Source organism: Manis pentadactyla, chromosome 17, assembly GCF_030020395.1.
Source record: "Manis pentadactyla isolate mManPen7 chromosome 17, mManPen7.hap1, whole genome shotgun sequence".
In the NCBI taxonomy this organism is placed as follows: domain Eukaryota; kingdom Metazoa; phylum Chordata; class Mammalia; order Pholidota; family Manidae; genus Manis; species Manis pentadactyla.
In genome coordinates, this window is record NC_080035.1 from 48,483,370 (window position 1) to 48,555,458 (window position 72,089).

The 72,089-nt window shown below is 34.9% G+C and overlaps 1 long non-coding RNA gene across 3 annotated transcripts; it reads right to left on the reverse strand.

The window, feature by feature from the left end:
* Positions 1–17,303: 17,303 nt before the first annotated feature.
* Positions 17,304–39,674, reverse strand: LOC130681409 (uncharacterized). 3 transcript variants are annotated; one of them, XR_008994541.1, is made up of 4 exons: positions 39,640–39,674; positions 34,420–34,491; positions 31,561–31,650; positions 17,304–17,485 (listed from the first exon to the last, which is right to left on the reverse strand). It is a non-coding gene; the product is annotated as an uncharacterized LOC130681409 (long non-coding RNA). The 3 variants fall into 3 exon arrangements; XR_008994539.1 differs by having other exon boundaries at positions 17,304–17,488; XR_008994540.1 differs by lacking the exon at positions 17,304–17,485 and adding an exon at positions 24,743–30,581.
* Positions 39,675–72,089: the final 32,415 nt, after the last annotated feature.

Sequence of the window (72,089 nt, forward strand, 5' to 3'; positions counted from 1 at the left end):
AATGGGAAGAGCAGGAGTACTTATTAATAGAGTTAGATAAGAGGCTTGAGTTTGGAATTATTTATTAAATAGCATAATGACATATTAGGCACCCAGGTTCTTTAAATATAAATAAAATTAATAAACAAGTGATGTTGGATCCTGAGTTGAAATTAAAGCTTTAAAATGCACATTAAAATAATATTAGGTCATTTCTAATAACTGTTTGATAATCCGTAATTTCTGATCATCTAATGATAAATGATGAAATATGAAAATTGACTTTTAACATATAGAAAATCTATTTTCCTGTAACATTAATTGTTTCAGTGAAGCTTTGGAGGGAGGCCCTTGGACAAGACACACTTTCTGGATTCAACATTAAATGAAGATCTTAAAATGGGGAAAATCTTAAGTACTTTCCATCATTTATCTTCTATGGTTCTGATTTTAATGTGTAATAAATAAACTATTTCATTTATAAATTTAAGTTTAAGTGACAAGAATGTACTTCATAATATATTCCCTTGTACTTTCTAATATCAATGTTTTAATATTATTGTGATAATGATTTTCTAATACCACTGGTAGTCATTTATATATGAGTACAATCATTTCAGGAAATTTGGTAAGCATAATAATTAAATAATAATAATAGCTAACGTTTACTGAACACTATTGATGTACCAGGCACAATAATAAGGACTTTATTTAATTATCCAATATTCACCCAAATCATATCAGTAAGCATGTGTACTTTTTCCTAATTTGACCTGATGTTTAGAGAAATTAGATATGGCAGCTCTAAGGCCTGGAAATGGACTGAGTTTAAACAACAATGACAAATATGAGGATGAAAATTGAGGTTTATGGAGAAAGATCACTTTGAAGTTGAGAGCAAACTTGAGGCCAGTGAAAGTAAGTTTAAAATAGGCTGTTTGGACTGCCTAGCACAGACTGAAGAGTAGCTGAAGTCAGAGGTCAAGGCTGCCTAGTGGGAGTCCTTGTCTTCCTTCAGTTGCATTAAACAGAACATGGGCAGATCAAGCAGATGGTAAACGGTCAACTTGATTAGTTTGACCAGATGGAATTGGATGACAAACTTGAAATAATTTGAGAAAGAAGACAATTTGGATTTGATGACATAGACCAACAAATCACCAGAGAACATAAAAGCAGATGTAACAAAATAAAAAGTAGAAAAGATCTCTAAAGAACAGCAGTGATTTCTCTTGTTAAAAGATTGGATCACTAAAGAATCTGCCAGCCAAAACTCAATTGAATTAAAGATTTACAAAAATGATAAATAAAAGACTATAAAATAGTAATATGTATATATCATCATAGTTGGTCATAATTTGAAGGAATGAGCTTATATTCCCTGTTAAATCTTCAAGAGGAGCATGATTCCTTTTTAAAAGCCTACAACATAATATCTCTGTAGTCGTATGTATCATTTGAGTTTTACAAAACTGAGAAAAGTTACACTGGAGGTATACTATTTTAATTATTATACACAAAATAATTTTAAAACTATAGAAAATGTCAGAATGATTGCTGATCATTTTTAAAAACACTAAGATAAAACCAAAATAGTAATAAATAAGAGATCTTCTTAAAATAACAAAGCATTATAAAAAATTTCCAATTTTTTCAACTATTACCAGAAGTGACAAAAAATGATCACGCAAAAAATTTTTTAATTTAGTATTTATGTTTGGAACTTCTGGCTAAAGCAAAAACATGTGAAACATTAAAAAAGATTAAAAAAATAGAAATGGTTAAATCAAATTTTCATATTTTAAGAATGGTATGTTATTAGAAAACATATCTCTTTATAATATTAATCTTTTGTTCCATATGTACTATATACCTTATGTTTTCAAGAAATTGTAAGTGGTTCCAAGAAATGCTTCAAGTGCAAAATTTTCACATTTTAAGAATGGCTTATATTAGAAAAGACGATATAGCAGGAAAACCCAAGACAACAAATTTAATGTATTTTTAGAAATACATTCTTTTAACTAAAGGGAGAGGATTCTGATACTATTGTTTTATCAAGGTTTAGTATCATTTGATATTCCAGATTCAGAAATCTTAATTTTATTCCCATAAAGATGTTATATATCAGCCTCCCAGTGTTTCAGATGGGGTTAGTTTTGCCATTTTGGAAAGTACATGTCATGTACACTTCACGATGCCTACCGGTTCTGCCTTCTCAAAACTGAATGCCCACACCAGTCTCAGTCACTGGGGCTTACAGGAGAGCCCTGCATACTTCCAAATCACGGAGTGTGCAGAATGGGTTGGAGCAAGGGTGTAGAAGGGAAGATAGCATGCTTCATTGATAAACATTTATCTGGAAGAAGCATATCTCTTTACAATATTAATCTTTTGTTCCATAATGTACTATATACCTTATGTTTTCAAGAAATTGTAAGTGGTTCCAAGAAATGCTTTCAAGGGCAAGAATTTTAAAGGTAACTTCTGTTTATGAAAGGAAAGCATTATGTAAATGTGCCTTAATATTTAAGTAGACCTGGTATTGGAGAATAAATAGGAAAAAGGTTTCTGTTCCAATCTATATTTATGCATAAATTTATTTTAATATTATACCTGTGTATTAACAGAAATAGTTCCTAAAGCATTTGTTGTACATTATAATCAGAAAAATGTAAATATTCCAAGAAATGTAAGTAGTTTGATAAATTAAAGTTCAAATTAGAAATGGAATAAAATATAATCAGAGATAATTTATATATTGGGTAGCAACTGTGTGATAGGCAATATGAGGAACTTTTGAAAATTAATAGCTACTGTGCACTATTATTATGCCTTATAATATATAATATATCATCACATATATACATATTATATATAAGATATATATACATATATGATATGTATTTTATCTCATTTCATTTGTACATCCCTAAATTTAGACATTTTATCTGTTTCACAAATGAGGAATTTGTAGATCTAAGAAATGTGTAACTTCTCAACAATCACATTTAATTTGAATACAAATTGGTCTAATACCAACATAGGCTAGTTAATCATATTGTCATACATGTCATAGATAAGTTATAAACCATACAGTCATAGTTATAGATAAGTTCCCAAATCAGTTTGAATATTGGGAATATAATATAAGGGAAAAATCATAAATATAGAATTATCTCAAATGCATATATAATGTAATTATTTGTATCCATGTATAAAATCAATTTGTACAGACAAGAAAAATGTGAATATGAAAAAATGTTCATCAGACTCTTTTTTCTAGGCAATAAAGAATGACTGTGGTGTTGACAACAAAAATATATAAAGAACTCATATGCTTCAACACCAAAAAAGAGTACTCAATTAAAAAAGGGGTAGAAGAACTGAACAAATTTTTCCAAAAGAGAAATACAGATGGCCAACAGGCACATGAAAAGTTGCTCCACATCGCTAATCATCAAGGAAATGCAAATCAAAACCACGATGAGATATCACCTCACACCAGTTAAAATCACCACTCTCCAAAAGATAAGAAACAACATGTGTTGGTGAAGGTGTGGAGAAAAGGGAACCCTCCTACATTGTTGGTGGGAATGTAAATTGGTGCAGCCACTATGGAAAGCAGTTTGGAGATTCCTCATAAAGCTAAAAATAGAAATACCATATGACCCAGTAATTCTACTTCTAAGAATTTATCTGAAGAATAAAACCCAAAAATGTATATGTATCCCTATGTTTATTGCCATATTATGTACATAGCCAAGACATGGAAGCAACCTAAATGTCCATCAATAGATGAATGGATAAAGAAGAAGTGGTACATATACACAATGGAATATTATTCAGCCAAAAAAAAGAAATAAATCCTTCATTTGCAAAAACATGGATGGACCTAGAGGGTATTATGCTCAGTTAAACAAGCCAAGCAGAGAAAGACAAATACCATATGATTTCACTTATTTGTGGAATATAAAAGCAAAACAAAACAAAATAAACAAAATAGCAGTAGACACCCAGACACTGAGAAGTGACTGTTGGTTACCACAGGGAAGGGGCTGGGGTGGGTAGGTGGGGAGAGTGAGGGGGATAAAGGGACACAAAAATTCTCAGTCATAATATAAGTTGGTCATGGGGATGGTAGTGCAGCATGGAGAATATAGCCAATGATTCTATAACATCTTTCTATGTTGACAGAGAGTTACTGCACTTGTTGGGGGGGAGAATTTAATAATGTGGGTAACTCATGAACCACTGTGTTGTATACCTGAAACCAATATAAGATTGTATATCAGCAATACTTCAATTTTAAAAAAGATATGTGCACTCCTATGTTTATCATCGTATTAGTTACAATAGAGAAAACAAGGAAGCAACTTAAATGTCCATCAATAGATGAATGGATAAGGAAGATGTAGTACATACACACAGTGGAATATCATTCAGCCTTTAACAAAGAGTGAAAGCTTGCCATTTGTGACAACATAGATGGACCAGGAAGGTATTATGGTAAGAGAAGTAAGTCAGACAGAGAAAGACAAATATCATATGATCTCACTTATATATGGAACCTAAGACAAAAAAACAAATAAAACAGAAATAGACTTATAAACACAGAACAGACTAGTGGTTCCCATAGGGGAGGGGAGTGGGGGAATGGGTAAAATAGGTGAAAGGGAAAAATAGAATGTTTGATATCTTGGTATGGATGATAGTTACATGAGCGGCTATACATGTCAAAATGTACTTAGCTGTACACTAAGATTTTTGCATTTTATTGCATGTACTAAATAAAAAAAAGAACAATATGTGAAAGCACTTTAAAATATTTTTAAATTCAAAAGAAGGGGTTGTGTAATCCATTTGGCTCTACTTGAAAACTAAAATACAATAACTATTGCAAGATAGAGAAGAAGAAAACCCAATAGATAGTAGTAATTTTACCTCGAGCAGTAATGAACTTTCGTGTTCACATTTTCTAGATTTGGAGGAGTACAATTGACAGATGACATACACAATATAATGATTATCTTGTTTTTTTCTGTTGTAAGTGGCTTGAAATAAGGTAAAGACACAAAATTTCAAGAATAAACAAATTGCTTTAAATTTCTTATGTTACAAATACGAATTTTAAGGGGATGCTAAATGTATAACTAAGGAATACTGAGTCCATAAGATCTTTGGGCCTAGATTGGACTGAAATAAAGCCAGCTGACATCTTTTTTTGTGATGTGAATAATGTTGGTGATGTTTCAAGATGTGGGGATGATTCCTAAGTCTTCCATTTACAGGACAGTTTTCAGTTCGGATTCATTTAGCTGCAAGTAGCAGACTGCCAGATAATAGCGTCTGAAACTAAGAAAGTGATCTCACAAAGCAAAGAGTCTGAAATAGGTAGTACTGTAAGTGGTTTCAGAAGTCAAATTACAATAAGGAAACCAAGCCTTTTTCATCTTTCCATCTACATTTTTCACGTTACTTCTTTCTTCATAGTCATAACTGCCATAACTCCAGCAGTCATATCCTCCCAGAGCCCCGGAGAAAGAAGACAGTCAATGGTATTTCCCTCCACCTATCTCTACATTTTATCAAGAAACAAAATATTTTCCCATAAGGCATCGGTAGACTGCATCTTACCTCTCTAGTTGAGTAGAACTGAGTAGCCTCAGCTCCAGGGTTCCAAGCTTGCTTAGGTCCTTCTCTGGGGCTGGTCACTTTGGCATCTAAGCAAAATCAGAAATCAGTTGGTGAAGAAGAGAGAATGACAGGAAAGGAACCAACAGTGACTGTTACAGTGAAAAATAGATATATTTTTCATTCCCCAAAAAATGATTGGAAGAGTGTTTTCAATAAAGTTGATTATCTAAATGAACATAATGTAAAGGAAGAAAACCAAATTACAACTCTTCCAGGAAAAAAGCAATAAGGAGATTAAGACCATCCATAGGAAATAATTACTAGGAAATTTCTTGGGCAGATCACTGTAATATTTTGATTTTTTCATAAAACATGAGCTTTTATCATACATTTTTATGATTAGATACCATTTATAGGACATCTCTTTTTGGAGAACAAACCAAAAGTAACAGGATCTTATTATCTAAATACATCTAAAAAATTTTTAGATATCTAAAAAAATATTCCAAGATAGACAACAATTTTAGAATGGCTAAAATCCAAAATGCTGACAACACCAAATGTTGGTAAAAATGTGAAGTAGCAGCATCTCTCATTCATTGTTGGTAGGAATGGAAATTAGAATAGTCACTTTGAAAGGCAGCTTCTCAGTTCCTTACAAAACCAAACACATGATCCAGCAATCATGCTCCTTGATATTACCCAAATGAGTTGGAAACTTACATCTATATATCTACAATTTTATTCATAATTGCCAAAACTTGGAAGCAACTAAGATGTCCTTCAGCAGGTGAACAGATAAATCAAATGTGGCCCAAGTTGTACGATGGAAAGATAGAAAGAAATGAGCTATCAAGCAGTGAAAAGTTACGGAGAAAATTCAAATGTATATGACTAAGTGACAGAGGCAGTCAGAAAAGCCTATGAACTGCGTGATTCCAACTATATGGCATTCTGAAAAAAGGCAAAGCTATGGAGACAATAAAAATGCTAGTGGTTACCAAGGGTTTGTGTGGAAGGAGGAATGAATAGCCAAAGGTATTAGGCTATTAGGTAGAGCATTAGGCATTAGGTATCAGGTATCAGCCAAAGTTATTAGGTAGAGCATGAGGGTGTTTTTAGAGCAGTGAATCTATGCTGTATGACACTATAATAGTGAATACATGTTGTAATACCTTTGTGAAGAACTATAGAACATGCAGCACTGAGAGTGAATCCTACTGTAAACTCTGGACTTGGGCAATAATGTGCCAATGCTGGATATGTATTGTAACAAATGTACCACTCTGGTGAATGCATGGGGTAGGGTGTCTTTGGGTACTCTGTGCTTTCTGCTCAATACTGCTGTGAATCTAAAACTGTTCAGGAAACAGACAAGTTTCAAACTTTAAGTCTGATGGGAATATATTTCAAAAGTTTTACGCTTCAAATCCATTTCATAATGTATGCTAGTTGAGGCTAATAATCTGGGACATTTATACATTTAATGCAGAAGCTAAATGTGTCTGTTAATCAATTAGCATTATAATTTATGTATTAGAAATTTTGAAAATCAGAAATTTACATAATCCAACATTAGAAATTTATATAATCTACTATTAAAGTTAAGTTAGTATTAATAACCCAAATCAGGCATTGAGCATCTGATAAAATCAGTGAAATAAAATAAAGAAACTAGTGTCATGATAAGTCGTCTCTATAATTACTGGATAGTTAAGTGTTTGCATGATTAAATGTGCACGTATATGTGTTTGTGGGCATATATATGCAAACAAAGGTTAAGGAACAAATCCGTTTCTTAGAAACCAGTTCTGACTATTGGTATTATTTTTTAAATGCAAGCTACTGGAAATAACTATTTAGTTTATAAATGGGAAGACAGTAAACCAAGGTTGGCAAATGTGTAAGAAGTAAGGTTGGATGCCAGGGAAATTATAACCTATAGAGGTCACTGCTGTCTGACATGCTAGTACCTGTCACTGCCACTGACATAAATTCCAAGTAATCCAATTTTATGTGTGTGGGTCGCTTGCTGTAGATTTAAAATGCTGAACAAGAACCCAAATTAAAATAATTGAGACATTTCAATCCCCAGATTAGTATATAAGGAAAATGAAAAGGACTATACAAAAAAAAAGGTGTACTAGGCATACCACTTCATAATAAAGTAGAATACTGAAGAGCAGACTAACAGCCCAATTCAGCAGTTTGGGCCTCACCAGCATAAAGTCTCTTGAAATACATTATGATGGAAGACGACAATAAAACTACTTTTTTAAAAAGAACAAGAAGTAACTATTGTCATCATTTAATATCATTGAACAATTGACAATATAGATAGATAAGAACATTCTCAACTCAAAACATTATCTGAAACTAGAAGTATAATAATCTGCATGGCCTGTTCTACTAGATTTAATATGTTTGAAGGCTTCCATGGCAGCTTGAATTCACTCCACAAGTCTCAAAGTCATCAGATGCGGAGACAGAGGGAGCAGGGTTCCAGAGACTTCGGTTTTAATTAAAGCAGTTCTTTTACATTTCTAGCATTGGAGGTCTCCATAAAATTACTTTTACAAAAGGGTTTTGAGGCTCCAAAATTTGAAAATCAGTGATGCATAAAGTGGCGCCTTCTAACTGAACTCTTAAAATGCAATTCTGTGTTTAAATGCATTCTGTTGTTCAAGGACAGTATGCCACTTTTTTTGTGTGTGTGTGAGCTACTTTTTATCAAGTGCTTACTGTGGAACACATACTTCGCTAGCACTTTCTGTAAGCTATTTAATTTCAATTAGAGGTGATTCCTTTTAAAGATTAATATATATTCACTTCAAAATCCAGTTTCCTATTTAGAATCTCTTGGGATGTTCAGTTTTGCCAATTCATTTTCATTCGGTCAAACATTCTCATCTATACTAATCCATGAAATCCTTGCTACAGCTGGGCTGAGACACTAGGAGACTCAATAGACTAGTGAGACCAATATCTCTATTCTACCAACACAGGTTGTCTCTTCATCATAAGATTCTGTCAACAAGTCTATACTTTCTTAAAAAGGGCACTTGAATGCTATGTATCTGGTATAGATATTGTAATTCCAAAGCACTCACCTTTACTCCAGCCAAGATGAAAATTTTTATAGCAATCCTTTAATTGGCAACACATTGCTATCATTTCCTTCCTAACAGTTGTGAGTCACTCGTATCTAGTCTCCACTTTCTAACCAAAAAAGGAAACTAAAAGATGTACATGGAGTATAAAGAATGTTTTCCTATTTCATGTGTTCTGTAGTTGCACTCACTATAAAATCACTGCAATCTTAGTGTATTTGACTTCCCAAAGTCTACATTCCTATGCACTTGAACCTCTGATGTCAATTCTTCTTGGTTTAATCTTTGTTTCTAACTCATTGTCTTGTTCCTCGCCCTGGATAGTAAGAAGTGCCCTCCCACTATTATATCATTTGTGTTTCAGCTCTGTGTATACCTACAATGAAAAGGTGTTTAACATTCCAGACTGCTTTCCATGACTCCTGATTCCAATCTCTCTCATGCTTAAAGAAAATAAATTAAAAGCACCGAATATATGTATATTTTCTCATAATAAAATCCGCTTAATCTCTTACTTTTAACTTTTCAGAGTTGTAGATTTACAGGATACTTTTGTACCTTTGATTATTGCTTTTCATCTTTCCTCTGTCTTCCATTTTGGGACACAGTTATGATGGCTAGAGATGCAGAAGTCATTCTGCAGTAATGAGGATGAATGCCATGTTAAGGAAGGTGGGATGAAAGGTTAGAAAGAAACTAGTATCCCTGAGGACACAATGAACTGCCACAACTTGTCTGAACAACCCTTCTTTATACTACTTAGTATGTAACAGGAATAAATTCTATTTGATAAAGTCAAATGACTAGTTCATGCAGCCAAATGTAATTCCAACTGATATGGCAACTGCAGATATTAACTGACTTATTACACAAGTTAGAAATTGAGATGAGAAGATATGCGAATTGAGGTGTAAGTTAATATTTATTTGACTTTTTCTATGCTGTCACAAATTACTAGATTTCCCAAAGTAAAATCTTGCAGATATTCAATGTTACATATACTAGCAAAATATTTTTTAAATATTTGAAGCACATTTGAAAAATTGTTAATTATATGAAATATGTGTACACATATATTTTTCCAAGATGAAATTAAGCAATATCATTCATTTAACAAATCTAGAATATGGAAAATTACTTTTCCATGTTCATTTAGTCTATATTCTACTTAAAGCAGCACACTTGGATTATTGGTAATGATTCACTTTGTTTTTTCATCCTTTTCGGAATAAAAAGAATTAAGGACATTTTGTAAAATAAATATATTGAGATTTTTTTATAGTATTAGTTCTATAAATCTTATATCACCTGATTAATTCTGGAAATTTTGAAATTTATATATGAGTAATAGAAGAAGCATTAGAAGAAATGGATCTCTGTGTGATGTTTGGATCAGATCTGCACAAAGTCATCCTATTTTTTGAAGCACAGTCTCTAGAGGAAAGAAACATACCTTTTTGCTGAAGAAAGACCTCAAATAGGATTTTACAGTAATATTATACAACTTGTCAGTATACTTTATAACATAAATGAACACGTATGATAACCTAATATTATACAACTTGTCAGTTCTTATATTTTATAACATAAGTGAACACATATGATAACATATTTTAAAATGGTTTAAATAGTTAAACCTTCTGGGATTCTATTCATGCTACGTTGGTTCACAGCCCCGAGTTCTCTGACTGAAATCTGAAACCAGTTCCCCATCAGGGAGGGTCTGGAGAGACCAAAGAAAGAGGCTGGCCACCCCAGATTGGCAGGTGGCAGGTTTAATAAGCAAGGCAACATACATGCAAGGCGTGTCTGGGGCAGCTGCAAGATGACTAGATGGCCACACTTGCCTGCCAGAATCTTAAAAGTTTATATAGAAAGGCCTTAATTAGTTTCAGTCACATATACCGACCACATAGTCTCAACAATACAGTCCACTGTAAAAGCTGCATCCTCCAAACGACTTGGTCTGTGGGAATGGTGCACAGAACCTAGATTCCAAGGATAGGGAGTTGCTGAGAAGCCTACAGTTGTCAGGGTCTGGCTCAAAGTTCAACCTGGGGTCATATCCTCTCAATGATGTCCTCCAACATGCTCATTAAATAGAAGTCATCAGAAGGAAAACATCTGTAACCCTGAACATTTATAGCTTAAATCCTAAATGAGACCTTGGCTGTACCTGCTTTTTCCTCTGTTTTGCCAACGGGTTTCAGCCCCGGGCAAGTTCATTATGTATTCAATGTGACCAAAGAAAATAACAATAAAATGTTCTTGGGGTGAAAGGATTATACCCAACTTTATCTCCATGGTGGCAGGTCAATCACTAAAATGCCATTCACTCAGAGCGAGTCTGCATGCAGCAAGCAGGTCTCCATCTCTCGGCCTCTCAGCCCACACAGCCGTCCTCTGAGCCTCTGCTCTGCTCTCCTGCAGCCTTGCAGCCCTGCCACCGTGTTGCACAGAGAACTGGGCGGAGCTCTTCATAGAGTCAATAGCAACATATTGTCTGTTCACGGGTGTGTAATGAACTAGCCAACAAGGGCCAGGTGAGAATCCTGGCCACAGGAGCCTTCACTTTATCCACATCCTCCCAGTGGATCTTGTGGTTTAGACAAATTAGGCCCAATTTAGGTATGTACATTTTGTACATCTCTTTTTTAACCATGAAAAACAAAAAATCCAGCATAATACTTGAAATTGTCCAGGTGCTTATGACTCAATACTTTTTTCTCATCATCAGGGTGCCTGTCAAATATAATTGTAACTTAAAATTCCACAATGAAGTTTCACCAAAGTCAGACACACACACACACACTCTCATATTCACACTATAAGTATCCTCATTTTTGTTATGTGTGGATTTTAATTTGTCAGCATGGTAAGATTTTGATGTGGAATTGCTTGGTCATATAGTAATTCTATTCTTAATGTTTTGAGGAAATTTCTTACTGTTTTCTACAGTGGCTGTAACATTTTATATTGCCACAAACTATGCAAAAGTGTTCTAATTTATCCACATCCTTACCGACACTTGTTATTTCAATAATAGCCATCCTAACAGGTATTAGGTGTTTTTTTTCCTGTTCTTAATTTAAAGAGTCACTATATGAGTTCCCATTGTTTTGTAAAATGAAAATTTACTTTGTATATATAATTATACATATGAATTAACACTGAAAAGGATTTTAATAATTAAGAAAAATAATTATATTGTTACATTCATTCTTTTTCCTATGTTGGCATAAATTACCACAAATTTCAATATTAGATGTAATAGTGTGGATAAAATGAAGGTTCTTGTGGCCAGGATTCTCACCTGGCTCTGGTTGGCTAGTTCACCACACATGCGTGGGTGATGTGTCGTTGTTGATTCTATATAGAGAGCCCTGCCCAGTGCTGTGGGTGACATGGTGGCAGGGCTGCAAGGCTGCAGGAGAGCAGAGCAGAGGCTGGAGTGGTGGTGGCAACAAGGGCAGAGGCCCAGAGAACGGCTGTGTGGGCTGAGAGACCGAGAGGAGACCGGCTTGCTGCATGCAGACTCGCTCTGAGTGAGCGGGATTTTAGTGATTGACCTGCCACAGTGGAAATAAAGTTGGGTATAACCCTTTCACCCCAAGAACATTCTACTTTCATTTCTTTGGTCATATTGAATCCATAGCGAATTTGCCCTGGGCTGAAACCAATTGGCAAGACAAGTAGTAAAATAATACTTTCAATTAATTATTTTTCAGTACATTAACGAAGATCAATAGATCGATTATACTGAAACATCTTAAAAAATTATTAGAAAGGCAGCATGTAGTGGATACATTAAGCAAACCTCAGGGAGAATGTAATTTAAATTTATGTGAACTAAGTGATTGAATACATTTTGTAAAATATTAAAGAAACGCATAGTAAGAAAACTATCAAATTCTTCCAATACAGTATTACTAAGCACAAAGGTATAGTAAGAGGATATAGTAAAAGATGACAGCGATGCTCAGTTTTCATTGATGTTCTGTCATACAAAGTTTAGCCACTAGTAACAGAGTATATAGTAAAAGAATAAAGTGATGTTGAGTTTTCACTGATACATTTTCTGTCATAGGAAGCTTTGGCCATTGTTTTTCCAACACCTCAAAGTGGAAAAATAAATACCTTCTAGGTAAATAAAAAGTTTCTGTAGGCCAAGGTAATTTACTATCTGCTCTGGCAGATGACATAGGCAATTTTTCATCCTCTCTGAGACCAACTGAACAGCTGTCCTTGTGTGCGTAAATGGTTATTAAAATATGTCTTTCGAAGTGTTTACCTGAAGGCTATAGAAGAAGTGAGATGTCGGCTCAATTCTGGAGAAATTCAATTTAATAAAGTTGATTTTAAGCTCTATTACGCCTCCACTCTATTTTCCCTGTGGTGGTCGTTTCAGGTGGACATAGTGAACGTCTCTGTTGGAAAACAGATCTGTGGTGTCAAAAGATAGCATTTGGGTTCCTGTCTTCATAACTGTGAAAATAATTCTTGGGTAATCTGTAAAGCCAGTCTGAAAGGGGTTATATATAAAGGCTCCTTAGGAGGAAGAGATAAATAAAAATACATCTAAATTCTTGATAATGTTTAAACAAAGGTAATTTCTGTTCCTTGAACATACTAGAAGTTATCCTGCTTTTTCTCAGCTTGGGACAGTTTTCCATTAGAAATTTGAGTGAGAAACTAGCTCACCTTCTTCAGATTTGCTCTGATCACATTCTCTTTATGAAGCTTGTCTTACTCTATCCCTATGCCAGCAAACTTAATCCTTCTTAACCTGTTCTACTTTTCCTTTTTCCTGTAATATTTCCCTCCTTCTGACCAAATGGATAATGCTCTCACACATTTTTATTGTCTGATCTCTTCCTGCAGAATTTAAGCTCCACAAGGGCCGATGCTTGGTAAATGTCTGTGGTGTTAATGAGTGAATGAATGAACATCAGTGAATACTTAATTCATATTTAGTGTGTGCCAGGCCCTGTTTAGAGTACCAACAGTAGGTATTTTCTCTTCCATCTTTCTGATGGGAAATATAGCTACTAGATAAATTGTTATGAATGTGATCAATACATATGAAGCATTATGGGGCATTATTAAGGAGTATAATATCGTATTATTTGACATTTCAGAGAATTTCAACTAGGGAATTGAGCTAAAATTCTACTTTGCCAGATGAGTAAAAGTTCTTAAGTTTAAGCAAAACATTTTGTTTCTAAAAATTGAGTCACCTTGTTTTCACACTATATGCTATATCTTTTTTTTAAATCAGAAACTTAGCCTCATTCTTTCTCTTATGTCCCATATTCTTGAAAATAAAAGTGGAATCATTTTACTGTTTGGGAGAGTTAGTCAAGGTTCATTTATGAATGAGTGACTCTTTAAACATGAAATTTTAGATACATTAAATATTCATTTTATATGCAAGTTCAGAGAAGAAGAGATCAGGATCATTGCATCTCTTCTGTACAACAAATTTATCAACAACTGCTGATTAAATCAAATCCAGTAAACATAGCACAAAATGTGAATAAAGTTTCCAAACTTACAGGAAAAGGTTTTGCTTCTTTTCCTTATAATGCCAAAGTACAAAGACGCCATGGAACAGCAGAGAGGACGGGATCGGGTATGCATCGAAGAAACGCTGGTTGAGTATTTGGATTCCTGACTGAAAGGTTGCCTCTCTTTACATTATCCCTTCCATCCCTGGCAAATGAAGCACAGGCGAGGAACATGAAAACTGTCTGTGTTTTGGAGGCAATTACCACCAGCCTCCTCGGGTTGCCTTTAAATATGATTGGGCAAAGGTCAAGCACAGGCCACCTGTGAGTTCTCAGGCCAGTTCGCAGTCACTTATCACCTCTCCAACAATCCTCTCAGGACAGTTCATTTCTGGTAAATATCACAACAACCTCTCTAAGACAATCTAGAGGCTAGGTCTGCTTGTACAATTGTGCAGCTACTGTACTTGTAAGAACTATTCTTTGTATGCTGTGAAAGCAGGAAGAAAATTCTGATGTAAATGTCATTTATGATATTAAAAGTTGGGAGAACAAAATGAGCAATCCTGCTATTTCTGATATTTCAGTCAATGCTACACCAAAAAAGTATGTATCCCCTATTTTGTATCTGCCTGGCATTTTTGTAGCAAGACAAAAAAAGGAGAGGGGGTCTAGACTGTGGGGTTCTCCAGAGACCATCAAGAGGTCTGGAGCCCAGTAATTGGGTGTGTGGTGTGTCCTTCCTGGAAACCCATTCGATTTTTTTTATAATGGAGGAGAAAATCTTGATTAATCACCAAGTAGTAGATTACTTCTCAAGATTTATGTAAAACAAAGGATGCAATTTAATATGAAAGCTCTGATTAAGCCTATTCATATAATCTTCAGGTCTGTCATTATTTTATGTTTAGGCTTTTCACTTCCTTCTGTAAGGAAGAGTTGGGAAAATTATTATATCCATACTTTGTACCAGGAGGTCATTTTCTTACTCGCCATCAAGACTTCCAGATGGGCTTTACTATGTTAGTTCTTAAGAACAATATTTATTTGCATCTAAGTTTCAAGCCAGGTGTTCCTGCTACTTAGCCAGTTTGTTTTTTCACCAGTTTACTTCTAACTATGGTCTTTGTGATTCCTACCAGCTGCACCCTGAAACAGCTGTGCCTCCCCCTCTTCCACTCAGAGCAATTTCCAGGGACTCGTATTTAAAGGAGAGTGAAATGTTGTCTCTAATTATAGCAGCAATCTGTTCCACAGCAGTTTTCACACTCTACTTACATTCCCTACTGTGTTTCTCCAGTAGTTATACCCTTTCTTCCATTTCTCTAATTTTGGTTTTAAACCCATCAAGCTGCTGGTTAACTGAATTAATTTTAAAGTACACTAGCTTGAGCATACTTTTTTTGAGGCACATACAATTGTTCACAGTGATAGTCAAGATCAAGTTTGAATTATTTCTGCAATTATCAAGAACAAGGTGAACTGCTATTAGAATGGGTAGTCCCCAATATTTATTGATCGCCCACCATTGGTGCCTCCTGCCTTGCAATGACTTCAGAGGCATGGCTGGAGAAGTCAGCATGTCAGCGCAGAAGCTGTTTCAAATATGTTCTCTTAATTCTTCTGCACAATTGCTATTTTACCGAAGAGAACACAAAGTATAGCACCAGCTTTAAGAAACATGAAAATAAATCACTACTAACTTTGCAACTAAATGTCTACTCAATTTCAAATTATACCATATTGATATAGTCTTAGAATTGTCTTTTGTAGTTACATAAACTGGGTCCTTAAGTTCATGACCAGTTATAGACTAAAGAAAAAGCATGTAAACACTCCATAAACATGATCTCAAGCAACAAAGGCCTCTTAATACTATGATTCTGACATACTGGTAACACATTTTTAAATAATAATTTTTTGTTTAATGTTCAGATATTTAATACCTAAAGCATAAAAATATCTTATAATCTATACATGGTTTATTGTCAGCCAGATTATTTTTAAAAGATATTTTAAAAGTCCATAACTTATTTATAATTTATCTTATATACAATTTCTTCAAAATATATTTTGTTGCCTAACATTCTAGTTTCTTTATCATTCTTATCTTTCAGATTTTCATGGCAAACTAATTCATTTTCTACAGGAAAGCTAGCATATTTTATCAACTTCTGAAAAGCATATCTGCTGTGATTTATTTGTAATAGTTTTGAACAGATAGATTAAGGAAGAACTACTACCATTGCAGCATTTTTATTTGCTATTGAAGTAGGATATTTTCCTAGCTCTACATCATATATAGTGAATTTCAGTAGCAGGAAATGTGCCAGGTTGGTCTCACAAACACATTTCCCAATTGGACGTGAACTCTCTTCATTAAGGAAGGTGTATTTCCTTTAATTATTTTGCTATATTTTCCACAAATTTATACAAAAATTTTAAATTTTTGACACCAGACTATAATGCTAATTATTTCCCTTCTACCTACAGAACCGCACTGAAATAGAGAAACGAGTTTCACAATCAGCAGGATGAAGCTGCGGTTGTTCCCTCTCTTATGACCAGGAGTGAATATAAATGAAATGGAATAAAAGAGTGGAATAAATGATGACAGTGCCCTGTATGTGTGTATGTCTGTGTGTCTGAGAGTGTGAGAGAATAAAAGCAAACGAGGTGTGTGTATTATGTATATACATTGTTATTTTTTGTCCATGCAACAATACTCACTTATGTTGCACAAACAACCAAGCCATGGAAATTCATTCATTCATAAATAAAAATATTTCTAGTCTATCCTCTCCAATCATAGTTACTATGAATAAACTAAAAATGGCTATTGTGTCTTATTAGGTGTAATAATTTATATGCATCAACAGGAATTGCTTTAGCTATAATCTCTATTTAGTCTATATTGTTTAAAAGCAACACTAAGTCCTTATGATAGACACTGATGTTAAATTTAGTTTTATTTATTCCAGTTTTGATTAGTTTAAGTAGAAACATTTCTTGTTTCTGTTTTTGTGTTTTTATATGAAGCAGAAAGAATTCACATCGAACTCTTCCCTCAACAAGATGTCTTCAGGTAGAAATACATAAGTCATTTTGGGGAGGGACATGTCTTGTCACGTCACTTGTCTTCTGACTGTTACTTTGTGATGCACAGCTGAGAAGGACTCTGCACTTACAGTGGAAAATAATCGCCAGGACTTGACAGGAAGCATGTATTCGTTCCAAGCCGAGGGCAGAAGGCTGCTGGGATAAACAGAAGAGAGATAGTTAGTGAGCAAATTCATCAAGACCAGTATAATGTGTCTCACCCCCTGGCCTGATGGCTGATGCTGCATATGTCCTGCGAGCAACAAAATGGTAAAACCGCTGCTACAAAACGGAAGCACCTGTAAGTCAATGGGAGCACAGTTTTGCTCAACAAGAGATCCTGACAACTTGCAACTAGTAACCATCTGCCTGAGACACAGTTTGAGATTTTAAGATGTATCAAGTTCCCTTCCCAGCCTCCAGTCTCATGCCCAATATGCTTCCGATGCCTGACATCTTGAGTCATGGAATTAGGAACCCTCAGAACTCGCCTCATGGGCAATTATCTGAGGCAATACTCAGACTTTCCAGATAAGGATAATGAGTGTAAGTTAATTGGGTAAGTTCAGTGTCCTACAGCTACTGTGGAAAAGTGATCAAAATAAAATCTAGATTTCAAAATCCAAGTGTTCTTTTTTTCTTTGCTGCTTTCCTTAGGTAATTATTTTAGAAAATAAAACTAAAAGTAATCAAGTCAGAGGAAGCCTCTGAATTAATGTGCCACTTTGGAGACTATAATGACACTGATTTTTCCAAGCAAGCCTTCTTACCCCCATCTCCAAGCAATCAGCAGTTTTAACTGTGTGAGGAATCTAACATACTTCTTGGCCAGATCTCCCTGGTGAATGAGTGCAGAAGTCTTTGAGTTGGCAGCTCAAGTTTAGGAAAACAATCTGTAGCACTGGAAAGGAGTGAAGCTAACTGGCACATATGGGGAGTGAAAACATGACCATAGTCTCATTAGCATCGTGTGCCAAAAAATGGAGCTAAGCAGCCAAGTGTGAAGGTGAACCAGGCATGGGAAAGGTCTGAGCACCCTAAAATGGACGTGTTTTGCTTTCACTGTGGAGTTTTTCCTGGATGTAATTAAAGCCTGATCTTTCCCAGCTGTAGTGGCACAGATTGTTTTAAGATAAACTCAATCTATAATTAAAAATCTCATTAATCACTTCCCAAATTATTTGTTGTAATATAAAATGGAAGTTGAAACAATTCCTACTGTGAAAAATGATTATAATATTAATAACTGGCTGTAACAGATGTCAACAGCAAAGGGACCTTTGTGTTACTGTTTATAGTTTTCCATTTTCACACCTCCTTCATTATGCTAGCAACTGAATACTCAAGTATTCTTTTCATCCAATGTGTTTTCTTTCTTTAAAACACGTTTGGTACTTTTTAACCTTCTCATTATTGTATGATTAGAATATTTTATGATTGTAATTCCAGATTATTAAATAGATACATAAATGTGCATAAATGTAAAGGGATTAAAAATGAGATTATTTAGCTTTTTACTGTGATTGGCAATCCATCCAGATGCTTGCATTAAGTATTTGTAGATGTCAGACTCAGCTTTTCTCCATCCTAGAACTTCAGTCTTTATACCGACTTCAAGTTTATAGAGACAATAATGGAGTTTGCCCAGAATAGTAGGGACAAACAGAACTGTCACCAGGTGACAATTCTAAATGTGGTTCTATGGCAAAAACATTTCAATATCATGGGTGACCAAATGTCGGTTTCCCTGGGAAATACTCAGATTACACTTGCTAGTCCCTGAGACCTATCTGGTTCACTTAGCATTTATTCCCAGTTTGTTGTTATTGTTAAAAATCATTGCTAATACTTACATTAATCTAGGATGGATTTGGCATCCTCTTTGGCACTTAGTACCTTCATCTTCTACCATTGTTGCTATAGTACTGTGTGAGACACATGGGTAATGAACTGAGTTCTAACATATATTTAATCTGAAAGACAACTAAAAACCCATTCTTACCTCTTGACCTCTTCCAGAACAAGGGAATTAATATCTTTAAGGAGAGCATTCTAACTATTAAATGAAGTACACTCTCTCACATGGCTTACCCAGCACTTGATAAATAGCTAGCTGGGCCATGGGCCTCAGTGAAGTTTAGAAAATAGCAAAGGCTACCATGGGTAATAGGAAATCCTGTGTTATATTCAAAATACATGTGTTGCATAGAAATTGAATAGCTCTGCAGTAGAACATACTGGTATGGATGTTTTTGTCATAGTGATTATTTTTGTCATTTATGGTTCAAAGCCCCAATGCTGTCTTCACTGTTTGGTCATGCTTTTGATGTGTTCGTTTTGTATTCAGTAAAAAAAACATTTGGGTGCAATAAACAAACAAATAAACAAATACATTTAATGGCAGACTGAGTTGAATTTCTTTTGTTCAAGAGAGCTGATACTGATAATATAGCCACACAGAATGCTGGTCCACGTTTACCGTCCATGATGATGACACAGTTGAGTAGGAGAAGTCTAAGAGTTAAACCTGCTGAAGAAGAACTAATAAAGCTAGTTGATGGGCAATGTGTCCAAATATAAGGATTTAGCAAGTGAAACTGCAGTGTTTACACATCACTGTGAACAACAAATTTTCACTCATGCACCATGAAAAACAGTCAATGTGATAGCTATGTTACCAGTAAACCTCCATAAGTAATAGAATTATTCCAGTTTTATACCAATGCCATTGTTACTGAGTCCAAGCTCTTGCCTCTCGCCCCACAACACATCCATAAGTCGAGAGACAAGGTGTTGGGGCAAGGAGAGTGACTATTAAGAAAGTCAACAGACCAAGAAGATGGCAGACTAATATCCTAAAGAACCATCTTAAATAAGGGTTGATTTCAAACTTCTTTTATATTAGAGAAGAGGGGAACAAGAGGAAGTTAAGGTCAAGAGGTAATGATCAACCTCAGCCATCTGGACGTCAGCAAGGGTCTGAGGAGGTTCTGCGAAACTTCTTGTTCTTGGTCAGTTGACTCCAATCATTTTACTGACATGGGTCTGGCCATGGTGTCCTATAAGTCCTTGACAATCTGACAATCTAATCATCTTTTTTGTACATACTTTTTTACCTCTTTTGGGGAGGCAATTTTGGGTAAGGACCTGGTGGCACCATATTAAGTTATGAGCAAAATGTCTTTTGATGATTAACAAGTCTGTATACAGGGCTGCAGGGCTGAGCAGATGCTTTTTGACTAAAAGATCAAGGCAGAGCAAAGGAGACAGAGACAATAGGAAGGCAGAGATGCTAAGCTTTTTCACTCTGTTATACCATATTTTAAATAAGAACATACTTAATACCTGATATAAGGTGCATACCCAATTTATGAAATCAGACTGAAGCCATCAGAAGTTCATTCTGTCAAAGGTTAAATATCAAACATTACTCTGAATGCTACAATAAAGTTAATATTGAAGAAAAATTTTGATGAGGCACAGTATCATGATTTTTTTAAAAGGCCTTTAATAAATTTAAAACTGAATGGAGAAAAAGAAGAGTACTTTAAATTGATTTTGAAGCATGGACATAATTTACAATTACATTTTAATAAGCAATTGCAATAGAAGCTGTAACTATCAAAATTTACATTTATATACATACACACAAACACATATATACACATATGTATACACACACACCCAGACTAAATGTAATGAATTACAAAATTGTATCTATGTAGCTTTTGAACAAAACAAAAATAATTTCTGCTTGATATTTTATCATTTTCTTCAAATGCCCATTCTCAATTGTATTTTAAAAATTTAGAAAATCTATATATAACTCACCTTAAAAACCCAATGTGGTATTAGATATTTTAAAACAACATTGTATATTTTAGTTGAAGATTACTTGAAATCATAAATTTTAATCAAAATATTCAGTGAATGAATAACTAAAATATAATCTTTTTAACCTTTCAGTATGCTGCAGGTATTTAAAACAATGCTTGAAATAAGAGCAACTAGGATGGCATTTTTCTCGTACAAATATTTATCAAAGAAAGACACTCTGAAATTCACTGACAAAAGACAGTAGCTGTATGACTGGGTTGTAATATTTTCACATTTGAACAAAAAAACAAAGAATAATTGGTACTATTCTTTTTTTTACCAGGATTTTTTCTGAGTTCTCCCAATTAAAAATATTTTGGTCTAAGATTAAGAGCCAATTGAACATGTCAAATATTTCTAATAAATTAACATGCAAAAAAGAACTCTCTGATCTTGGGTAAGCTATTTGTGCAATATATCTCTTATGGTTATTCATAAGTCTTAAATTACATGATTTTACCCAGAATCTGGCAAGCGAACAGGAAGGAAAGCAAGCCAGCGACAAGCAGATCACTGTTCCAACATGTTCAAAAGAGGGCCAAGATTAAACTAGTTGTTTATTTTCCCCTGCAAATATCTGGTGGCGTAAATGCAAGATCAGACAACTCTTTTTAAGGCAAATATGGGACCAGAATAAACTCTCCTGACCTCTAGTGCAGCGTTATTTTTTAAGCTGATATACCTAAGCTATAATTTACTAGGAAGTGTTTTATTTGCACAGCTTTTCATGAACATATATGTATATATATGTATTTGTCTGCTTATAACAAGAGCTTGGTGGAGTAGGCTCAATATGTATTTAATTGAATTGTTTTCCTAAGATAGCATTTGCATCATCAAACCTTATATATAGCTCTGATCCTTATTAACACAGAAACAGAACTATATAAGAGACAAAAATGGAGGTAAACCAGTACGGCTCCTTGTACAACAAAATCTTTTGGCCATCATCAAGTCATTCATTTTTCTCTGTTTTTCCTCCCAAGTCTGGCATATACAAAAGGTAGTTTTTCCTATATGGATCACAGCATTTTATAGCAGATGCATAAGAAATGTGTTAGCATTTTCAAATACCCGTTCTCCCTACTGCTGATATCACTGTAAGTTTTGTCTGTCTGGTTTAGCAACTCTGAAAAGCTGTTTTGTGCTTTGTATTCGTATGATATTTTAGCAGCAATTTTAGGCTAAAGACTTGATTCAGTTGACCCTTTAGAAACTTATTAATCTTGTGGTGATGGTGGTGAACAGAGGATAAATTAGGATGCTTTGATTATTGATCTGTTGAAAGCTTTCGTGTTACTTGATCATGCTCTATTGTTAATACAGCTGAAGGCAATTAATTTTAGAAACAAGACAAGTTGTTAACACAACAGTTTGCCAGTCTTTCCATTGAAGACACTGAACTTTATTGTAAAGTGTTGGATCATTTCAATTAGTTTTCTTTCACTTCTAAATTGGCAGAGTATTTAAATGTGTATTTGCTCTGTTCCATGAATCTATCTTCTCAGATCTTTCAAAATTGAGTGTCATCCTTGAGTTTAAACTAGAGGGTCAAATGTAAAAGTAACAAGGATCTTGAATTGTTTGGCAAACTTGATAGCACTGTGTTACTCATTTTCTTTTAATGCATGGTCATTGGTGTCTTGAGAAGACTAAGTATTTTCGCTAAAGAAGATTGGTTTCTCCTAACTGTTAGGTGTATTTTCCTGCTTAAAGATTGATAATTTCTTCATCTGCACAGAACTTGAATTTCTGCCAATATCATAGATTTAGCATTAATATTATAGAAAACAATTTATCAAGATGACAAAATAAGTTGGTAATATCATTTTAATTTATAATTCTATGGTACTTTAAAATATATATATTCCAAAGAAAATGCAGTATAAAAAAGTAGAAAAGTGTTATACAAGCTTTTCTGACTTTAATTCAACCCAATTGTTTTCTTCAATTTTAGCTTAGAAGCCTGAATTCTTAAAACAAAATTTGTAATAACCTGGTACTTTTTTGGGTACTATTCTAAAGAATTCCATGACAAAGGATAAACACCACAGATGTATCTATCAGAATCATAGCTATAACAAAGTTTTAGAAACATTAGAAATATATATGCTTTCATTACATTTCTGAAACTTCTTTGCTTAAATCATAAATATCTCAGCATCAAAATATTAGTTCAAATTTGAGAAAGATCTTGACTGCTATTCCAAGCATTTACATTTAACTATTGTTACATCTAGTTAAGTATCAAGACAACTAATGGGTTAAAATGACTAAATACGAAGCAACTAGATATAGTGCCTTATTTTCAACATATAAAAATGAGTCTATGTTTATGAAATTGACTAAATTAACCAAACTATCCTTCTAATTTATGGAGAAGATATGCCCTCAACAGAATTTTCCTTACTTTGAGCCTATCTAAAGTGTGTCTTACCAATTTTGTATTATGGAAATATTTATATTTTAATAATAGACACCAGAAGTAGCTTCATTGAGTTACGTGATATATTGGAGATAAAAATGCAAGACATTGTGTTTATGCAGGTCATGTATTAACAGATCTTGAGGGAAGTTTGTTATTCTGGGAGAATTATACACTTAAACAAAGGCTTTCTTTCCTTTGCTTTCATCATGACAAAATTAAAGCAACAAATATTACAGGATGTAAACATAAAAGAAAGCAGCTATGTAAAAGGAAGCAACTTCTGTAGGCATAAAGACAAAATAGGTGGAAATTTCTGAAGCTAAAAATAAATTGTGGTTGAAGAATTAAAAGAAACATTTTTGTATCAGTTCTATTTAAGATGGTATTCTAACTCATTAGGTAATAAGAGGAAGTATATGGAAAATTGTGCACATGATAATGTCTTTTTATTTATTGTAAAACAAACATCTATCTCCAAGAAGTTTCATTTAATTCTAGTATAATGAAATTTGATTTTACATGAACCCTGGAAATAGATACTCTTTTAGTATGACAATTGCATATTGCTTAACTTATATCTAGATAAAATTTATGAGAATGTGTATGATGTATTAACAACAACAAATATCAAACCTTTAAATAAGAACAGAAAAATATGCCCAGATCACAAGAAATAATAGTTCACATGTCTGAATTAACTTTAAATGGATATGTGTACTGAAATGTAATTTGTTATGAATTAAGGTTTAAAGAACCATGTAAATGCAAGCTCATACACACACTATGGTTATAAACTTTACTATCAAAGATGAAGTTAAAAAATAGCAAGTAATTCATTCTGAACCTGAGTAAACATGAGTGGATAAAGTTGAGTGTTCAACGCATAGGATTCAATAAGAGTCCTTTTGTCTAAAGTTAAAGCTTGAGAATACTGGGGCTCTATGTACATATATACATACACACGCAATAGATGGTCCTCTAAAACCTGACCAAAGTAAAGTCATTTAGATAAAAACATCCATTTTAAAAGGAGCTTCCGGGCTGCATTCTGAGGGAAGGGAGGGGACGGGCTGCATTCTGAGGGAAGGGAGGGGACTACCCTGCATCCCTCATAATGCTAGTGTGAGACCCAAGGACTGCAAGAACGTTTACCAAGTCTGCTGAAACTCAAGAGGGAGGAACATGCTTTCCTGCATGTAGGACTGTAGCTCTGGAGTAAGGGGGTTCGCCTCCCAGAAGTTCCCTGTGAATCCAGGGAAGTAAGTCAGGGAAAGGGCAGGCTGGGAGAAAGGCTGTTTTGTACAGCTTGCTTGGGTTGGCTAGCCAGGCTCCTCACCAACTGTTCCCTTTGGTTGTGGCAAGACAGATCTGCTCCCCATGCCCACCCCTTCCCACAGGAACTCCATGGGCGGGTCTGTAGTGACTGACAGGCACCAGACCAATTAGGTACCAGGAACAGAAGGGAGAAGAGAATGGCTGTTTTCTCTCCACCCTTGCCCCAGATCCACTGGAGTCTGTGCTATGGTAAACATCCATTGGTATGTAAAGGGACAAAGGCAAGCAGGAAATTCTGGGTGAAAAATTCATTTACCCTGCAAGCACCCTTTACTGTTCCCTGAAAAATTCCAACCTAATGGGTGGGGGGTGGCAATTTCGGTACAGTAGCCAACCTAATGCCATCCACAGCTTTGTTAAATGACCCCTTAATAAAACTCATTTGTTCGCCAAACTGGACTTGTCCTAGTGGTTATTTAGCCTGTTGGTTGCCTCACAATTTCAGGGAAAGTCATTTCTTTTATGTATCTCTGGGAAATTCTCACATAACAGAGTAGTTTGAAGATCTTGGAAAGGCCCCATTTGGATGGTATGTCCATTCTTTGAGTAACTCCAACACAGATAGACATAGATATCAGCCCTAATTACTGGAAATATTGATCCAATGACTTTTAAGCCATGTTGCTAATTACAATGTTTGAATCACATCTGGACTGGAAATCTGTTGTAGCTTCTAGCATAATTTATGTATCACCACCTGTGAAATGTATTAGTTTGATAGATTCTCCTCTGAGACATGGTCCTATGTAGAATCCATCTCTTTATTAGATTAATTTCTCCAGTCATTTGCTTATGTATGATCAGGAGATTGAAAGGAAGTAACAATTCTAGTATTGTCTCCTATAATTTTCCTATATCAATATATTGTGTTTTATTTAAGAATTAGACTACTTAGCTACACAAAAAGCAAAAATTATTCATAATTCCACCACCAAAAATTAAGCAGGATCAATAACTATAAATTCTTCCAGACTCCTTTTTCAGTATAGATTCAGGTGTAATGTAAATATGATTTACAAAATTGGAATCCTGTGATGTATACTGTTTCATGTCAACATGTCACTTAAATCTTTAGGTGACATATTTTCTAAGTAGTATATATATTGGTATTTTAATAGCCTCCAGTTATGCTATTTTATGTATGCACATTTACTTAGGACACCACCTACAGATGGATTCTAGGCTGTTTTCAATTTTCACTATTATAAACAAATACCTTACCAAAATATTATTGTTCTATTAAAACCAAAGCTATTTAGTGAGATGTTTGATATTTATTGAAAAATTTCCTTCAAGAAATGCAGCACCAATTTATTCTGCCTAGAAATATATGAGTGTGTACATACTTATAAGTAGCCTTAAAATATTTTTCAAATTTACATATGAAAAGAGTTTTATAAAAACATATGTCTGTATCCCATCAACAAAGCCAGATCTGCATCAATTAAGTGCTCTTTGGAGTGAGATCGGCATAGCTTTCCTAGAATCACCGTCACTCCTTGCATTGCAAGATCATTTATCATAACACTCTTAAAACTTCAGATCGGGGAATTATGGCCATGTATAACTTTGATAATTATTTTAACTGATGCTGTATTTTAATTCTGTCTCTACCTGTCTTTCATTGAAATAAGATAAAGTAAACAAATTTTCAACCATGCAGCCAGATGTACAAAAATTAAAAAACCCAAAATCCTAAACATAGTATGGAGTAGATATTGAATACATGAGATTGATCCACATTGGAAACTTTGAATTTTTCCAGTATTGCCTTTGAAATAGAAAGTGATCTTTTATAATGTTTTTGATTCTGATAGTCTTAACACCTCTCTTAAAAATGTAAAAAATCTCAGTTAGATTTTTCTCAGCATTACCAGCTTTATAGTATATGTTTTCAGTACCATCTGGCCTGTTGGCCTATATAAGAGCAGTTTCAGAGTGAAATAAATGCTGAAGCCAGATGGATGGATATGCAAAAAGTGAGAAAGTAAAGTTGGTGAGCATAAAGCATTATTTCAAGAAACTTGACTTGTAAAGTTAAAAGACAGATGCATCATTGTTGGAATTTAACTCTCAATAGAGAGTTTGATGGTTTTGTTAGCTTAGTTTTTTAGATAGCAAAGACTTAAGTATTATTATATATTTATGACAAAGATTCAGGAGAAAAACGTTGATGCCACTAAAGAGAGCTGATGGTGCTAGGCCCACTCAGACAAGAGCAGAGGTAAAACAATTAAGTGTGGTTTAGAAGACATACATCAATTCCACTTAAACTGAAGGGAAAGAGGAGAGAGGAAATTTATTGGTGGAGGAAGTAGTTAAGGGAATTCATGACAGATAGCTTCAATTCCTTCTCCATAGTAGATAACAAGATCATCTGGTCAAAGAATGTTTGAATCGGGTAGAAGTGTAGTGCAAAGCTTAATTGACTCCTGTAATGAATAAAAAATAAAGGTTGGCTAGAGATATGTTTTCCAGCTGTGTTCAAAACTCAAACAAAATATTGAAAATGATGTTTAAAGCAAACCAACAAGACAAGCAAGACCACGAATCTACTGTAAAGTTGCTTGAGAAATATTTGAGAGTGGTTAAAATGTTTGAAAAACATTTAAGAAAAGCTGGTTTACAGAAACTCAAACAACATAATTTTTTTTTAACTGGAAATAATAAGGTTGTGGGTTTTGAACAAGATACATATAGAAGAAATAAATGGAAAATACATGAGAAAATAGAATGTTCTACTAGAAACATTATTAGCATCATGAGTCAAGGGGATTAATCCATGAGAAGGGAGTGAGTAAAGGAGGATATACAGGTAGGAGAAGAAGGAGAGATCAAGATAAGTTCAAACCTGTTTAAGAGAAGGAAATGGATGAGAAAATTGGCTAATGGGGAATATCATCATAGTGTAGTATAAGATATATATAAAATCTGTTTTAATGTAAGGCCTTGCTGATGAGTTGTTCAGGTTGATTGGGGTTGATTATGTAGGGACCAATGGCAGGCTGCCCCAAAATGTACCACTTTGATATGAGGAATATTCTGAACTGATAACCACCAAGGCCCAAAAGACTCGGGAACATAGACACCCTCACCCCAAACTGCATAAAAAGAATTTAGATGGAGGAACTGCTCTAGGAGGAGAGCTATCACCACAGACAGCTATGCCATAATGCAAACTAGGGGTGATAGGAAGGATATGACAAAATCTGCTAAAATTTCTCTCTGTGCCCCATCATTACTTGTGTGGCCCATTAAGTATTTTGTTTACCAGACATTTACTCTTTTCATATTCCTACGAATTACTTCTCTTTTCCTTTGGAGTCTCAGACATCTACCCCTTCTTCTTGATTCAGGATGACATATAGATCTCATTCTTCCCAAGTGTCTTGGGAACTCATGTCTGCAGCTGCCCTGTACATAAGTAAACTTTGGTTTCCATCCTGCTGATCTGTTTCGTGTCAATTTGATTCTTAGACCAGCAGGATAAACCTTGAGGGTTAGAGGAAATTTCTTCCTCCCTAACAATTACTTGGCACATTATTTTAAAGAGGAATCTAGGGTTAAGAATGGGTTAGCTTGTGCCTTCTGCAGATTTTAGGGATTCTGGAAAGAGTTTGGAGAGATGTCTTGTAGAAAAGGCTGTAGCCCCAGGGGGTTCCCACTCAGGGCAAGTTTCAGTGAATCCCGGGAAACCAAAGTAAGACAAGGGAAACGGCAGGTTGAGAGAAAAGTTTTATTTTTGCTCACAGCTCACTTGGGTTCTCTAGACAGCGCTTGCTCTGATCATCCCCTATGGCCATGGTGCCCACCCGCTTTCCCCTTGGGCCCCTTTGGGAGAAACTCCATAGGCGGGTCCTTGATGACTGGCAAATTCCAGACCAATTACAGACCTGGAACTGAGGGGAGGAGACAATGGTTGTTTTTTCTCCACCCCTTGTCCCAGCTGCAGCACTGCATGGCCTATTGATAAACAAATAGGGCAGGAAATTCGGGTGCAAGCTTCCATTTACCTCACAAGGCCTTAGTAAATGAGGAGAACTGATGTTAACATTAGTAGGCCACAAACAAATCCAGGAGGGTATAATCAAGTGAACCTCAAAGTGTCTAGAAGAGCCCTGGAGAATTAAGAGGAACAGCGGAAAGAAGCTTGTGTGTTCAGAATCACTTTCAATTGTATCTAACTTATTGTTACTTAACAGTATGTATAATAACATTACTATTTATAATTATTTAAATAATAACTTGGATTGAACACTCAACCCTTGCCAAAATTGTACTGCATAACTAACTATGTGTATACTTAGCTCAATAACCTCTATTTTAAGAAAGTGATATTATGACCATTTATAGATGAGAAAATCAAGACTTAGACAATTAAGGAAATTTGTGAAGGCCAAACAGTCTCTTGAAGAGGAAGAGCAAAAATCACACAGGTCAGGTCTGTGTGATTATAAAATTGCTTTTACAGTGGGGGTGGGAATGAGAGAGTCGTATTGTATTTGAAACTTTTTAAAAAAGCAAGAGCGTTAAGGATTAGAAGGGTGATTAGGTGGCAATTAAAATAATTACAATTTCTTTAAATCTTTAGTGAGAAAGTTAGTGATCAAGAGTAAGATAATATTTTAGGATAAGAAGAACCAGAATGGAATATTATTTGTATTATATTTTTTAATTTTTGCATAAAGAACAAACTCCTTAGAGGAGGTAGCACACAACTTGGGAGAGAGCCTGAGGCTGGTACAGACAAATTATTAAATTGCTTATTCACAGATATACTAACTTAGCATCTTTGTTACTTCAAGATCACCTTACATGTACTTTGCAACTGGTTCTGATCTGTGTGACTAAAAAACACCTTTAACAGCCTTTTCAATATTAAATAAAACTAACCAATAAATGCAAGCAAAGAATACAAACAAAATTAAACATTTTTGTTAAGATAAAGATGCTACCAAATTTCTACTTGTTAGGAATTAGATCAATGAAACTTCCTTACCCTGTATTTTTAGCCAGATACTTAGGCTAGTATAGTTAATTATACTTCATCCTTTAGCAGAAGGGATAAGGGGTTTCTTTCAAGATCTGTGTTGTTCCCAATTCCACCTCACTGGCTACAGAACATGACAAAAAGTCATGTAGTTATCTGATAACTACATAAATCTTTTTGTTGTTGTTGTTGTCACGCATTGATTTTCCATTGTCTCAACATTTCCTAAAGTTGACATTTATATGTGTATGAAACAATTCAAACTGGAAGGAAATTCTATTAAAATGATTCATGATTTTTACAATTAGTGCAGCTGCTGGTGTTTGATACTCTACCTTACATAATCCTCTCTCCATGCCTCTAGAAAAGCTCTTGAGTTTTATACCTTATTTGTAATCTTTTTTGAATGGAAATGAAGTACAGAAGCCCACAGATTTTTCTCCACTGGATGAGAAAGGATCTGTGCGATTCCTGAGGTCTCTACAAGTTGTGCTATTCAGAGGTCACATTTCTGTTCTCTTTCTGACAAAAAGACTGTTTGAGTTTTTAATGCAGAATATTAGTAGTTGTAGAAAACTGCTCAATTATTGAAGCTGAAAGACATCTTTTCACGTTGGTTTCTGGAAGACACATGAGAAATGGATGGAAGAGGATCCTAGACAATTAGGAGCAGGTGGGCACAGCCCCATGTCAGCACACACCGATGTACATGTTTTTCAGCCTGAACAGTAGTTCTTGAAGATAGCAGTTCACACTGTATATCCAGATTTTTCTTCATTTATTTATTTCCCTGGCTCTTCTTTTTTTTTAAGAATCATTCTTAGTAATCTAGTTCAGAGCTTTGAAACTGTCAGATTTTACTTGCTTTGCTGTACTCATTATCCAAGAGTTTAAAATGAAATAGGGTAATTTGGCAAGAGATGTGAAAACTACATTTCTGTCACAAGCACATAAATATAAAACACGGAGACTTCTAACTTTAAGGTCTTTTATCCTACAAAGGTGCCATTTCCCTAGTACTTTGAAATACTGTTCTGCAGTGTCACTGTGTAGAGAAAGTATATTTCTCTATTGTATATTTTCAATTATAATGTTAAATGGTAAAGCATGCATATAATAAAATGCCCTGGAAATGAAAGTTGTGTATAAGAGGAGCCACAAGTACACTGTTTTTAAAGAAGTTAGAGTATTGTCTTTTTTAGCGCTAGACAGGTGGAATTTAGCATGTATGTTTATATTTATAAAACTATTCACACACAAATACACATGTAATTTATTTTCTCTGTGATTTATTTTACATAGGGAAATGAATAAAATGTTGAAATAATAATGCATTAATATCTACATGAGAAGAATTCCTGATAATTCTTGAGTAAATATGATGAAAATGGTAACTGAAAATAGCACATCATGGATAGTGATTTCTATCTCACAAGGTATATTAACATTACCTTAATATATTTAGTAAAATCTCTAAGTTCTAAACCATGAAATGTCCCTAAGCATTCTCCTAGCCAAGAGCTCTAGAACTTGTTCAATGCTCACTCTCCACTGGGTGAATTCCTAGAATTTTCTTCTGCAATGTCATTAATGACTCACCTCACTTCCTTTACACATCCACCTGCAAGAGGAGATCAGTGGGCAGCTGAGATCATGTTTCTTTTTTGTCATTGTTGCTTCTCTTCTTTCCTTTTCAAATTCAAAGGAACAGGTTGAAATGTCAATGACATGATTTCTAGTGACATTAGAAATGTGTAAAAATGTGATGAACATTCCCTATGTCCCTAAACAAATGAGCAATTGCTGTGACATTTTATTCTGAATAATTAAGCCTGAGATAAGGGGAAATGATTAACAAGACAGTTTGCCTGTTTTCTGCCTATAGTGTTCTAAGGACAAGGTGTCCATATATCCTAATTCCAGTAACTTCCAAGTAGCATGTAGGTAAACTGATACTACAGAAAAGGGTCTCAGATTTAGGTTTGACTTCTTAGGCTATCTGGGACCAGATAAATTGAATCCAGATCAGTCATAGGACCATTTCTTTTCTAGTAAGATTAAACTGATTATTCCATGCTTTCAAAACCAGCCTTGCTATTCATTGGGAAACATCAATTATTCCTTTGTTTTTGCCGTTTCAAATTAGTATAGCACTCCATTAGTGAGATGAACTTCAGGTTGGTAATTAGTATAGCACCCCATTAGTGAGTTCTGTTTGCTTTGTAATTTGGCAAAATTTAATTATCTTTAGAGAATGTCCTAAATCTTTGGCCCAGAATATTCTGTTTTATTCTTTTTCCTTTAATCTTTCTCCACTTCAAAATTGTCTATTATGCCTCTACCCACTTTTTTGTTTTTGTTCTTCCATCCCTCCTGAGGCAATTGTCTCTACAACCAGCTTGGAGTGAGGAGAAAGGGTCAGTGCGTAGCCACACTTCCTTCAGCATCATATTTTATGCCTCCCCTTTCTAGTACCCAAATATTCTGTTCCTCTTATAAAAGCTCATGTGAATACATGCAAATAGGCCCATTTATGGAAGAGAATCAATAACTTTATTGTTGAGATCTGCTCTATAATAAACCTGAAACACTTGTCCAACAGTAGAGAGTAACGAAATTGATTGATAACCCCTTCCTCATAGTATTGCTTAGATTCTACTCCAAACAACCTCTGAACATGTTTCCCTACATCATGTCTAACTTGAGATTACAGAATTTTTAAAACTCATTTTTGGATAGATACCATCTGGTAAAAAATATTGGCCTCTATTACAGCCTCCTTGTCATAATAAAGTTAGTATAACCTCTAGGCTATTAAAAGTTTATGGATACAAAGAGTTCATTAGAGACAAGGCCCATCATGGGAATTACTCCTTCTCCTAGGACTCCCCTCTAGTATGTCCCAAAAGGCTGTGAGGCTCAGGCAACCAAGAGAGAATCCTCTGTTAGTTCTACATTTTCTAAGGGTGACACAGTAGAAAAATGTCTTCAAGGAAGGTATTTTAGTAGTTTATCCATTAAAGAATAATCCTTTTAAATATCCTGTTGGAAACCCCAATAAGTTTTGTAGTTCTCTGTAATGCCATGGTACGATCTTTTGCTATTTGCGGCATATTTTTAGTGCCTTCAGCCTGCTAAGATACCAGGGGTGATTTCTTAACTTGTCTGCCTTTGCTTTGGGGAAATTACAATGTAAAGCTTTTTGGTTTACTCAGTTTCTTTTACGTTTCAGTCATATTAGGAAGTTTAAGTAAGAGAAGCCATAAAAGTTCCCCAAAGCCAGCTAGCAAGCCTTTAAGGCTTTTTAGCTGTTGTGTGTGTTCCTCTCCCACTCTGCCTGTCAGCCTGTCCCAGCCCCAGGCCCTCTTCCAAGCTCTGTGCTCCCTCCTCTAAGGAGTGAGAGCTAGCCTTTCTTCTCCATATGTGACTAGTTTAAATGACTGGATAAAAAAATTGGAGAAGGGTCAGATTGTGTCAGGTGAAGTTCAGAATAAAAGTTTTCACTTTTATAAGCCCAGCCTGAAAATGAATCAAGAGAACTTCGCTGTGAGTCAGAACCCTTGGCCAGAGGCCCCTGCACCCAAATCCTTAGCCACATGGATTATACAGCCATCTAAGCTTTCTGATAGCTATTCGTGTTTTACTGCTTTATAGCTCCTTTGATCTTGTCTGTCATGAATATTTGGACATTTCAACTCAGTCATAATAGGACTATTTCTTTAAAGGATTCAAATGATCTCATAGGCTGGACTTGGCGCACACCACCAGCCTCTATCATCTATCAGACTGTGATATTTGCCATTCTAGCAGCCTCTCAGTAATGCACTCTAACCATGAATAAGTAGCACTTCCTGGAAATAGTCTCAGCTGTCCGTAACACATTTCTCGGTTATAAAAAGTATAGTTTCTCTGAGGGTGTGTCCTACTATATGCTTAATCTTTGATCACGCAGAAGAAGCTTTGCACTCAAAAAGAGACTTTAAAAATAAAATGTATAATGAAACCCTCTAGGAGTAAAGTCAGCATTTTACAGAAAGCTGCATTAAGTTGTGTGATTTGTATGTCACATCTCATTCCTTTCAGTTTCCCTCCAAATGATTCTTGGGGAGCACTATATGAGAACACCTATTAGTTTTCTATTCTAACATTCTTTCTTTTCTATTTTATAAGAAGGATGTGCATATTTTCCTGTTTGCCCAGGCAGAGTTGGGTTAATCTCTTGTTCCAGGATAATTCTTAAGAGCACGCAGTTTCACTATCAATATATGCTGGTTGTACAGTAAATTCTGTGATCACCTTATTTATAATAAAGTTATAGTTGATCAGAATAAAAACTAGATTTCTCAGCCTCTTTCTCAAATAAGGAGGTGCATATGAGTAAGCTCTGGACAGTAAGATAAAAACAGAAGTATTGTGTGGTACTCACAGGAAGCCTCCTTGGAAACAGAAGACACTCACCTGCCTTCCGTGTCTCCTGCTGCCAAAATAGAACATGGACACAATGGTTAGTGCTCAGCCTCCATCTCAGATCTTGAAGAAATGAAAATAGAAGTCATGAGTACTGGTTAAGGTAAACACTAGTAGCTACAATAAGAATAGAGAAAAATGGTGGTTTAAAGATACATAAATTTATTTTTTTTTCACTTGACAATTCTCAGGTGAATCGTCCAGAACAGTGACATGACTTTGCTCTGTGTGGACATATTGGGACTCAGGTTTCTCCTTCATTTTTCCACTACTTTCTAGTTTCTTGCCACTAAAACGTTATCTACAGACCATCCCCACTGATATCACTTGAAAGCTTGATAGAAATACAGAATATCAGGCTCCAACCCAGACCTACAGAATTAGAATCTGCATGTTAGCAAGGTCTACAGGTGATTTCTGTGCCCATTAGCTGAAAAATAGTCACTACTCTATGGTTGTTATTATCATTAGGGTCAAAAGAACAGAACAAAAATTTAAGTTGATTATTAAAAACTGAAAAATGGAAGCTCTTTTTTCCCCACAAACTAATAATGTGTTTAGCTTATAACTCAATTTGAGAAAAAAAAATGTGAAGTCTGGCTATTAGTGAACAGGCCTACACTGTGTATCATCCTTGCACATAGACGCATGCTGGCAGCTTAGCCATAGAATTGTCACTAGGAATGAGTCCATATTCAACGGGAAATACCAGGCTGCGGGGCTTGTGCATATGAAGAGTCTCTAAAGAAGTCGAAAAGGGATTCTTTCCTTGGGAAAAAAGTCAAAAGAGCTTTGTGGAAGTTTCCACACGTGGGGAAACCAGCACGATGTGAGAAATAAAAGGCTGACATGGTAAGAGGTAAGATAAGCATTAAAACAAACTCTCATGTTTTCTTTCAAGAAGGCTACCAGCGTTGGATGTGTCCTCCATGGTAAATAATCAAAGGAGGCCAAAGCGTAACAGAGAGCATGGGATGTACGCCACGAATATGACTAACCCGGAGAAAACCAACCTGACTTTACCCGATGTTAGATTCTACCTCAAATATTGTAACATTCATATGAATCCAACACCCACAGTTTTGAAATATGTAGATTATTTTACCAAAAATACATTTTGAGGGCACTGAGAAGTTACACAGTTTAATAACAGTTTCTCTAAACTTTCCTCACCCAGCAGCTGCCCCCAAAAGTTTACACTTTCTTCCTAAAGTTTGCCTGAAAATTTTCTCCAATCTCCATGCTATTTATAGAACTTGCCCTCTCCTTTCTCCCTCTTTATTTTTTAAGTAAATATTTAAAAAATAAATGTTCAAACAATTTAGGCTTCCCTTTTTCATTTTATCTGTTCCTTTGGCAGCTCTAAGGATGAAGAAGGTAAAGGATGAAAACGAAGGTAAGTGGAAGGTTTGTGGTTTAGAAGGTGGTTAAATATCCCACTGTGGGGTTGTGGTCTGTGTAACAGAGACGCTCCGCAGAAGGGATAAGATCAAGGCTAAGTCACCTCATCTGTAACCTCCATTCAATATTTAAATGCCTGGCTTTCAATTTCACACGCTAAATACAAATATAATGTTCCCATGCACTGTATTATGTTAGTTTTAAATTAATTTTCATTAAAATATGAAGCTGCTCAGCCTAATGGTTGTAATTCTGGGATTTGAGGTCAAACCAACTTTTTCCTTTTTTTTTAAATTTTGCCTCTTCCCCATACGAATCCATTGTGATCTCAAGCATGTCTCTTACCATCTCAGAGCTATAACATCTTCATCTATAAATGGGAAAAATATAACAGTGCATATTTAATGGAGAATAATTATTACGTGTGATTAATTTCTAGTGTGGAGCAGAGTTTTGGCACAGTTGAAGCACTTCTTAAGTGCCAACTGCTGTTACATAATTCTCCTCTGAATATAAATCTGTAGAGCAGAGGTTGGCAAAAGTGTTGGTCATTATTTTTCAAATATGTTTTTCTTCCCCCCTCCTCCCCTTCAGAGGATTGAATTACATATATATATTAAGCCACTTGAATTTATTCCATAGATCATTATTTTTCCTGGAATTTGGTTTCTATCATTTTTTCTGCATTTAATTTTGAATAGTTTCTACTGCTATGCATTCAAAATTTACTAATATTTTCTTCTATAATGCTAAATGTTTTGTTTGTCAGAGCCATGATTTTTTCTTCTTATATCATGAATTTTTATAGCCTGAAATGTGATATGTAATTCATATAGATAATTCACATATATATCTGAATAACTCAGATAATTTAGATATAAATAGGTAAATAATTCAGATACATATATACATATATATATATTTTGTATACGTGTATATATATATTTGCTGTTTCCCTTTAAATATTCCTTAATATTTTTTGAGACACATCTAAATTAGTTGATAACAGTTTGATCCTTTCAAAGCCTGCTTTTAAGCCTTGTTAGGCAGAATAAGAACAGCTTTTAGCCTGGGTCTAATTTAACCCACAATCTGAGTGTTCATTCTATCCTATAGATTGGAGAGTTTTTTCACTCTGCCTAGTGAGAGCAAAACTAGTCCTGGGCCTATATGAACTCTCAGGTTTTTTGTACGTGAGCCCTGGGGAGTTTCATCACATGCAACTCAGCTGATGACTCAGAGGGAATACTTGTAGCTGACCAGAGATGCTTCTCCAGGCAGATCTGTCCTCCATGGCAACTGTTCTACAAACTCTGGTCCCTTTGGTCTCCCCAAGACCCCCATCTCTCAACTCAGAGAGAAGCCAGATTCCCTCTCCTTAACAGTGTGAGGCCAGGCTTACTCTTTTCAGGGAGTAAACCATGCCAATCTTACAGCTTGTCTTTTGTAGTTCCCCTTCTCAGCATCACAATCTTGCATTGCCTGATATTCCAATCATGAAACCATTCCATCTGTGCTTTGTTACAGTTTTGAAATGTTTCAGTCAGAAGATATAGCTTGTCTCTATTATTCCACCTTGACTAGTATTAGAAGTGCTGCTACAATTATCTTTTGTATTTTTTTCTTATCTGCTTATTAAATGTTAGAGGATTATTTCAAGCCCCCAGTTGTTTATTGCTTTATAACATAGCTTGGGATTTTTCCCCCCTTCCTCATTTATGCATTCATGTCTTATAAATACTATTTTTGAAATTTTATATCATTGATGACAAGTTTCATGCTATTCTTTTTTATTAAATTCCTCTCCCTTTGTATTCTGTTTGGTTTTGCTATTATTTCTAGTTCCTTTAGTAAATATCCTTATAACTCTAAACTTTTAATTCTTTAAATGTTTATTCCTCATTTAATAAATTCAAAGTGTTGGCTGAATTATTGCTGTGAACAATAAAAACGTGTGCACACATATTCATCTACTCTATCAATCACCTCACCCCTAAGATTATGTAGTTATGTTTATATTATTGGGTAAATCATATTTGCATTATAATTTGCAATTAAATTATCTTTTTCCTGGTTTGACTACTCATCATGAAAACTGATATACATTTTTTACTTGCAATTGTGTATTATTCATTTTAATACCATGCATTATGATTGGTCCACAGAGAACTAAATATAATTCTATATCTCCTAAATTGCTGCTTATAAGAAACACCTAAAATTTCTATTTAGAATCTAGCTGCACATTAAAATTACCTTGGAAGTTTTTAAAAAATACAAATAGGAGAAAAATACTAGTGAGAATGTTTGATAATTTGTTCTGAGCAATGGTTACATGAGTGTGTATACATTGCAAAATGCATCAGGCTGTATACTAAGATTCATGCATTTTATTGTATGTACCTCCCTGTAAAAAGTAAAAACTCAAAGATACAAAATATAAAAATAGAAATGACCCAGGTATTGTTTTTTTCTCCAAAGCTCCATATGTGAATCTAATGAGCAGCCCTGTTTAAAAAAGATTGCACTATAGGATGCTCTTCTAAATTTTTCTAGTTTCTTTCACTGTTTCTATTTCATATTCAGCTGCTCCCATTTCATTTAGTTTGTTTTCCAATTTTTTGACTCCTTAGTTTTGTTGTGGGCCTTTCTCAAGTCCCTCACAATTATATTAGAAAAGTTCATATGTATATATAAAGTATACAATGTAAATAAACTTTTCTAATATATATATATATGTATATGTATATAGACAATTTAGGGAATTTTGCTTAGCTAAAAATTTGGGACATTTTAAATCTACTTTTATGACCAGATATGAATACAATGCTAAGTTTTCAACTTACATTCCTTCAAAACTTTCATATTGTTCCATTTACTCTGGCATTCAGGATTACTGCTAACAGTTTTGAAAGTTTATTATTTTAGTGATATTTTAAAAATCTTGAATGAGGACTGAAGCCAGTAATCCAATTCTGAGAAAACAAAGAAATACTAAGTAATAAATTAAAAAGTTTAAGCTGTCTTTTGTTACTAAAATACCCACACATATTACTTCTCAATGTTAAATCAAGATAATAAATTTGCATTTTAATATTAATTTTAATTACTTTTGGGAGATATTACATTGTTGAGGTATAAAGTAAGAGCATTGTTTTCATATTGTATCAAGGAAATATAATATGTCCCTGTTTAAAAGGGTTTGTCTTTTTCTTTGCACACTATTAAACTTGGTCTATAAATTTAGAATAAAAACACACCTGAATGAAATCTGTTGCCTAAAAACTGATTTATGATACTAGGCAGTTTAATGTTCCATCATTCATTGGTGATTACATGGCATCTATCTCTGGATTGCAGATTACTACAATTTAATAGTCAAAGAGATGCCTGGTAGAATACCTCATCCTCAACCTTGTCTGACTTTTGGAGTACAAATTAATTTGTTCTTTGTAAATAAACAATTTTTGAATACTGATTGCAAGTGATGGTTTGCCTCTTTGTGTAGGTAACAAATAAAGTACTAATGTTCAGTCAAAGCAGAATTCCTTTATACATCAGGCACTGTTAAAAGTAGGCTTTTGCCTCCTCCCTTTATTCTCCTCCTCATGTTTGTTACAAAAGGACACTTTTCCTTTTCCATTCTTGTTTCTGGTAACCTATGCACTTATGAGGATCTAATTTTATTTCTGCTAAAATTTTCAATAAAAATTAATGTCAGCTTCCTGCCATGTTTCTTTAAAAGTGAATTCCTGATCCCTTGTGTCACCATTTCCAAACCTAAGTGTGATGAATTATCTGTATCCTTACCTTCTTTGCTGGCCCCAAAGTTCTCATTGGCCCCTACTTTGACTTTGCTCCAGATCATTCAGGAAATTTGGAAATACTTAACATTGACTTCATGATAAATGTCAACTCAGACATGCTGCTGCTTCAAAAGCAAACATATGTGTTGGTGTTAATGACAGGAGCTTTCCTTGTGACAGAATTCAAACCCTCCCTCACCAATCTCCAGCCACACCTGTATCTGTTCATTTTCCCAGTTGTGTCATGTAACTACGTATCTAAGGTTGAACTGTTGTGCAATAAGTTGTGCAACTGGTCCAGTTTATACAAGAAAATGCAAACATACCTCCTAAAGCAGTGGTTCCCATTTAAATTCCTAATATCTGTATGTAAGCAGAGTTCCCACTGAACAACTTCTCAGATCCTTGGTATTGTTTATTAATTGTAAATTGGTGTCTCATTATGATCTTGCCTGTCTATCATATCAAATAAAGTTGAACCTGTTTTCATACCATGGACAACCCCAGACTGATGATTTTATTTGCTAAGTTCTCAGACCATGACATCCAGGAATATCTGATAGAAACAGTTAAAAATCCAGATGAAGTCAAGATATCTTTAGGGAGGTTTATAAAAGAAAGACCAAACCATAATTATCGTTCTTGAAGAAACACAGGAGAGGTTGTAAAACTCCCTTAAGTTTTTTCAAGAAAATATTTTGGGAGCATCTTAAAACAGCAAAGAATGCCACTACCCTCTACTGCCAGCATCATTAAAAAAATTAGCAGATAGTACCACTGGGACACAATGTGAAGAATTCTGTTAGAATATTTTGCTCAAAATACAGTTTGACTATGTTGGAAGATTTTTAGTGGAGAGGCAAGGCTGACAAAGCCAAAAGGACTTTGTGAATCAAATTAGAGAGAGAGAGACTTAAGTGTGCACAGGTTAAACAGGCCCCTGGGATAGAAAGAAGACTGTCCTTAAGGTTAGAGTCTTAAAGTCCTGGTTCTAGGTGACTGGTGGATTTGAACAAATAGCCTCCAGTCTTCTGATTACAAGATTCATCTATGAATTTTGCTATTTTACTGAAGCACTTGTTGTAAAATGGGGAATTTCTTATCAAATATCTTTTTTATTTTCAAAGGCCAATAAAAATATTATCATAGAATAAAATTGTGAAATGCAATGTCTTATTTTAATTTTAAAGTGTGTAATGATGTAGAGGTTTTAGTTGGAGCTATGTGATGTTACTAAGGACTTGGTGACTATTAAATCCATGAAAGACACTGAAATTCTACACCCAAACTAGCTATACCTTAATGTAAATACATTGTAAATCGTTGGATTTCAAAAACAAATTAAACTGACATATGCTAGTATTGTTAAACTGTTGTACATGAATTTGTTTTTGTAAAAATCTAGATAAGCAGAAAAATATACAAATGGAAATAAAGGTTTTGACTTGAACTTTCTGGAAAAATAAATATGGAATAACTGGTTTTTCTGATAATTATAGATGTTTACAATATTTTATTTTCATATACTCTGGTTATTTAAAAAATTCTCAATTGGATTTTGCACATTTGAAATATCACAGACTGAATGAATGAATTTGCATTATTCAAATGCATCTTAGAAACTGGAAACTCTGCACTAAAGTCTGTGTATACAAAATAAAATTCTTGCAAACAATTGTGTAAAGTAAAATATGATTTTTACCCATGAGTCAAAAAAGGTTTTAACACAAAATCTTGTATTTTGTATTTACATGTTTTTCTCAGATAATATAGGGTATCAAAATATTAGAAAACTATTTGATTCTATTATTCACACAATAAAAATAAGACTTAAATTGATACTGGATAAGCTAATATTTATTAGGAGAATCATATAGGCTAATACAAAATAAATTTTGATATTGCTATAACACTGCCTAATATATTACTCTGAGAATATAGCATATTTTAAAAAAGAAAAGATCATGAATATCAAAAAAGGGAGTGAGGTAAATTTAAAAGCTTTAGTTTAGAATAGAATTGGATCACATTAAAATTTAATTGAAAACATGAACATACAAATGTCATACATTACTGAATATTAAATTGCAATACACAGTAATAGTTTGCCTAATTAGAACTTACATGTATATTTCTAATTGGATAACAAGTCATAATGTAGATAAACCAGACAGTTGCTAAATGAAATTCTTATACAGAACTTTGGGAATTAACATGCTGAAATTTTCTTATTGTCACAAATTACACAAATAGATGAGCCCTTGTTTAACTCCAGGTGCTCCTACAGAACATAATCACCCAGAAAAGAAAATTGGCTTACAGTCTCCACCACCTTAGGACTTAAAACTGTCAAGTATTGTAATAATAATGCTTCAAATGGAAAGAAAACCAAAATAATTGACCAAATGGTCTATTGGATAAGCATTGATAGAGTCACACAAAATGACAGTTAATGAGACATCTAAGGAAAAATAAATCAACTATGCATACATAGATACATTAAAGAACCAAAGGAAATGAAGATGGAATCTTAAACTTGATTCAATAATATTAAGTTATATTAATATTGGGTTGTCTTCTATTTCCTTGCCACATAAAGTAAATAATATAGTATCCATTTTCATTAGGAACCAATTTATCCAGCATAAGAGAGAAGGTCAATAAAGAAAGTAACAAAAGACAAAGAAGGACATTACATAATGATAAAGGGCCCAGTCCAACAAGAGGATATAACCATTATAAATATATATGCTCTGAATACCGGAGCACCAACATACCTGAAACAAATATTAACAGAACTAAAGGAGGAAATAGATTGCAATGCATTCATTCTAGGAGACTTCAACACACCACTCACTCCAAAGGAAAGATCCACCAGACAGAAAATAAGTAAGGACACAGAGGCACTGAACAACACACTAGAACAGACGGACCTAATAGACATCTACAGAACTCTACATCCAAAAGCAACAGGATACACATTTTTCTCAAATACACATGGAACATTCTCCAGAATAGACCACATACTAGGACACAAAAAGAGCCTCAGTAAATTCCAAAAGATTGAAATCCTACCAACCAACTTTTCAGACCACAAAGGCATTAAACTAGAAATAAACTGTTCAAAGAAAGCAAAAAGGCTCACAAACACATGGAGGCTAAACAACACACTCCTAAATAATCAATGGATCAATGACCAAATCAAAATGGAGATTCAGCAATATATGGAAAAAAACGACAACAACAACACAAAGCCCCAACTACTGTGGGACACAGCAAAAGCAGTCTTATGAGGAAAGTATATAGCAATCCAGGCATATTTAAAAAGGGAAGAACAATCCCAAATGAATGGTCTAATGTCACCATTATCGAAATTGGAAAAAGAAGAACAGATGAGGCCTAAGGTCAGCAGAAGGAGGGACATAATAAAGATCAGATAAGAAATAAATAAAATTGAGAAGAATAAAACAAAAGCAAAAATCAATGAAACCAAGACCTGGTTCTTTGAGAAATTAAACAAAATAGATAAGACTCTAGCCAGACTTATTAAGAGGAAAAGAGAGTCAACACAAATCAACAGTATCAGAAACGAGAAAGGAAAAATCACGACGGACCCCACAGAAATACAAAGAATTATTAGACACTACTATGAAAACCTCTTTGCTAACAAGATGGGAAACCTAGGAGAAATGGACAACTTCCTAGAAAAATACAACCTTCCAAGACTGACCCAGAAAGAAACAGAAAATCTAAACAGACCAATTACCAGCAAAGAAATTTAAGTGGTAATCAAAAAACTACCAAAGAACAAAACCCCCAGGCCAGATGGACTTACCTCGGATTTTATCAGACATACAGGGAAGACATAATACCCATTCTCCTTAAAGTTTTCCAAAAAATAGAAGAGGAGGGGATACTCGCAAACTCATTCTATGAAGCTAACATCACCCTAATACCAAAACCAGGCAAAGACACCACCAAAAAAGAAAATTACAGACCAATACCCTGATGAACATAGATGCAAAAATACTCAACAAAATATTAGCAAACTGAATTCAAAAATACATCAAAAGGATCGTGGACCATGACCAAGTGGGATTCATCCCAGGGATGCAAGGATGGTACAACATTCGAAGGTCCATTAACATCATCGACCACATCAACAAAAAGAAAGACAAAAATCACATGATCATCTCCATAGATGCTGATAAAGCATTTGACAAAGTTCAACATCCATTCATGATAAAAACTCTCAGCAAAATGGGAATAGAGGGCAAGTACCTCAACATAATAAAGGCCATTTATGATAAACTTACAGCCAACATTATATTGAACAGCGAGAAGCTGAAAGCTTTTCCTCTGAGATCGGGAACTAGACAGGGATGCCCACTCTCCCCACTGTTATTTAACATAGTACTGGAGGTCCTAGCCAAGGCAATCAGACAAAACAAAAAAATACAAGGAATCCAGATAGGTAAAGAAGAAGTTAAACTGTCACTATTTGCAGATGACATGATACTGTACATAAAAAACCCTAAGGACTCCACCCCAAAACTACTAGAACTGATATCGGAATACAGCAAAGTTGCAGGATACAAAATGTACACACAGAAATCTGTGGCTTTCGAATACACTAACAATGAACCAACAGAAAGAGAAACAGGAAAACAACTCCATTCACAATTGCATAAAAAAATAATAAAATGCCTAGGAATAAACCTAACCAAAGAAGTGAAAGACTTATACTCTGAAAACTACAAGTCACTCTTAAGAGAAATTAAAGGGGACACTAACAGATGGAAACTCATCCCATGCTTGTGGCTAGGAAGAATTAATATCATCAAAATGGCCATCCTGCCCAAAGCAATATACAGATTTGATGCAATCCCTATGAAATATGAAACTAACAGCAAAATTATTCAATGAACTGGAACAAATAATTCAAAATTTCATATGGAAACACCAAAGACCTGAATAGCCAAAGCAATCCTGAGAAAGAAGAATAAAGTAGGGGGAATCTCACTCCCCAACTTTAAGCTCTATTATAAAGCCATAGTAATCAAGACAATTTGGTACTGGCACAAGAGCAGAGCCATAGACCAATGGAACAGACTAGAGAATCCAGACATTAACCCAGACATATATGGTCAATTAATATTTGATAAAGGAGCCATGGACATACAATGGCGAAATGACAGTCTCTTCAACAGATGGTGCTGGCAAAACTGGACAGCTACATGTAGGAGAATGAAACTGGACCATTGTCTAACCCCATATACAAAAGTAAACTCAAAATGGATCAAAGTCCTGAATGTAAGTCACGAAACCATTAAACTCTTGGAAAAAAACATAGGCAAAAACCTCTTAGACATAAACATGAGTGACCTCTTCTTGAACATATCTCCCTGGGCAAAGAAAACAACAGCAAAAATGAACAAGTGGGACTATATTAAGCTGAAAAGCATCTGTACAGCAAAAGACACCATCAATAGAACAAAAAGGAACCCTACAGTATGGGAGAATATATTTGAAAATGACACATCCGATAAAGGCTTGACGTCCAGAATATATAAAGAGCTCACACGCCTCAACAAACAAAAAACAAATAACCCAATTAAAAAATGGGCAGAGGAACTGAACAGACAGTTCTCCAAAAAGAAATACAGATGGCCAACAGACACATGAAAAGATGCTCCACATCGGTAATTATCAGAGAAATGCAAATTAAAACTACAATGAGGTATCACCTCACACCAGTAAGGATGGCTGCCATCCAAAAGACAAACAACAACAAATGTTGGCAAGGCTGTGGAGAAAGAGGAACCCTCCTACACTGCTGGTGGGAATGTAAATTAGTTCAACCATTGTGGAAAGCAGTATGGAGGTACATCAAATTGCTCAAAACAGACATACCATTTGACCCAGGAATTCCACTGCTAGGAATTTACCCTAAGAACTCAGCAATCAAGTTTGAGAAAGACAGATGCACCCCTATGTTTATTGCAGCACTATTTACAATAGCCAAGAATTGGAAGCAACCTAAATGTCCATCGATAGATGAATGGATAAAGAAGATGTGGTACATATACACAATGGAATACTACTCAGCCATAAGAAAAGGGCAAATCCTACCATTTGCAGCAACATGGATGGAGCTGGAGGGTATTATGCTCAGTGAAATAAGCCAAGCGGAGAAAGAGAAATACCAAATGATTTCACTCATCTGTGGAGTATAAGAAAAAAGGAAAAACTGAAGGAACAAAATAGCAGCAGAATCACAGAACTCAAGAATGGACTAACAGGTACCAAAGGGAAAGGGACTGGGGAGGATGGGTGGGTAGGGAGGGATAAGGGGGGGGAAGATGAAGGGGGGTATTAATATTAGCAAGCATGGGGGGTGTGGGAAAAAGGGGAGGGCTGTACAACACAGAGAAGACAAGTAGTGATTCTACAACATTTTGCTATGCTGATGGACAGTGAGGGTAAAGGGGTTTATAGGAGGTACCTGGTATAGGGGAGAGCCTAGTAAACATAATATTCCTCATGTAAGTGTAGATTAAGGATAACAAAAAAAAAAATCAGTTCGTGTGTGGTGACCTCCAATGAGTTCTACACAATGGTATAAAGGGCATATAAAAGTGTAGGCAAAGGGTCTGTTTGTGTTTATATAGAAGATCAAAGCCTAATTTGGCTACCCCGAAAATGAACTAAGATACGATATGAAAAAGAACTTCCAACATCAGCACTCTCTGGAAGACTCATGCCAGAAGATGATCAGCAAAAAACCCCAACAAAGATCCATGCACTGCTACAGCTGTAGATGCACTCATCCCACCAGTTCCCGGACTTGCCGTGGGAATGAAGAAGGAGATATCTAAGCTGGCCTGTGCATACAGTAAAACAACAAATTTGACTGGATCTATACTGTTGGAACTCAACCAAGAATTAGGAGAAGTGCAAAATTAGGAGAAGCTCCAAAATCTTACAACTACAGACTATTTACTGTTAAAAGAACATATGGCATGTGAACAGTCCCCAGGAATGGGGTGTTCTAGTTTATCTGAATTCTCTCAGACTGTTCAATCTCAGTTGGACAATATCCACCGTATCAAAGATAAGTTTTCACAAATGCCTAAGGTGTCTAACTGGTTTTCTTGGTTTCACTGGAGATGGATTGTAATTACAGGTATTCTTTGGTTATGTAACTATACTCCTATTATGTTAATGTGTGTGCGCAATTTAATTAGTAGTTTAAAACCTATACATGCTGAAGTTACTCTACAAGAAGATATGTCAAAGAAATAATCAATCTTCCCAGGTTTTCTGCCGCCTGCTACTTCTATAGCTTTTCTTCTTCCTTCCTAATTACAACCCTTAAATAGAATTCGTGCCTCATATCGAATTTACCGAGTATCATAATTCTTCCAAGTGGTAAAGATACCTCAAGACAAATGCTGGGCATAGAAGCCACAGGGCATAAATATGCAAAGAAATAAAAAGCTAACCTTTTCAAACAATAAGGCTTCTCTCTCACTTACCAACTTTATATTTCCCTGTATGGTCCCGGAAGATGACTGGTTAGCCTGAGACGGGTAAGATTCCTCAAGGGAGGAACAACCTAAGACAGGCACAGTCGCAGGGGGGCCATCAGGTGAGAAATTGGGGATCAACAGAGGTGAGGCTTAGAACCTCATCCCCCCTGTTCTGAGAGAAATCTGCATCCGTGGATGTTTTATTGCCCTTGTCTAGCTTGGATTAACACATAGTCTACAGGCACACGCCTGATCATCTACATTTGCTCTCTTACAACACTAAACTATGTTTTCTACCTTTATCTTGTATCTACCTACCACTTCAGTATTTTATTAAAAATAATAATAATAAAGAGAGAAATGTGGTATCCACATATAAATCAAGTATAAAAATCAAATGAATATTCATATTTGAACTGATTGTTTATAGTTCATAATGCATGAGCAAAACCGCAAGTTTCTGTGATGACTGCCCTTGTACTGTTCACCATGTAACTTATTCACTATGTAAGAATTTGTTCTCCATGTAAGAACTAGTTTGTTATGCTTCAGAAGATTGGAGACTGACGAAAATTATGCTTCGGGTGGATTAATGATTGTGCATTGAGCATTGACTCCCCTATACAGAATTGTATTGTTGTTAACAACCATTTGATCAATAAATATGCGAGATGCCCTATCAAAAAAAAAAAAAAAGTACACACTTCCAATTGTAAAATAAATAAGTAACCAGGATGTAATGTATAGCATAAGGAATATAGTCAAAATATTGTAACAACTTTGTATGGTGATAGCTGGTGGCTAGAATTATCATGTATATAAATGTTGAATCACTGTGTTGTACACCTGAAACTAATGTAATACTGTGTGTCAACTACCCTTCAATAAAAATAATTATCTAAAAAAAAAAAAAAAAAGAGCGACGGTCAAAAAGTACATAGAATTAACAAAAGTAGGAGCACTTTAAAGTTGGATTGAATAGTGCACATTTTATCAAATCTTTTACCTATTTACCTATCATCTAAATATACAGATCAGTTCATTGAAATGAACTCACATCAATTCAGTCCATACTTAGGTCCTCTTTTCTAATATAATTTTTCATTTAAAAGTAACAAGGGATCTTAAGAGAACTGGTGGACTCATGTCTTGAGCAGGTAGGAGTGAATAAACAGTACCTGCAACTTTAATGTTTTAATGTTTAATGAAAAAACAATTATAAATAATTATAAAAAAGTAAATTATGAAAAAAGTAATGTTTTAGAAAATTTACACTAATATTTGTTAGAAAGGAATAAAGCTTTCAAAGATTGATATTTGAATCATGGCATGGATCATGTCAAAGAACACAGAAGGCAACCAAAAGAGCTTATGAAGAATAACAATGGCTTTATTTAATTAAAATATATTGAATCTATGGAAAATCCATAACAACCAACCAAATGGTAAATTGATATATAAAAGACAAAATAAGATGTTTTGAGCCTTGTTACTTATACAGCATTACTGGCACATTTATTTTATCAATAAAGTATATCAAAATTAACATTAAAAACAAAAGTTGGAAGACATTCTCTGACTCAAGAAAGGCTATCAGTTTTAATAACCATATTTATTGTAATATTAATTCAAATAAAACCTTGCAAAATACCTGACAATAAATTGAATGTCTTTTGAATTATATTCAAGTGCTCCATGAGCTTAAGAATATGAAAAGATGCAACAATTCAGCAAGGCTAAATGTCTTTAAGTTCAATCTATATAACTAAGGATTCTGTTAAGTTTTAAAGTCTTCAGAGTTAGGAGAAAGACATTTATGTACCTTAATTTACCAACTAAAGTGGAGCTGCAAATTTGTATAAATGGACACATGATTAAGTAATGGGGGTAGCTTAAATCCACCAGTGTATGCTAAGAGGTTGTTTACTTCCTGAAGTAATGGAATTATTCACATAACCACTAAAACTCTGGTATGAAATGTCCCATCTAGTTACTTCATCTAGTCTAAATCTCTTGTAGTAAGTACCATCAATTAATTGGGATGGTAATAAACTTCTTCCTTACAGAGTAAGTGTCTTTTAAAACTGAGAAAATTTAGGACTAAGTGGTACAAGGAACAGGGATCTCTAGGATAGACCATCCCACTTGGTAAGGGCCAGTTCTCAATTAGGAGATTTTTTTATGTATTAATAGAACAGAACTTTATCAGATATTATCTCCAGCAGTACATAGAGAGGTATAGCTTTTCCATATTGCAAATATACTTTATTATACTAGTAAAATTCAAATGTATTAATTTTGTAGATTATTACTACTAAGACACCTTTAAAACACTAAACAAATGCAATTATTGCATCCATTGAACCCCCCATCTCAGTTGGCCGAGAATTCTCTAGTTTTAGCACTGAAAGTTACAGTCCCAGGAAACTCCCCAGTCCTGAACAAACCAAGAAAGACAGTTGAACATTTAAATCACATTGTTTATAGTTATCAAGACTATTAGGGAGTTACTAAAGCTCTCTCCAAGAAAAGCATTCCAGACTTTCTTGCTGGGAAATATGGGCTGAGCAATAAAAGATGTTTGATGTCTGGAACAAAGAGTTATGAAGGTAAAAACCCTCAAAGATTTAACAGATTTAATAAATAAAGACATCAATGTTCTGTGTATTCATTCTTCTCTGAGAATTTTTACAAAATCTTTCTGATGGGAAGTTTTGTATTATAAACAGTTTATTCTTTTTCCTTTCAGGAACTATGAAGAACAGCTAATTATTGAACTTTGAATAAAGCAGTCAAGTAAATATAATTTGTCTTTACAAATTATGCAACAAACATGGATGACTGAAAGCATGAGCTCAGCCCAATATATTAGAATGGCCAGGTGTTCTGATGGTAATTTTTAGGTACAATTTGAATATTACTACTTGTGGGTTAACCACTGTCAGCAATGTTTACAAAAACCAAGAAACCACAAGAAGAAATGCAGGGTTTAGTAGCATGGCTAGAACACATCAAACCTACCAAATAGAAGAAATAAATTTAAATATACATAAAAGAAAGCAAAAAAGAGAAATGCCAATGATCAAGTTACCATATTAGAGAAATACATAAGCAGTTTCAGATTTGTGGTCTCTGAATATACTATTTAACATTGAAACATATAAAAGAATAGCTATTTTAATGAAAACACTTCAATATTTTTAAAATAATGCACAAAAGCCTATAATTTAGGTTGTAAGATTAGGTAATTTAGTTTTTAATGTGAAAGAAAATTCACCTAGTCAAACATGATTCCTTTGTATTAACAGCAATACCTTTTCTGATTCCACTTTGCAATGTCATGAAGAATCCTAAGCAGAAAACTATCCAAGCTAATATGTTAAAAAGCATGTTAAAAACTTATATAAACTTATATAGTTAAAACTTTTGTCAAATAATCAATCATTATTTAATCATAATATTTTATTATTGCTTTACAATGTGTGCTTATGAGTGAGATCATTTTATGAGGCCAAGTTTAAATATCAGCCCAACCTTTAAACCTTTTCTCTACCTACCAGGTTTACCTGTGGACCAACCCATTTTCTGCACTACTGGATTCCACCTACTCTGACTTCCTCTAAGATTTTATAATTTAAATTATTAATTTTTTTCTCTTCTATCTCATCTCTTGTATCATTAGCAGTTTTTCTTTTCTCCACCTTCACTACATAATTCCCAACAGTTCTTGAGATCCTATATGATCTCCTATTTAAAATAAATATACAATGACACAAATGAATGAATAAATCAAAATAAATTAAAGTAAAATGTAAAATCTCCCCAAATCCTCAAGAGATTGTAAATTGGTGGATTTAGATGATGGGAAAATGAATTCATTCTTCAAATAATTATGATGTTATCCTTTCAAAAAGATAACCTGTGATTGGCTTTATTATGTGAGTTCGGCCAAGACTGTGGGCCATTTTCTGTTAGCTTGCATAGAAGGAAAATTAATAACATCTATTAATCCTCTGGATAATCCTCTTTTTGTTTTTCTCTGACATTTGACTAAAAAAAGGAGAAAAAGGTGTCTTTTGTTTCTCAAAAACAAAAAGAAACTTGTAATTGGATTTCAACTTAGGCCCAAATTCTGCCCTAGAAAATGTAATTAGAATTAGAACACTCTCTCCCACTTGCTGGCATGTTAACCTCAGTAGATCACAATAACAATTTGTTATCTGCTCTCAATCATTAAATAACAACCCTAACTCTGTGGGCACAGGGACATTGCTAGTTGCCATTGGGCTGAACACAGTACAGGTGGTATTTGAATTCTGTTTATCAGCACATCTGAAAGAAAATAAAGGGAACATAAAAGCTTTGGGTCTTTCCTAATGATGATTAAGAGTTTTATCATATTGTGGCAATAAGAAAAAATATTGTTTGGCCTGCTTATTCTGTTCTATCCTATCCTATTCCGTTAGTTACATTAAATTATATTGACTTGAGTAGAATCCATTTCTATACATAAACTGCAACAATGTTTATTATTGGTTATGTTGGGGTAGGATGGCTGTAAAACTGCTCCTTTAACAACTCCCCCTGATCTGGAAAAAAAAAAAAAAAAAGGTTTAAGGCTATTTGCATTTGCGAAACAAAAATGTGAGTGATAAGAGAACCAGTTTTATTGAGGAATTTTCTATCTATTTCAGTCATCCATAATTTTTTTAAATACCCTACAGAATTTAATGCAGCAAGAAAAAGAAGAAAATGTCTGTTTTACAGCACTGAATATCTGGAGCCTATTACTTTTTGTTGAAATGTATCATGAGATTACAAACAGCCCATCTTTAAATTGTTGGATCTATGAATAAACGGACTTAAAATCTAACTTTTGAAACTCAGATTGTTACATCTTAGATATGACCTTAATACATGCTATAACAAATATTTAAATTTGGTATGGGAGAATCAAGTTCTTGGAGTGCTGTTTGGATTAAATGACAAAAGTATTATGAAGTACTTAGTCATACACTTGACAAATATTGATAATTATTCTATTGATATTTGCAAGAAGATCATAAAATAAACAAATCATTGTGCAGTGTAACAGTGAAAAGACTGAGTTCACTTTTTTCCTTTGAAGTGTGAGAGATCTAAAGTGTTCTACACACTTGCTTGATTTCTTTGTTTATTTCCACTAAATAAACTCAACTGATAGCATGAAAACAAAATAAAATAGCCTCTATAAAATAAAGTATTCTTTCTATTTAATATTTTGAGAATAATTATTTGCAAGTTATTTAACTAGTCTTTTAAATATTTTGACTTTCAAATGCAAATGTAAATATTTTTTTAATTTTGAAAAACATTAAAAACATTATTTCACTTCTTTTTATTCATAACATGGAAGAAAATCAAGGTAGAAACTATCATATAGAGTTTAAAGTTTAAATCTTAATTATAAAGCAGGCCAATGGGCAATTAAGATGTACTTATTAAATGGTTCTATTAAGATGAATTATCCTAATATGGCTCTTAAATTAGCTCAAAATTTACATAATAAGCAATAATTATAAATATGAAATGTTCTATCTACTGCTTCATTCCAATACCTCTTTTGCATATAGTACCTGAGGTTAGGAGGGCATATCCAAAATATAATAATCATACAAATTGTCTGCTTGGCAAGCTAATCTCTTTTTAATATAGTAGAAAAGTACAGACACAAATCTGCTTTAAGGACAAATAATTACTGCCTTTGTTTTAACATTAAACTTCTCTTCTGAAAAATTTAGAAAATGCCTAAAGACAGAATCCAGTATCATAATTAAATTTATCCAACAAACTGCACACAAAGCCCACATTTTTATCATCAAGTAGAACCCCAGGAAATAATTCTCTACTGTACATTTTGATTTTGTTAGTATAATTAAAGAAATCCAGACCAATAAATGGCTAATCAACTTGCATTGAATTGTAACAAGAAATAGTATATATGAAAAGGTTTGTAGACTCAATATGCATTCTTTATGCTGAGTCCATTCATAAAGGGAGAGAGAGAAGGAGAAAGCAGAAGAGAGAAAAATACCTCTCCTGCTCTTTCGCAGGAGAAACAGATCAGCAGAGAAAGACAAATTCCGTATGATAATTTCATTTATACATGGGATCTTAAAAAAATAGAAAACAGAAAACCAACCAACCACGTGGATACAAAATACAAATTGGTGGTTGCCAGACATGGGCGTGAGGGGGGGGTAGGCAACATGAGTGAAGGGCTCAAAAGGTACAAACATCCAGTTATAAAATACCTAAGTCATGGGGATATAATGGAGAGCATGGTGACTATAGTTAATAATACTGTATTCTATATTTGAAAGTTGCAAAGTGAGTACATCTAAAAAATTCTCAGCATAAAATAAATCATCAGGGGATGCATGTTAATTAGACTTACTATGATTATCTTTTCTCAGTATATACATATATTGAATCATTTTGCTATATGCAAGAAACTACTATAATGTTCTTTGTCAGTTATATATTAATAAAAAAGTCAAGAATGGTAAAAATTATATAAGGGATAAGGGTGGCTTGCTAATTTTTATGACATTTTCTAGGCCTACATTAAAAATGGACTTGTAATTCAACTTAAGGTCAAGAAGGAGACAGGTACCCTACATAATGATAAGGTTCAAAAATTACATTAGGGATGTGAACAGTTCCCAGGAATGTGTTATTTTAATTTGTCTGATTTTTCTCAAACTACTCAAATTCAGTTAGGCAATATCCATCATATTATTGATAAGTTTTCACAAATGCCTAGGGTACCTAACTGGTTTTCTTGGTTTCACTGGATATGGCTGGTAATTGTAGGTCTGCTTTGGTTATGTAGCTGTACTCCTATTATGTTAATGTGTGTACGCAATTTAATTAGTAGTTTGTTAAAACCTATACATGCTTATGTTACTCTACAAGAAGTTATGTCAAAGAAATAATCAATCTTCCCATGTTTTCTTCCGCCTGCTACTTCTATAGCTTTTCTTCTTCCTTCCTAATTACAGCGCTTTAGTATAATTCGTGCCTCATATCGAAAATTACCGAATATCATAATTCTTCCAAGTGGTAAAGATACCTCAAGACAAATGCTGGGCATAGAAGTCACAGGGCATAAATCTGCAAAGAAGTAAAAAGCTAACCTTTTCAAACAATATTGCTTCTCTCTCACTTACCAACTTTACATTTCCCTGTATGGCCCCGGAAGATGACTGGTTAGCCAGACACGGGTAAGATTCCTCAAGGGAGGAACAACCTAAGACAGGCACAGTCGCAGGGGGGTCATCAGGTGAGAAATTGGGGATCAACAGAGGTGAGGCTTAGAACCTCACCCCCCCTGTTCTGAGAGAAATCTTCTGCATCCGTGGATGTTTTATTGCCCTTGTCTAGCTTGGATTAACACATAGTCTACAGGCACACACCTGATCATCTACATTTGCTCTCTTACAGCACTAAACTATGTTTTCTACCTTTATCTTGCATCTACCTACCACTTCAGCATTTTAGTAAAAATAAAATAAAATAAAAGGAGAAATGTGGGATTCACATATAAATCAAGTATAAAAATCAAACGAGTATTCATATTTTACCTGATTGTTTATAGTCCATAATGCGTGATCAAAACCGAAAGTTTCTGTGATGACTGCCCTTGCACTGTTCACCATGTAAGAACTTATTCACTATGTAAGAACTTGTTCGTTATGCTTCAGAAGATTGGAGACTGTTGAGAATTAGGCTTGGGGTTGATTAATGATTGTACATTGAGTTCCCTATACAGAATTTTATTGTTGTTAACAACCATTTGGTCAATAAATATGAGAGATGCCCTCTCAAAAAAAAATGGTTAAAATGATACATATATTGTATCACAATAAAATATTTTTAAAAGAAAAAAAATTATATTCAACTGTGGGGGATATGAAACTTGCATGTAGATTCGGTGGTAACTATTTGTTAGGAAATTACTCTTGCAATTACATGCCTGATTTTAATCTTTTAAAGATACGGTAGACTGTAGCAAGAGAAAATAAGAGCAAGAAGGGAATGAGGAAGCGAAGGGACAAGAAAGGAGTACAGGTTCAGAAAAAGGGTAGAATGGGACACTCAGAGCAATTACTGTTCTTCCTCCATACCTCTAACTGCAAAGTAGGTGAAATACCACAGTGGTTGACAAGTAATTTTGTTTGATAGTGACTAAAAGAACTTAGAAAAATCACACACACTCTTGGACAATTTAGGCTGCCATCTAAAAAGTTTAATCATGAATTTAAATACTTTCAAAGTATATAATTCCCAACATATTACATTATTGATATTTAAAAATTACATTGTTTTTACATGTATACAATGTAGTGTAATGACATAGCATACTGGATAATAATAATAATGATCTATTTTTAGTAATGTGTGAACAAGCACTTCTTTAACAGGTGGCAATTTTATGATACTTCATTTTCATTTAAAACCCGTACTACTACTCAATTTCTCCAACAGAATGTTATGCCATCATTCACTAATCCCTCTATCAAACATCGTTAAAGAGAATAAGTCTTCATGCATACTCCACATTACACTTTAAATGCAATTTTTATTTCTATGATTAGAAGTCTTCAAGTTTTAAAAGAAATTATCCAGCTTGAGTTTCTATTTTAATTATTAGTAGTAGATGATTAATCAAAGCAACATAAAATGCTATAAATTTTGCAAATGACTACTTATTTAAAATGTTCACCTTAATGTCAGGGAAAACAATTCTTATTATTAGGATGAAATCTGAGTACATAATAAATTTTATAGCAATATATTTTAAAGACACCAGTACTGAGAAACCTTGTTTATATAAACAAAATGGAAGGTGTTTCATTATATTTCATTCAATGATTTAAATTCCCTTAAAGTTATAGGATAGAAATCATACAGTGATTGATCATTACAGGTTAATTTTTATTGATTTATTGTCTGACAATTCCATTTGCCACTCCTTTCAATTTTGTCAAAGCAAAGAAATGTAAAAAGATTTCTGCCCAGTTACCAAAGTCAATCACGTTGTTAGTTTCTAGGAAGTATACTACACAGATTAGTTTTCCCCTTAGAGGTACTTTTTCTTTAATCTAAATATTTAGATAACATGGAATATCAAATTGTTTTTAATCTCAATACACGTTTTCTAAGTCTGTGTTTTTATTAAAATTTTTATGTTCATGAAAACTTTCACCATATAAACTAATTGATAAACCCAGGCCTCATTGTCTAACTGAGCAGCCAAATTAGAATTGCTTTCTAACATGGAAAGACTGAATTCATTTTTCAATTGAAATATTTGTTTTAATACAGACTTTTATGACTAATAGCTCTCTTCTAGTTCCCATTCAAGAAGAGAAAGAGAAAATCTATTCTCTCAAAAAATGGAAAACAGGTCTTCCTCAAAGGAAAACAATTTGGAATTACTCCTTTATTAGGTACCTCAGGGATTTTTACACTCATAAACATGACTGCATAAGAAGACAGGGTGGCTAAACAGAGTGAGAGCAATTGGGAAGTGTGAGATGGGAGAGGAAACCAATGTGAAGCATTTCATGTGGAAGTTGAGGATATCAACTGTCCATGTCCATGTACCCTTTGGGAAATCTTTGAACCTCCCAGCTGTAGGTCTATCCCAAGGTCAAAGCCAGTGGGAAGAAGTACAGGTTTAGCTTCTTTTCCCACAGTGCAACTGTGAATATTGTCAAGATCCAAGAGGGTGAAACAGAAGAGAGGCAGAGATTTCAGGGAGAGCAGGGAAGTGAAAAGAACCAGAGAACCAAATAAATTGACCTGTTGTTGTTAGGTGAGAAAGGAAGAGGTTCTTGAGGGGACACCCTGCTGCCTGAGGGCATGACTTGTTTTGATGTCTCGGATTCTGGACAGGAAGGCTCCATATAGACATACAGTCCACTGGAATGAGTTAACTCATTCTCATATTTCAGTTGTGAGTTCTCTTGTGCTTTCCAGGAACATAACCCTCATTGATAGTGAAGGAATGCTGTAGTCCTTTGTATATTTATGATTTCCATTTCACAATGAAATGGTCTATAAATCCTGACACTTGCTGAAATAATATGAATAATGTTATCATAAAAGTTTTAACAATAAATTGATATACAGATGAGTTTTTGCTTAAGCAAGATTATTTCTGAGAAAATTAGACTTTTATGATTGTTTAAAATCCAGATATAAATTCAAACTAAAGAGGCATTATGTTCTTTCAGCAGTAATCTTTGTCTCCAAACTAAAATGCACTGAGTGGCTTTTGACTTACAGAGGTTCGTATGAATCCTTAAGGGGTTTATTAACTCCAGGGCATAAACTATTATCTGTTTTGGATGGTAATCAGAGAACTACAAACAGATGATTGAGATCTTTGAAAATTAATTTGATTAAAGGGATAAAAAGAGAAAAATAGGCAATACCTCAAATTCATCATTAATCAGTAGGGTTTTGAAGCATTTTGAGTTGTTTTGCAGTAATGATTTATGATTTTATATAAATTCTCCTTTGAAAGATTGGTACTCATTTTAAGTGACTAAATAGATCAGGAATGTAATCTGTCCTCATGAAATAGGACAGTATCATCTATCTCAAGTATAAAAGGAATCCATACCTTGATTTAATGCCCTCTGTGGAGCCACGAAGGGACCAAAATCACCATTTCATTGATAGCATGTTTACTGTTTAAGTCATTTTATAAGCATATGTTATCATTCAAAAGAAATTTAGCTGGCATTTGTAATATTCCAAAGAACAATGATTAGGATATATTTTGTATTATAAAGGAGGAATTCTGGATACAAGAACAATATTTTAACAATTCTAGTGGTAGTAAATTACCAATTATCTTTCACTTAGAAAAAAACAATTACTTATTTAAGGATTTAAATTTTATATATCATGACATGGTTTTCAATGTCACTGTATTTTTAATGTTTTCTTAGAATATTGGCACAGGTTTTGATAGAAAATATAAAACACTCAAATTTATTTTCGTGTAAAAAATTGATCAGAGAGTGAAAATGAAGAACATACCAAGTTGTTGATAAGTATGATGTAAGAATTAAATCTCCCTAGAGCAACACACTTAGTATATTATTCAGAGGTCTAGAGAGTACAAACACTTTTTAAATGAAATAAGACCTTGTGGTAATAATAATTTCATATGAAACCACCCAAACTTTAATCAATAAATGAAGAGTAATAGCAAAGTGAAATTGTGGTAATTCAATTTGGACTTCCAGCATATAGCACCAAAATTTTACATTCATTTTCATTAATTAGGCATAACCTATAAAACAATCTAAGAAAAAAATGATTAATCAGAAACTGAAGTTGTGTTAATTATGGTCCATTGAAACATTTTATATCACAGCATAAGCTTTTTATATTATCTTCTGCTTGCAAAGCTAATGTTAATTACTGTATGGATTAATAGCTGTCAAGTGTGTCCTACTTTCAGTATAAATGAATATAAATTAGGCTCATATTTTGGCAATAAGTGGAGTACATCATTTTTGGAATTTTTTTAACTCTTATATGCACATATCCTCATTGAATTTGGATATTTCTCTGAAAATAAAATTGTTCTCAATTCTGAAGCAAGAAGAAATAACCTTGGTTCTGTTTCTTCCTCCAAATGAGGCTGTTGATTGAGCAGACAGCAGGCTCTCAGGCCACCTATGAGAACACACTGTGGAGAATGAACCGGACCTAAGGCAATGACCCTAAGCTGCCACCATTAAACTCCCTTAATGTAATTTCCCTTTACACAGTGTTTGTGCCATTAAAAATGAATAGGTCTTAAAACATTTTATTTTTCCCATTAGTTATTCAAGGTTTAAAAATTAAGTTCATTTCACTTAAGACAAAACCGAATAAACATGAAAGTGTTAAAACAGTACAACAGTCTTATCAGGAGTAAATGTCAAGCACCTTGCCCTTTTTCTTTTCTTAATACATTGAAAATAGTCCATGGATCCTCCAGCATTAAGTTTTTGTTCTTTAGATGTCAAATAGCCTATAGTTATTTTCCTTTAGATTATAGTTCCCACCTTACACTATGAGAGTCTTGCAACAATAATCCTCAAGTCTATTTCTGTGATTGCAGTGTCTCCTTACTCTCATATATCTTAAAGTCCACTTCCAGAGCAGCATTTCTTACTTGTTTTTTTTTAAATACCATTATTTCATTCAATGTGCCTCTTTTTCCTTATCTATTCAGTATTACTAGTAAACAAACAAATAAAACCTAGAAAATTGGAATGAGATCGTTAACCCACAACAATGAAAGTTTACCTTCCACCATGGTTATATTCCTAGTACATCAGACCAAAGAGACAGAGGCCTAGAAACACTTTTTCTGTTGGGTCCCAGCTCTGTCTTTCAGTTTTCTTCTGTGAAGATCTGTCTTGCCCCAGTTTTTGATACTAACCACTTATGGCCAATTTTAGAAATACAAAAGCCCACAGTTGGCATACGTCCTAAGCCAATGACCCTGAGATGATGGAATCAGAGGACAGCTTCATGAATCTATTTTTTTGAAGACAAGAAATTAAATTACTGTAGTAAGTGAGTTGCTTTGCTAATAATGCCTTTGACCCTGGATTTGATTTCCAAAGCTGCTGCAAAAAATGACCACAAACGAGGTAGCTCAAAACAATGGAAATGCGTTCTCTTACAACTCTGGAGGCTAGATGTCTGAAATCAAGGCGCCATCAGGGCCCTGCTCCCTCCAGACTCTCCAGAGGTGTGATCTTCCTTGCTTCCTCCACCTCTGGCAGCCCCAGGCATTGCTCGCCTTATGGATGCTTCGCTCCTGACCGCCTCCATCTCCGCAGGTTGTTCCCCCCGTTTGTCTGTGTCTGAAGTTCCCTCTTCATATACCAATAGCAGTCATACTGAATTAGTTCCCCCACCAAGGACCCCATGTAAATTCAATTACGTCTGCAAAGACCCTATTTCCAAATAAGGTCAAATTCACCGGTACAAAGGTTCAGACTTCAGCATGGATATGTTCATAATATGCTTTCATAGCAGTTTTTGGGCATTTACCTCTATACTTTGGGAGGGGCTACTGCATATATATATTTGGTTCCACACCCAAGTGAAATGACAAATCTGAGTATTACTAAAAAAGAAGTCAAATAATAAGGGCTCATGAAAGCATTATATCTGGAGAAAAATCTGTAGAATTGGGGAGTTAAAAGTGAAAACTCGTTTGTAACTGTCTTTGGATAGATTTTGTGGGTGTGGTTTGGGAAGGGGTTAGGGTAGCTTTGCTCATCTTTAGGAGGCAGAAATAGCACAGAGCGGTCAAGGGTATAAGGAGACACAATTCAAGTCGGTGTAAAGAATGATGCATTTTATGATATTCAGGCTCAAAATCAAATACATGTGACAGTAATCTTATTAGAAGAATATTCTTCAGATGTGGATAAGCCCTTCCACTAAATTCAAAATCCCTTCTATTAATAAGCACAGGCTATGTGACAGGGTCTGGGGATGTGACCAGCACCAAACGTGAGGGTATAAGCTTGTCTTGGATAAGCACGTGGGCTGGGCTGGATGGACCTGGTCTGAAGCATCTTGTCTCTAGAATTATGGCTTCGATAGGCTACTAAACCTTCAAAGACAGGTCTAATGTGTTATTGAATTTGTAACTTAAAGGAAATAAACTTACAATGATTTTGATTATAAAATACATAGCAGAGAGAAATTGTCATAGTATATGAGGCCATTTTATGACCAGATATATTTGCTCTCTGCTGAGGACCAAGGACATGGTTAAGTTTTTTCACCTTATCTTCGGCTTCCTTGTAAGCCCTGTGAAAATAAAGTATTGTAAGCTGTAAAATACCCCACCTCTCCAGCCTAAAGGGGAGAATACATATTTGCACATTGAATAATAAGAGATAGACTAATTATTTCTAACTTAATTCCCAGAAATTCTTGTACAGTTTATATTGGTATCAATTTAGCTCTGAAAAGCAAAAATGTAAATAGAATGCAAATCACAATAATCAGTAAGCTAAAGTGTTTGCAATAAATGTAGATATTTTACATTTTATCTTGGCTTATCAGAAATGATTGAAGAATACACACTTATCTCATTGGAATTAATGCAGTTTCTCTAATACCATTAGTATTTTCCAGTATTACTCCACTCTCACAAGCTGAAATGATCAGATGTTTAAAATGGAAAAATATCACTCTTTTAAGATGTAATTATCCACTGTAACACATTAATATTTTCAAACTTTAGACTCATAATTAAAGACTAAGAGAACCACCTAAGGTTTCCACAACCACCTGCCAATCTGGCCTTATCGTTGAAGGATATGAATAACTAGAGACTTTATTTCATTTTGAATTTGGTGAACACATAGCTTAATAAAATTGATTAACTTCCAGCTATAGTGATGAAGAAAAAAACTGAGAAGACACAGTTAACAAGTTTCTGAAATGAAAGTGATGTCATCACTACAGACTTACTGACATTTAAAAGATGATGGTGAAATATTACCAACTATCTTATATCCATAAATTTGACAACTTAGAGGAATATTTCAAATACTTTGAAATATAAAAATGATTAAATCTTATTCAGGAAGCGATAATCCTGAATAATCCTGTACCTATTAATGAAATTTTCATTCACAGTTAAAAACCTTCAAAGAAAACCCCAGACCCAGAGAGCTTTCCTGGTAAGTTATACCAAACACTAAAGGAAGGATACCAGTCATCCCCAAACTGTTGACAAATATAGAATAGAAGAGTAATAAATGTTTCCCAATTTTCCTTATGAGGTCAGCATTACACTAATACCGAAAATAGACAAAACCACACTATTTATCATTAATAAATAAATTCTTCAAAATATTAACGATCTGGATGCAACATATATGAAAATAATAGTACATCAGTACCAAACGGGGTTTACCCCAAAATATATAAACCTGGCTTAATGTCTGAAAACAGTTCAATATAATTTAATGGGCAAAAACATTTGACAATGTCATTACATGCAGGAAAACACACTCATGCTAAAATCTTTCAGTAAATAGTAATGAATGGGAACTTCCTGAAACTGGTGAAGACTGTGTAAGAAACACTACAGATAACACATGTACTGTATTTCACTTGATGGTTAAGGAGTGAATGCTTTTGTCATAAGATGATGGCCAAGTAAAACGTGTTCACATATATGCAGAGCTTAGAAAATTTTAGCCTTAATCATTATATTTATAAATAGGAAAAAAAAAGACTAAAATTATAAGAGTTAATATTTCAATATAAGAGGTTTGGGAAACAAAAGTAGAAGAATAATATTCTTCAGATGTGGATAAGCCCTTCCACTAAGTTCAAAATCCCTTCTATTAATAAGCACAGGCTATGTGACAGGGTCTGGGGATGTGACCAGCACCAAACGTGAGGATATAAGGACCAATCAAGTGGACGGATGGAAAAATAAAATTTAAATCATAAGTTAGTGAACTGGGAAATACAGGCAACCTGAGGAGGGCCCGAACAAAATCTAGTGATTTGTTAAGATAAATAAACATACCTCTGGTGGTACTGATTAAGAAAAGAGATGACAACAGATGTCAACATCATTTTGAATATGGGTAACAGGTGAAGAGACAGTAATTGAAATGGCAGAGAAAAGGAAAGGTGGTCTTTCAGCTAAGGATGGGCCGACACGAACAGGCTGATTTACATGCTGGGATTCCTGGGAGGCTCTAAAATTGAGGCCATCTGATACTTCTCTGCAGGATGAGGCTGAAAACAGATTACCCCTCTTCCCGCAGAGCAAAATACACCTGCCTTCACTCCGACAAGTCTAGACCTCTAGAAAGGTTGTGTTAGGGCTCTGGACTCTGAGAAAGCAGGCAAAATTGATGCGAGGTGATGAATTCAAGGTCTGAATATATAAACACATATATCTATATCTTTATATACATATAAACACACACAGACATCACTTTCTAGACAGGAAATTCAATAATCAGGTAACATGTTTTAAAAAAATGGGAGGGTGTATAAAAGCAAATATTTCAAATATTCTTTGTGACAGGGAGTGCTATTTGCTATTTCTAGCTAATACTTGACTTCTAATTTTCTCTGTTTGGCTTAGGAAGAATGCTCCAAACTTAAAGACAGTAACTTTGATCTCTTTAATTATTTTAAAAATTCTGTGTTGCATTGTTGTTAGATTGTTCTATTTTTTTTTTTCACTCTTAGGATACTATTCCTCCTGAGTGTGGTCTCTACCTGATTCTCCTCATGGGAGATGGTTCTTTATGTGGATTTTATCTTTTGTTGTGAGCTCATTTTCCGTATTCTACCATCATCATCCAACCATGTTTTTGGGGTATTGGAAAAATCAAGAGAAAACATTGTGTTACTTCTGATGGGCTTTTCAATGGTATTACGAAAGCAGGGTCCGTTTTTACATTTATTTCCAGGCTTGGCATTTACTTTAACATGTGAGTACTTTAAATTTGTTGTTCACATCCATGCATGGAGGATGCTTGAGATTTGTATTTCTCATAGAAGACTTTTTTCTGTTTTCCAAACAGCGTCACAAGGAGAGAAAAGCCTTGTGCTTTGTTTGAGTCAGTAAGTAGAGTACTTTCCTTTTCTTTTATGAGACAAGATGCTTTCCAAACTGACAGCTCCAGCCTCAGGGTCTTGTAGCCAACACTCTGGTGCCCTGCACAGATACCCTTTGCTTCTGTAGGATATCAGTCCTCCTGCTGCTGTGAGTGTAGATTGTGGATGACTTAACAGCTGCCTCTGTTCCCCAACAAATTGCCTTTGGTTGAGGGGAGTCATCTGACTCATCTTACCTAACTGCCACACCCCCAGGCCCCAGCCAGAGCCCCACTGAAGTCACACTATAAAAACATAAACCCTTGCCCCTGAGTGGATTATTCTGTGACGTGCTTTGTCTGCCAGAGTCGTCCCTGTGGGTTACGCCAAAGCTTTCTCCTTTCCTGTCCTGTTTCATTTGCTCTTTACAGGCTTTTCCTGCAAAGCGGTCTTGAAAAAAACCATCTGTACCTGAATCCCTGTTCCCAGCTCTGTTTCTAGGAAGTAGCTGAGGAACTTCTGAAAAATGGAATTGTTCTTTCTTTCAAGCTCAAACTTGAATTTAATTTTATTTTTGTTTTTCACATGTTTATCTGGCAGTACTAGCTGTTTGCAATAGGCAAGGTGGTTCTTATTAACTCATCCTGCTATGTCATTGTTTTCAAACCACGGCAAAAGTCTCTCTATATAATGTTATTCGTAGTTCCTCTGGATAACAGTTTTATTTGTCTTACAGTTCAAGTCACCTGTAAATTAGGATTAAAACTATTTGCTTCATGTAAAAACTTCCTGACACTTCAGTCTGAATCTCACAGGAAGGGATATTTGACCATGTAAAGCACTTCTAATTGAGACAGGAGGACAGAGAAAGAAGTGTAATTATCTCTGTACTGGGAATGGAAATTAGCACAGCTTTTGGGGAAGCAATTTGGCACTGTGTATAAAAGATATTAAAAATATTCACACAATTTGTCTCAACTGTACTCCTAAGGAAACTGAAGGGAAAAAATAGAAGTAAAAACATACATAATGTAGCAATGCTATTTAGTGTTAGAGAGTAATTGAAAAAACCTAAATGCTTCCCAGCAGATGGGTGTGAAATACACAAATGCAGAGTTAAAATGAACCCAACAGATTCTTTATGTAATTTAAATATCCTCTCTAAATTAGGAGGCTCTGCTCTATATTTAGACACAAAAACAGTTAAGCTTTTTGTAACCAATCTGATAAGAAACAAATCATACAAGTAATGTTAGGGGTAAGGAGGCCAAAACCCGTTGAGCAATGTCCTTTGATCAGTGCTATAAAGGCATCCTTGGAATTGAAAATTCAGGGTTGGTAAATGCACGAATAAAAAAAAGTCATTATTAAGTCATCACCATATTTTTTAATGGAAATAAATAGTAAATGTGTTTTAGGAGCTAAAATATAGCTAAAGATTAATCATATGATCTGTTTTCACTCTTAGATTAGGCCATTGTTACTGATCTTAGTTGACATAAAGAATCTTAGTTACATAAAGAATGTAACTAAATAATGTACTATTATTTAGTTACATTCTTATTTGAACTTAATATCTTTGTTTTTATTCCCCTTGGATATTTTTCTTCTATTCTCTATTTTTTAACATTTTGTGTACTCTTTTGGGGCTAATGCAAAAATAACTTCCTGGAAAAATTCCCTTTCACGCCACTATTGTGTCATGTCTGACAATATAGTGTACTAATTTATGAATAGATATATCTCTTTTCCTCTACAGCAGAACTCAGAACAGGCAATATACTTCATCTTCATAATTGTACATCTACTAAGCAGCAGTAATCAAACCAGGCTAAGTTAATATAAATTAAATGTAACATAATTGAATTTTGCACACTCAAATTTTGGCCACCATAATACACACCTTCGAAAGAACTGGTTAGCAGATATTTGAAAAAACCAAGTTCTTGGGAAATAGGGTTTCAACATTCCTTAAAATCTCAAGAATTGACATTAATTTCATTGTTTTCCAGTACCTTCTACTTTTGGACATTGCTCATCCCCTGTTTCAAATATGGGTTGTAGAGAGGTGGGCCATACTTTTATATGTAATCAGGAGCTGAAATAAGTTGGTACTAGAGAGTATCCTAACTATGAAAGACTCATTAACATTACTAAATTCTTTTCAAAGTGGGTGGCTTACATGTGTTTTAGAAATTTTACTTTTCACCCATTTCCATTAATACTCTATAAGTTGTTTTCCCCCTCTATCATACTATGAAAACTTCTCTAATATCGATAATTATATTATCAAGATTTGAGCAACTCCTGTATGTCTGTATTGTTTCCTAGAGCATTTATATGTAATGATTCTCTCCAAAAACTGAGTAGGTATTTTATTTCACATATTATAAAATGTGTTCACCTCCTATTTAATGCATTCTAGAAAAGTGAAATTTTAAACAGAAAATTATTATTAATATCTCAATAGTATTGAGAAATACACCTCATTTATAAATAAAACTATTAATGAAGAAAGAGTGCTTCAATTTTTTAAACTGCTTCTCATTCTTTATTATAGTGAAATTGATTCCATGGTCTGCCAATTGGAAATAAATACAGTATTTCCTATCCACAGATATAATAAAGTTAATTTGCAATTATATTTATTTATTTGGTAACTGTTTATATTTTCTCAGTATGTTGCTAAATTTAAAATATGTAATACTACATTTTATGTGGTTTTCCTAGACCAGTAATACTTTGCTTTACTAAGTATACTATGCAACCATATATGAATAAATGCCATTAAATAACTTCAGGTGTATCATCAGGAAGTGTTTTTTGTGTGTATATTGTTTGTACATGCATTATGTACATGCAAACACACACACTGGAATAGACATCCATGCCACTTAAAACATATAATTTAAAAGTAATCAACAGAAAAAGGATTTCACTTTGTACCCAAATCCACTGGGAAGAGGTGGTATTGGTGGATGTGGTCAGAAGTGGCTGATTTGGGCATATCCTGTGCATGCATCAATGTATGCATTCTGATGAATGTGAGTTATGAGAAAAGTAGACAATACAGGATGACTGACTCCTAGTTTTTTTAATTTAAATAACTGGGGGATTTACTTGTATGGAAGAGATGCATAATCTTGGGATTTATGTTTTAGATTTTCTATGTGCACAGACAGAGTGCTAAGCAAGTATTATTTGACTCCCTTGCAGTTATGCTGGGGTCATGTTATCAGGTCAGAAGTGATGTTGTTACTTGCAGGCTCAAGGCAATTCAGTGGTTTTGGGTCTTGTCCTCATCTGTAGTTCCCACATATTCTAGATGGTATGTATGCCTAAAGATGGCAGGTCCTGGAAGCAGAAGCAGAGCCCCCTCTGATAAGGGGCTCATGTGCCATAAATAGAAAATATACCTGTGTAGTATTATCCCAAGGATATATGTGGCAGTTGCCTATTGAAGTAGCTATCATTGATTCACCAGAAAATTAAAATAAGTCTTAATGGAGTCTGATTTTTTATTTGGAGTAAAAGGATTTACTGTTTTGTAGTAATCTAATATTCTTGTAACAAATTAAAAACCCCTGAACAATGGATTCAAAATATTAAAACTTGCCTGCATCCTGAACACCATGTTGAATACAATAAAATACTTTCTTACTTTTTGCCAAGAGTTTTGGAGGAGATCGGAACTTGCAGTTTGGTGTATATTATCAATATTTGGTGCATCAATAGAGAAATCTCCAGAGCTAAGAGAAATGGAGGAAACTTTAAGAGAGCAAAATATGTGCAAGGATTGAGGCTTTTGGGGGGAAAAAGAGGCACGGTATTGTAGACCTGGCCTTTTGCAGAGGCCATTTTATTTGAAGCCAGACACAGGCTTTCATAGTTGCCCATTTGTTTGTAATTCTGAAGCCTGAGCCTGGTGGAAAAAAACGTGCTCTCCACCCGTGAAGCTGTCATGTCCTAATCCCCAGAACCCGGGAATAACGTGGCCAGGAGGAAGTAAGGCTGAAAACAATTTAAGGTGGCTGATCAACTGGCTTTTAGATGGGAAGAATGGCCTGGATTATCCAGGTGGCCCAAAGCGACTACCACGAGCGTCCCTTATAAAGTGAAGAGGGCGCAGGAGCTGCCTTGATGGAAGCGGAGGTCGGGGTGTCGTGGTCGCAGGCTTGGCGGAGAGGGACGCACGGCCCACCCCAGGCAGGAGCGCAGGTGGCTCCGACGCTGGAAAAGGTGAGGGAGCAGATTCTCCCCTCCGGCTCCGGAAGGATCACAGGCCTGACAACACCTTCATGTTAGTCCAGGGAGACCCATTTCCGACTTCTGACCTCCAGAACCGTAAGCAAGTAAATCTGATTTGTTATAAGCCACTAATCTTTTGGTAATTTGTTATGGCAACCGCAGGAAACTAATATAGTATGTGCAGGAGTTCAATTCTGTAGGTGACAAAAGCACATAGAGCTTGGGTTTTGCCCGCAGGGCTGGTTTTGAAAGGAGCTGCAGAGGCTGCCTGTGGCCTCCGAAGCAGGCGCGGGCTGCGGGGGCGCTGGAGCTCGGCTGGGGCGGCTTGACATCCGAGTCACAGGTTGGGGTGGGGAGGGCTTAGAAAACCTGTTCCTCGCTAACAGAGATTCTGATTTACCGAGCTTGAGGTGTGACCTGGGCATGGAGATATTTAAAAAGACTTTGGGTGATGCAAACTGCAGGTTTAGAGAAGAAAGCCAACGTCTGTAGGCTTTTTAAGAATGATAAACAGCCAAATTCTGGCTACTCGTAGCTGTACTGCCAGCTTGGTGTCTGGTGTCAGTGCTAGGGAGATCTCCAGCTGTAAATAATTCGCTTGAGGTACAAAAAGATCAGCTGCCCCTCAAGTTTAGACTTGGAGCCGGAGAGGAAAGTGGTCTGGAATAAACCTTGGATTTATGTGGCTGGAGATTGGCCCAAAGAGAGAAATGGTGACTAATTTGGCAAGTTTTGATCTGATGCAGGTTTTAGAGGGGGGTGTATAAGCCTGTCCTGGTTCTTGAAGTAACGTGTAAATGAAAATGTGTGAAATTAAAATGCGAAGGAGAGGATCTTGGAGAGCAAAAGAATATCCTCACTGGTCTGAGAACCAGACCTCAGAAGTATCAGCAGGTTCATCTCAGGAATCTGTTGAGTGACTTTCCGGTTGAAATAAATGTGCTTGAAGAATATCGCTAAGGGGCGGCTTCAGAAAGGCTAAACCTGTGGTTTTCAAACTTGTCTGCATATTTGAATTACAGAAGAACTTTAAAAAAAAATAGGCACCAAACCAACTAAATAGGAAGACGTGAGGCCAGTGTTTTTAAAATGACTCTCAAATGGTCTTCATGTACAATTCAGGTGAAGAACCCTGGCCTAGACTGCTGCCTCAAGAGGTGATGGCTGGTAGGCTCTATGGCACGGGACAGGTAAGGTTTGATGCCAAGATGTTGTGAAGGTTGTTTGACTAGACAGATCACTTCCTGAGGACCAGAAGCAAATCTTAAAATTGCTTTGGATGTAATGGGTACAGAAAGAAGTAATCTCAAATCCTGGGGAATGGGACTATCCTCTCCAACTCATAAACATTGCAAGAAGGAAGCAATATTTCAAATGCCACTTTGGAAAGAGGAGGTAGCAGGTGTGGGTGTATTTCTTAACTCTCCACAACCTCTTCACCCCAGAGATATGGTAAATATGTAATGTCCACCATCGGTGCTAAGAAGGACTCTCCTATGAGTTGATCCTATACACGGGCATAGACTAACTGGCATCCCAGTGAGGTTCCAAACAAGATGACTTTCTCTTTCTACTGAATACTGCTATGTGTTTAGATGGGGCAGTGGGCTGTGTATTATGGCAACAATTTAGCCTGAGATAGTACATTAGGGCCTTGATATTGTCTTTTCTAAATTAGATTAGTACAGGGCAAATATAGTAATGATCTTATTTCCTGGTAACTGAATTCTCTAAAAAGAGGCTACCTACATAGTGTCAGTTTAACTTCTGATATTATAGCAGTGACTCCTTTTATTGCAATAAATCACCAACAGTTTTTTGTTGTTTTCTTTAAAAAAAGCTTTACTTCACCAACTGACAGCTTGGTTTCCTAGCTTATATTGTAATCTTGTTACCTCAACTTTGTTTAGATAGCCCACTGCTGTGAATGAGGCTTCAGTCAACCAAGCACTTTTGAAGCTATTTATAGGTACTTATGCTAAAGTCATCCTGAATTCTGTTTAGTGCACCTATATCAAAACATTTGGCCCAATCCCATTTCCACACTCATCTGCCAAGTTTCTGCTCATATAAATTGGCAAAGCCTTGCCTTTTGTGTACTTGGACATCCTCCTGAGACAGACGCATCTAGCTTGAAACAGCTCAAAATTGAGTTTATCTGAACATCTCAAACTGAAGAAGAGTTCATGGGGGTCTTGAACCATGAGTATCTTTGCCAGGTATTAACTGATTCAGCAGAGGTGATGACAGGGTGTTTGGGTAAAAACCTCCTTAGGAGGGGAGAGAGAGATGCTCTTACAAACAATGGTAGCTTATCTTTATTTGGAGGTGCAAAGTACTCATTCACTGGAGTATGACTAGACTGCCCCCTTCTACTCCCTGTGGTTCCACTCTTAACACATTAATGCCAACATGGACAATTGACAACAGCTGTGAATACATTATAATTCAGCCACTCATAGGGCAAGACTTTGTTTTTAAAAATGTAGAGTTGAGCCATGGCTACATGAGGTCATTTTTTTTTTTTATCGACATCTTGCTTTCTACTTGAGTAGAGATGGGAATTTGAAGGCCAGATATTGCCAATTGTTTGCTTCAAGTTCTTTGTATTGAGGAATAGTAAGCTCATCCCAAGTGTTTTACTCTTTATGTTCATTATTCCATTGCTATCTAGCCTCCCAAATCCTTTCTTTATGGATTTGGGTTCAGGCAAGTGGAGTGATCATGTAACTACTGTCAGTTCCTGCACGCTGTGAACCCCTAGTGTCCTATTTTGTGTGAGCTGTGAAGTCATGATTAGTTTCAAGTCTATCCAGGTCAGTGTGCACATGCCTGTGCCATTTTTAAATTTATCTTTTTCCTAGGTACATGTCTGTTACTAAAAAATGTTAGGGAAATAGCCACTTGATAAATCATAAGTATTTGAATGTATGGATTGTCAGTGATGACTTCTTAGTCTGAAGCATTAATGAAGATGGCCTCACAGACTTCTCAGGAAGTTGCAGCAAATCTCAGTTCGAGGGGAGCCCTCACTGCTTTCAGCCTGAAGCCCTCTAACGGGTAGTAGTTCCTGCACACTCAGTAGCTAATCTGCTATGAATTTGTCCACATGTCTGACCCCACTTGTCTCTAGATTGGTATCTGCTCATCCTACTTCCAAATCTTCAGTAGTTCTTTCATTGGGAAATTCCAACCTAGAGCCATAGAGAAAAGACAGTTACACAAAGCAGAGCTCCTGTATTTTCTGACCCTAAGGAATGCTTAAAATGAGGCAGTTCTGATGTCAGATTGATAACAGGTAATCCAGCATAATTGTTCTTTTAATGTAACTTTTCTTGAGAAATTCAGCTCCATCTATTATCTACAAATACATCAGGTAGCTTTTTAGTTTAAAAATACCTTCACAAGCATATGACAACATTGAACTGGCAAGTGAGGCATGTTCCTCAAAAAGCCTTAGTCAGTGTCCTTTTCCTTAAAAGGGCAAATATTACTGCTCTTCTAGCCATGTGTTCTGTCTCAACTATTTTACTCGGCGGTGTTATAATTAAAGCAGCCATTGACAGCACATAAAAGGACAAGGCTGTGTGGCAATGAAAATTCATAAAAACAGAAGGCTCGATTTAACTTGAGTCATAGTTTGACCCCTGCGGTTGAGAAAGTCCGCTTGGGTGTTTGTGAGTGGCATGGGGAGCTCCTATTGCTTTCTAGAAGTCAAGAACAAGGAAGAGCCTAATAATCTCTCTAGAAAATGTTAGATTCAAAGTATTTTGAAGGTTAATGCTTCTGTATTCTTCATGGAGTTTGTCGTGTTAATCCTTAAAATACTGATATTGTACATAATGACTCTTTTCAAAAGTAGATTTTCAGACTATGTAAAATATGGACATTCTTATGTAGTCATTCAATGAAGTCAAGTTTACCATAGCCTCAAGTAGGAGTAAATTACCACTGCATTTTAAGCTTAGGTAGTAAATATAATTTCTGATCAAAATGAAGTACTTAAATTTTAGAAAAT